General features: G+C 39.0%; 1 protein-coding gene and 1 pseudogene across 3 annotated transcripts; one reads left to right on the top strand and one right to left on the bottom strand.

Annotated features, from left to right (window-relative positions):
- Positions 1–35,787: 35,787 nt before the first annotated feature.
- Positions 35,788–66,769, top strand: HDAC2 (histone deacetylase 2). 2 transcript variants are annotated; one of them, XM_011935038.1, is made up of 14 exons: positions 35,788–36,305; positions 47,286–47,398; positions 48,714–48,831; positions 50,805–50,879; positions 51,347–51,485; positions 54,026–54,167; positions 57,869–57,961; positions 58,039–58,147; positions 60,846–60,986; positions 61,526–61,634; positions 62,567–62,697; positions 63,464–63,619; positions 65,740–65,797; positions 66,397–66,769. In XM_011935038.1, exons 1-14 carry the CDS (start codon positions 36,254–36,256, stop codon positions 66,425–66,427), a joined length of 1,467 nt encoding a protein of 488 aa, XP_011790428.1. In that variant the 5' UTR covers positions 35,788–36,253; the 3' UTR covers positions 66,428–66,769. The 2 variants fall into 2 exon arrangements, with proteins under 2 accessions (XP_011790428.1, XP_011790427.1); XM_011935037.1 differs by lacking the exon at positions 35,788–36,305 and adding an exon at positions 36,444–36,677.
- On the bottom strand, positions 64,741–65,208 carry LOC105506759 (annotated as a pseudogene). Its single transcript, XR_001000989.1, has one exon. The product of XR_001000989.1 is annotated as a 60S ribosomal protein L32 pseudogene (transcript).
- Positions 66,770–72,089: the final 5,320 nt, after the last annotated feature.

Genomic DNA, 72,089 nt, shown 5'->3' with positions numbered 1-72,089 from the left:
TATGTACTATGATTGGTTTAAATCAGCAGATATCCCCTTATTTCTCATTGATAGAACTAAGTAACATATTGTACACACCAACTCAATGAAAGGCAAAGCAGGGAAAGGCACAAGTAGATTATAAGTCCTTCCTAGGGGTTGGTGAGGAGTCAGTTTCCCTTGACATGGAATACATAAGAATTGATCAAATCCAGGTTCTGTTAGCATTGAAGGATAGGAAGATCTGTTGGCTGCAGATATAACCATGTTATCAAAACCCCAAATCACAGCTAGCAGTGAAAATGAGCATTTGATAACAAGATTGCCTTGGGAAATCTGAAAAACCACAAAGATGGTGACGACAGTGGTTCCTACCCTAGTGTTCCTTAGAAATATCAGAAGGTACTGATGGAATTTCTGAGCTTATTTTCAATATCTCAAAAGCCCTAGGAGAAAAGGTCTATACAAACTAACGAAAATGTTAAATTTTTTTGATTTTGACTGAAATTCTATAAAGTCAGTATGCTAAGGATTGCTCTCTCATCCTAATCAGAAGCTGATTTTAGTTTTAAATATATATTGAATTAATGGAATGTTTTCAATAAATCAATAACTAAATAAACATATTTGAAAGGTATATTTCAAATATGAAAGACTCTTTTAAAACAAGAATTCCATGGGAGACATTTATTTTTTTTTTTGAGACGGAGTTTCGCTCTTGTTGCAGAGGCTGGAGTGCAATGGCGTGAGCTCGGCTCACTGCAACCTCCGCCTCCTGGGTTCAAGCGATTCTCCTGTCTCAGCCTCCCGAGTAGCTGGGATTACAGGCATGTGCCACCACACCTGGCTAATTTTGTATTTTTAGTAGAGACGGGGTTTCTCCATGTTGGTCAGGCTGGTCTCAAACGCCTGCCTCGGCCTCCTAAAGTGCTGGGATTACAGGCATGAGCCACCATTCCCAGCCTGAAAGTACTCTTTAACGGGTCACTGGTAGAGGAAAATGTGAGAAATCATTGATGTTCAAACTATTCCCTTCTTCAAGGTAATGTAAAGAATTTCAGCTCCTTGGGACTCAGGAGTGCTATCCTGTCTACAGAGAGAAGCAGTAAACACCCACAGACATTAAACATTCAACCTCAGTCTATTCTGTGCCTAGGCAGATATCTTTCCCACTGACCATATGCTAAAAAGTCATGATCTTTTCATATCATTAACTTAAACACCACGAGGATTTCTTGAATAAATGCATTCATTAATAGAAGTGAATGTAATATGCACTCCTGTTATCTTTTATTTCTATGAGAAAAGGACTAATCAACAATGAGTATTTAAATTAAATTCTATCAGCAAAATATACTTGTATGATACCATAGACATTTGCATTTTATACCCTGCAATTACTATCTGCTAATAGTAATTTAATTGTTTAATGAATAATATCAAGGAGAGTAAATATTAATGAAAATGTAGAACATTTTATTTTATTTTATTTATTTATTTTTGAGATGGAGTCTTACTCTGTTGCCCAGGCTAGAGCACAATGGCGTGATCTCAGCTCACTGCAGCCTCCACCTCCTGGGTTCAAGAGATTCTCCTGCCTCAACCTCCTGAGTAGCTGGGATTACAGGCGCCTGCCACTGTGCCCGGCTAATTTTTGTATTTTTAGTAGAGATGGGGTTTCACCATGTTGGCCAGGGTGGTCTCAAACTCCTGACCTCCTGATCCACCCGCCTCGGCCTCCCAAAGTGCTGGGATTACAGGCATGAGCCACCGTGCCCAGCCGAAAATGTGTAACATTTTAATGAGAACTTCTGGTTTTATTTGTCAATAGTGACAACTATATTCAGTAATTTTTAAAAGATGATTAATTAAAGCCAGAAAATGGTAAGGAAAGATGATTGCATGGCTCTTGAATATTAGATGGCCAAAGGAAAACAGCTAATTTTTAGAAGTAGTGTTTGGGGAAGAGAATAGTACGAATTGTAGCATAAAGTGTAGCATAAATTGTCAGGTGTTTTACATATGTATTTTGATACTAATGGGGACAATTTTGATACTAAACTGGCTAGAAAGAGAATGCATGAGATTCCATGAATATCCCTGTCTACATGCCCTTTTTATTAGAATAACATCTAATCCTGCTTGGCAGCTGAAAGATATAATTAGTGTGCTAATGAGTAAAACATCTACAGAGTAGAGAATGATCTCAAAGGTTGGTGGAAGATGTTCTGGGAAGACATGTTTTTGCTGTTGTTGCTTTATTTGTTTTTAAGTTATGGCTTGCATTCACACACTGGTGAAGTGGACACTAAGCAACAAGTATATCTGATACTCCTTGTCATGCTGGAGGGTCACTGTCTTAAGGAGTTTTTTGGTTTCCAGGAACAAAGACCCAAACTAACTCAATTAAGTCAGGATATTGGGAACATACAAGAGGACAAAAGAAATGTCAAAGATACAGAAGCCAGAGTAGGGTCAACACACTCACATTCAGGAGAAAAAACTGAAAGGTGGGTCTTACTCCAAGACTTCTCTGGAGATCTCAGCAGTATGTCTTTGCCGCAGTGCTCCACAATTGACAGGGCACCTACCCTTCCGCACATGCCTCTCTGTTTTCTCTTCCTAGGAACTGGCTTATTCACCCTCTAATCTGTGATTCTTTTCTCCATTTTGAAGTATATGCTCATTTATAACTATAGCTCATGCACAGTTTACCTCACTCATAATGTGGTCCAGCCTATCTCCATTTCACTCCCTTTCACTGTATTTTCCCACTGATAATTCTATTCTGGAATATCCCACTTAGATTGCCTAAGATAGATAGTCTCATTGGCTTAGACCATCTTTCATGCATGGGTCACTAACTAGCTCATACACTGACTGCCCTGGGTCTGGTGCCCATTCTTTTCCAACCAGTTGTGTCCTGAGAGGTGGGGACACATGGTACCAAATGTGACTGCCCAGGGCTCTTCCTTCAGTAGGGAATGGAGAAGGGGCCACTTTCCTTTGGAGCACGTGCAGGTCAGCCAGGCAGTGTGACTGACATCTCTAGTTAAACAACTAAATCAGGGGAACTCAGTCAGAAGACACGCCAGTAGATAGTTTCATTATCTGGTTTGGAAATCTTCGGTGAGTCAGTAAATTGATAATTGTTTCATATTTACTTTATATAATATGATTATAGCCTATATTTCTTTTAATTTGTAAGTAAATGTTAGTAATTATGAGAGACACTTTTCAGGTACACTGGAGTTCTGATGCAATTAGCTTCTTGAGTCAAAACAACTCCAACAGATAGAAACATCTAGCAACCCACCATCTTCCCTCTCATAAAATAAGCTCCCTTTAGAATCCATGAATCATGACCATCCAATCCATTTTTAATAGCTTCTGTCGGAGACATTTCAAAATAAAGGGCAGTTATTATTTATTGTTTGTAATGAAGCCTGCTCAGCCCAGAGGGACATTAAGAGGATCACTGTCAGATTTTGTAAAACGCCTTTGGCTTTTCAATGGAAAGGTACTATATATGATAATAAAAGGAATAGCAATAATATTCTTGCATCATCTTGACACGGAGTTCATCTTTGTCTTAAAAAATAAGTTCATCTTTAGGCCTTATGGGGATTACTGAATTCAATTTGTCCTAAGAATGCTAAGGCTGGTGAAAAAAAAGATGCTTATTATAAAAGCACTTTCTCCATTCCCTGTTCTGTTCAATATGTGTTGTTCTTAACTTTTGTGTATATGGGAGAGTTGACTACCTCTTGTAAGTGCACAATAAAGTAATGGCGAAAACTGCCATGGCAAAAAATGGTGCTTTTGCCATTACTTTTGCACCAATCTAATAATTGAAATTTGAACTCTATAAAAATTTTAGGATGGTATAGAAAGAAATTTTTCAGGTGAAACTTTGCAAATGTTTCCCAGACTCACATGCATGCACTCATATGCTCAGGCAGTTCTATGCACACACATGAGAAAGAGACAAAAATAAGAAAAGGAGATGTGAAGTGAGAATTTTAAGAAAAACATTATATTCATACCTATATGTGGATTGTGGTTATATTGCCTTACAAACACTTCTGTACATGTTATTTCACTTGATTCTCACTAGAAACCTTGGAGCTAGGTGGGGAGATGAGGATTGTCTAGCTCTTTTGCCCTGGGCACTGTAAAATTCTTTTCCAGAGAACAGGGCTGGGGATGGGAGAGCAGATGTGTCCATCATTTCATGTAGGACACAAAGGGAAAGACTCTGTGGAAGCCCAGAAAGCTACTGAACCCAGACATTGTTCTCCATCATGTCTCAATGTAGATTTCTAACTGTTTTTCCTTTAACCTTGCCAATACCTATGTTAAGGTGAGGAAAGGGATGCATTGTGAGACAGACAGAGTTGAAGGATTTAGATCACTTGGATTATTCATTTCTTGTCGATTTTCAGGAAGCAACAGAGACCAAGATACTTAGTGCAAGCCACAGAGCTAAAAGTAATGATGAAGTAACTATATATGATATGAGGAGGCGAGGAGCAAGAGAGCTTTCCAAATCTGAGCCTCATGCAGGGGTTCCTGTGCTCAGTTCTCTATGACTTTAAGTCTGACTCACATATTTGATGTGCAGTTAATTCTCTATAAACAACCAACCTGTTTGATATGCTTTGGCTGTGTCCCCACTCTGATCTCATCTTGAATTGAAACTCCCACAATTCCCATGTGTCATGGGAGGGACCTGGTGGGAGGTAATTGAATCATGGCGGCAGGTCTTTCCTACACTGTTCTCATGATGGTGAATAAGTCTCACAAGACCTGATGGTTTTATAACGGGGAGATTTCCTGCACAAGTTCTCTCTTGTCTGCCACCATGTAAGATGTGCCTCTCACCTTCGGCCATGATTGTGAGGCCTCTCCAGCCACGTGGAACAGTAAGTCCATTAAACCTCTTAATCTTTATAAATTACCCAGTCTCAGGGATGTCTTTATCAGCAGCGTGAAAACGAACTAATACACTGTTTTGACCAAACCACGGCAAAGAATTAAGTAACTGCCCCCAGAGAAGTTGCCCAAGGCTTGCCTCTGCAGATACCCCTACCATCAACTCCTGCCTCTTGTGAATGATCACACTGCTCTAGTTTTTTTTAATTTCCACTTTTCAAAAATTCCAGGCTGTCTCAAACAAGGCAACCTAACAACTTTCTCCCCATAGAAAACTTCACCTTGTCATTCTCCCACTTCTAAATCTAATTCAGAATTGCTTTTCTGGTTTTTACAACTCTTCATTGGTTTGCTCCTCCCTGCATTTCCTTATCTTCATCAATCTGTCACCTTCAACACCACCCGTCACTCCACTTCTTGGCTTTTCAGGCAGTTACTGTTTGAATGAGAAGATTGAAAATCTCACTTCTCACTTTTGAGAACTCTTACAGGAACATATTGCAAAGCCTCCCTCACACCCGAGAGAGAGGAAGAGAGAGAGAGCGTGACACCTCACAAAGAATGTCTCAAGTGGGAGTAGCCCTAAAATAGAGTACAATAATAAACTGATGCTGCTGTGCTTTCTTTAAAAAAATGAAAACAAAAAACAAAGCAAAAACTCACAATGGAACTTTCCCTCAGTAAATGAGTTATTATCAAAGTATTCAATTCTAGAAAAATTCCACAAATTGCTAAATTCTCTTTAAAAAAATAAAAATAAATAAAAAACCATGCTGTTCAAACCACTGCAACAAGCCACAAGGGAAAAAAGGCTACAGAGACAAAGCCCCATTCTCGTTTGGTACCAGTGCTACCCTGGTAGTTATACACCACCGAGAAGACTTGTCAATTCACACATCTGTTCTAAGGCACCCTTCACCATCAGAACTGGTACTCCATTCATGTTCCTTCCTTCCACAGGTTTGACAGGTGGATGAATTCCTAATGGCCCCAGATTACATTCAAATAGTTGCAGTAACCACCTCCTCCTTAGTGAACACGGCTTCCCCCCCAAGTAATAAAACGGAGATAATGGTAGAGGGGTGTAAAATAACATAAATTGGGAATCCAGGTTCAAAATCCAACATTTTCCCTGCCAGCAGGAACACCAGACGGTGGTGTCTTGATCCTGCCATGCACATATTCCATGAGTGACAACAGGCAATGAGATGTGAAGGAAAAGAGAAAGATGTGCCCACCAGGTCCTTCCCAAAGGGCAGCCAAGTGTTTTATTTGAACTGCCTTGTGGCTTATTGGAGTTAGAACTGCATGTTCCGTAGAAAACTGTCAGCCACCAAGTTAGGATCTTTACTGATTATCACCGAAGGTCTTTCGTCTTCGGAATGCAATGAAAAATAACTCCCATAAAGGAAGCTGGTATAAGCTGGGAAATGCAGGCTACTATGTCAGAGTCCTGTGGATAGATGTGTTCTGCTAGCAGGCTTCCATTTTACTCTATAACAGAAAAGAAAGATAAAATTTCCAGGAAAAAGAAATGAAAGCTGCTGCCAGTGGAAAGAATTTCTACCACCAAGTCAAGTAGGCTGGGGTCTCCATTTACAGATGGTGATTACCATAGACTATGGATTAAACCGTGTCTGCATATCCACACCAGAAGTCTCTACAACTCGATTTGGTCTTCCCCTCATGATCTTTTCTTTTCTTTTCTTTTTTTGAGATGGAGTCTCACTCTGTTGCCCAGGCTGGAGTGCAGTGGTGCAATCTCGGCTCACTGCAACCTCCGCCTCCTGGGTTCAAGCAATTCTCCTGCCTCAGCCTCCCGAGTAGCTGGGACTACAGGCGCAGACCACCACACTCGGCTTGTTTTTTTTGTATTTTACTAGAGACAGGGTTTCACCATGTTGCCCAGGCTGGTCGCAAACTCCCGACCTCATGATTTGCCTGCCTCGGCCTCCCAAAGTGCTGCGATTACAAGCCATGGTCTTTTCTTACACTATAATCTTCCAATTTTGATTTTTGCTCTAACTTGGCATAAGATTCACATATCTAAGGATGTCAGGTTGTAAGTATAGAAATGAATGTCATTCTAATTTGCTTCTGTGTATGAAAGTTAATGTAGAATGAAGATGTATACAGGATGATTAAAAGAGACTATGAAGAATATTTTCTAGTGAAGAATTTGCTTCCTATAGTTTTGTGGCCTCTGGTGTTACAATAGAGAGTAATCCACTTACATATTTTCATTAAAATTTATTCATAGTCTTGCCATGTCTTTTTTCATAATGTGCCAATATTCTTGTCCTATCCACTATCAAAGTGAACTTAAAACATTTATTTTTTAAAAGGTTGCATGCTATTGAGTTTACATGTTTTCTGTTGATATATTTGTCCTCGCACCCTCTTTTCGCCTCTTGTCAACTGCAATTCCTATTCACATTTGGCTTTGCATTACATTTTCTCCAATTCTAACATTCCCATTTGCTTTCTTTCCACTCTCGTTTCATTGCTAATTCTCTGGAGAGAATGAAATTCTATTGTTGTTATTGTTATTTTCTTTTTTCTTCTAAAGATTGGAGAGTAGAGCTCATATTTGCGAAATGACTAGTTCCATAAATATCAAGAAGTGAGTAATAAGTGGAAACTGTTCTTGGAATCCTAACTCCTAGGATGTGGTCTATTTTTAGTAGACCACATAATAAATGGGCGGAGACCAAAAATCCAAGTGCCTTGAATATTGGGGGTGAGCTGAAATCAAATCAGGTTTCTTTCTGGTAATTGATTATAAAGTAATTTAATCCACAATGACAATGAATTGATAAGTCAATTTGAGAAATATGTTATTAACTCATTTTTATAATTAAGAAGCTCTTAACAGATTTCTGTAAATGCTATAAAAATAAAACTTCAAAAACAAACATAGTTTAATTTTGTTAATAAGACATAGCTCTCATTAAAAAAAAAATTTTTTTTTGAGACAGAGTCCAGCTCTGTTGCCCAGGCTGGAGTGCAGTGGTGCACTCTTGGCTCACTGCAGCCTCCATCTCCTGGGTTCAATGGATTCTCTTGTCTCAGTCTCCCAAGTAGCTGGGATTACAAGTGCCCACCACCACAGCTCGCTAACTTTTTTGTATTTTTAACAGAGATGGGGTTTCACCATGTTGGCCAGGCTACTCTTGAACTCCTGACCTCAAGTGATCTGCCTGCCTCAGCCTCCCAAGGCCGAGATTACAGGAGTCAGCCACTGCACCCGGCCTCATTTAAAATTTTTTTTTAAAAAGGTAAAATTGGCCTCTTAGCTAAGTGATTATTTCTCTTGCAGTGTGAAAGGACAAGAAAGCTCTACCAGCACAGGACTCAGCTGCTGCTGACCTCCTTTATGTTATCAGTGGACAAAAAGGCTTGTTAAAACCTGCCTTGATGCCAGGCGTGGTGGCTCATGCCTATAATCCCAGCACTTTGGGAGGCCCAGGTGGGCAGATCACTTGAGGTCAGGAGTTCGAGACCAGCTTGGCCAATATGGTGAAACCCCATTTCTACTAAAAATACAAAAATTAGCCAGGCCTGGTGGTGGGTGCCTGTAATTCCAGCTGCTCAGGAGGCTGAGAGAGGAGAATCGCTTGAATCTGGGTGGCAGAGGTTGCAGTGAGCCAAGATCGCTCCACTGCACTCCATCCTGGGTGACACAGCAAGACTCCATCACAAAAACAAACAAACAAACAACAAAACACACACACACACAAAAACAAAAAACAAACAAAAAAACCTGATTTGATATAGTTTCCTGGTGATTTTTTGTTTTGTTTACTGATGAGATTTAAAATGGTTGCTTACCTTAAGGGAAAGAGAGTATGCTTGTAAAATTTAAGTGCAGGACCAAAACATGGACCCAAGGGAGCAGAGGGTGAGCACACAGGAGATCACAGCTACTCTCTGCTGTGTTATAGGAGAAGGTAGAGCCAGCTGGCAGGCAGCAGGCTGGAAGCCAGCAGTTAGAAGCAGCAGCTGTGGGTGACCTCGTCTGGGAGAAATGAGAAGGAGAGATGTGACGACAGTGCTCATAAAACCATTGTCGCCTTTACTGAAAGAGCAGAAGTCAGGTGTTCTCAGATATTAGAGGACAGACACGTCAGGTGAGCTGCTGAAAAATTTAAATTCCTTGTCCTACTTCGGTCTTGAGGCCTGAAAATCTTTAGGTTACACCATCAACACAGATGACTCTGAGATGGCTCTTTCAGGAACCACACTTTAAAAATCCCTGGAGTAAGGCGCAGCATCTGTGAAAATAAAACACAAAGATCTATAACAATTTTGCAGGCGATCGGGCTACATGTTTCTACTTAGGGATTTGGCTTTTGTTTAACCCTTTTTAAAAGTCTCACTTACCCATGATAGTTAATGAAGGGTTATTTAATGAAGTAAGACACTTCCATTTTCTGATATTCTGACCTCTTGTCAGACAATGTGTCCCGATTTGGAGTGTTCTAAATATAATCTTCATTTTAGAAGAAACTATGCTCTTGGCTGTTACAGCAGTTGTTTCTATTTGTTGCTGTTTCATTCTTTAAAAATAAAACCATACGGAGATAAATGCACAATTCCTGCTTCTCTCAGTTACCTACCCAGAAATAAAATAATTCTAGCTGTAACTGAGGCTAAGCTATGCCAAGCCTGTCTGGTAGCCACTGTTTGAAATGCCTGCATAGAGCCTTGAAGGAATTCATTGTTCTTCAAAGTGCCAGCTGTACATACTGCGATTTCCTGCATGGCTTCTGCCACTCAGGAATGCTGCACCCTGGTGGTTCTTTAGTGGTGTCCTTTTTCTCAGTTGCTTCATTGTGGGTCCCATAGTGTCTGAAGAGGTTCCACCACAGCTCAAGAGCACCATCTTGGGATGCACATTTTTGCAACAGATAGAGGATTTGAGTGGCGCAGAATTCCGTAACTTGCTAGAGGCAAGTGCAGTAAACCTAGAACAAAAAATCAAAAGAAAGAAAGAAAAGGGGCAATGAGGCAGTTACTTTAACCATGTGCATTAGCTTGGCAACACCTCTTAGAATTTTTCTTGGTAGGAGATGCAGACTTTATCCAAGAAAGACAGTGCTACTGCCTTCCACAAAATTTATATTTTGCTATTGTTGTCTGTGGGTCAAGGTCACAGTCAACTTTGAAAGAATCAGCTATAAATCTAATAAGCAGCAAAGAAACTTAGAAGGCTTTATGGAAAAGGAAGCTCTTTTCAGATATCCCGCAAAAATGTGCTGGCCTTCAATCACCAATTACACTGTAATATTTGAGATATGCAAGAAAATCATTGAACTTTGGGACCATTTTCAGAAAAACAAAAATATAAAAGTACTTTTATTTTCACATCTCTAAAGTGAATCATCAGTAAATTATCATGTAATCTAAAGGTTTGACAAATTGGTCATTGCACCTTGGATATATGTGTTAGAAATTCTGTGATGGAGTCTCCTTTGGCCTTTGCTTTTTCCAGGCTAGGGTTTTCAGCACTGATGTCTTATGCTGGATCTCCCTCGGCTGCCCACACACCCCATGGAAATGGGGCAGATGAGGCAGTTGGTGGACGGGGGAAAGAAGAGTGAGACTAATAAGAGAGACCAGACTGGGAGAGAATTCATGTTTTTCCTCATGGTAAGTAGAGAGCTTGATGTATATGCAAATTCATATACATTTCTTTAGGTTGCCATAGACACTGATGCCAATATTCCCTTTTGTCCTCAAATTCTCTCCCTCAGCACAGGCAGACTATTTAACAATGTCAATGCCAATCTGTGTGTGGAACACCAACTACAAAAAAAAGTTGGATGGCATTAATTTCACATATGAAGTGGTCTGAACAATGCAACTAAGAGTTAAGAAAATGCCAATACCGGCCAGGTGTGGTGGCTCATACCCAGTAGTTTGAGAGGCCAAGATGGATGGATCACCTGAGGTCAGCAGTTCGAGACCAGCCTGGACAACATGGTGAAACCCCATCTCTACTAAAAATACAAAAATTAGCCAGGTGTGGCACACACCTGTGATCGCAGCTACTCGGGAGGCCAAGGCAAGAGAATCGCTTGAGCCTGGGAGGCTGAAGTTGCAGTGAGTCAAGATTGTGCCACTGCACTCCAGCATGGGCGACAGAGAGAGACACCATCTCAAAAAGAAAAAAAAAAAGAAGAAAGAAAAGAAAACGCCAGTACCATCTCTCAGCCTCCATGGTGTCTAGGCTGCTGTGGAAGAATGAGCAGCCTCTCTTCTAGAAGCTTGAGGGGAACTGGACTGCTGGGGGAGAGGCAGGAAAAGAAATTTAAGGCAGGCAGTTTGAGGATGTAAGGAAATCAATTAGGTATCAGTTAGGGTAATGCTAGACAAACGCTCACGAATAAGCCCTCACATTTCAGTGGTTGTCGTCACCCCCAGGTTGAGAGTCCATTGCAGGTGTTCTTCATTGACTGCAGCTTTTCTCCATGGAATAGTTCGGAGATCCAAGCTCCTTCCATCTTGTGGCTCTGTCTTCCCCTAAAGCTACAGAATCCTTCCTATTCAGATAGGGGGAGAGGGCAGAGAAAACAATGATGCTTTTAAAAAAACCAATCTGGGAGGTGACATAAATCTCTTTCTCATTTCATTGATGAAAACTAGTCACATGGCATAATCTGGACGTGGGAAGGACTGGAAGATGCGGTTCCTGGCTGGGTAGCCAAATTCAACTGACGTATCTACACTGTGAAAGGGGATGCTGAATTTTAGGGGACAGCTAGCCATCTCCACCATGTAAAGTCCGGATAAGGCATAATAGACAGGACTGAGAAGGAAACCAGCAGAAGAAGAAACAGAATATTATGGAAACTGGACAAAACAGTTAACTAAAAGGAATTGCATTTGTCTGGTAGCCTGGTATGCCAGGCTATGCTATGAAGATGAGATGGATGATTGATTTAATTATCTTTGAAATTTGGGGGTAAGGTAGTCTAAGAATTCAGGCATAATGAAATTAGGAGGCTTTGCTCAGTGTTCAAATGGGATATAATCAAGAACCAGGCCCAGTGTGGTGGCTCATGCCTATGTAATCCCAGCACTTTGGGAGGAGGCCGAGGTGGGTGGGTCACTTGAGGTCAGGAGTTCGAGACCAGTCTGGCCAACATGGCAAAACCCCATCCCTACTAAAAATACAAAAATTAGCTGGGTGTGGTGGTGTGCACCTGTAGTCCTAGCTACTCAGGAGGCTGAGGTACAAGAATCCCTTTGAATCCAGGAGGCGGAGGTTGCAGTGAGCCAAGATCACGCCACTGCACTCCAGCTTAGGGGACAGAGCAAGACCCTGTCTCAAAAACAAAAGAAGACAAACAAACAAACAAAAAACAAGAACCAGTTCTGGGGTCTCCAAACAAAAACATTCTTTCCAAGTTATTGGAGGACAAGGTGAGATGTTTTCTAGTTGTTCATGTCCCAAAGAAATTTGCTGTTTCTCTAGCTGCAACACTTGGGCTTTTGCTGGTAGAACCAAAAATAACTCTAGAGGAGAGGTTTTCACTATGTCTGCAATGAGGTAAATGTTCTATATCTTTACTGCTCAATACAGTAGCCACTGGCCACATGTGGCTATTGAGCACTTGAGATGAGGCTAATGTGTCCAAGGAAATTTTAAGAAGTTTACATTTACAATTAAGTAACTACATGTGGCCAGTGCCTACCATTTTAGACAGCTCACCTCTAGAGGGATGTAATGGGCACTTCTTGTATCATCTGCCCAGGCCTCCCCTTTCTCTGTAAACTGACACCTTCTACAAGCTTCCTCAGGTGGCTCTGAACAGCCAGGTTCATAACATTTTTCCTTTTCACCAGTCATGGTTGCTTAACCCTGGGGTGATCACTATACCTACATTTCAGACAGTCAGAGTCTCTTCATAGATGCTGGGAAAATAACAGAGCAGTCAGTCTCTCTGCAGGTGGATTCAGAAGCTGTTGGTAGCCATGTTTTCTGCTTGGGGATTCAAGAAGCAGAGGATGCCAATCTGCAAAAAGAGATGAACGAAGCACACATGAAGAGAACAATGAGGGGAAAGAGAAAACCAGAATCCTAGCTTCTGTTCTAGCCCCTGAGTCCATACTATTTCTAAAACAGGGCTGCAGCTGACCCTCAGGGCATGATGGCTTATGTCTATAGACCCAGCTACTCTGGAGGCTAAAGCAGGAGGATCTCTTGAGCCCAGGAGTTTGAGGCTGCAATGAGCCATAATCGTACCACTGCTTTCCAGTGTGGGTGACAGAGAGAGACCCTGTCTCTAAAATTAAAACAAAAACAAAAACACATTAACTCAGTTTGGAATGTCTGCCTGCCATCTCTACCTATCAAATTCTACCAATATTTCAAGGCCCATTTCAAAGGCCATCTCCTCCTCTATCCTATTTTCCCTTCTATTTTAGTTTTTGACTACTTTGAGCACACGGCCTTCGTTGTTTTATAATTGTTTATAGATGGTTTGTAGGTGCAATACTCCAAAACCTTCTCCAGACACAATTTTTTATTAATGTAGTCTAAAATGGCATTCAATTTTCTGGTAGCTACTTCATATTTTCATCTCATATTGAGTTTTGTGGTCAATTAAGACCCTCAATATCATAATTCTTGAGGAGTGAGGCCAGAGCATGCTAGGTCCTCACTGGCAGGCTGCTGAGGAAGTGGAGGAGGGAGCAGAAGAGCACAGCACAGGGAACTTCATACCAGTCTGGAAGTACTAACACGGCAATGATATCTGCTCATGGTCTGTGAAAGATTTAATACTTTATGTAGTGGTGTTCTTTATATCTTGAGTAATTTTTTGTGACTTACAGATTTCTAACAATGCATAATTATAGAGTCACTTTTTTAAGTTTAAAATAATAACAAACACTGGATTGGTGTAGGTGAGAGGGAAACAGCAGCAGGTAATTTTGGATGGTCAAAATATCTGGAGTCACTTGGCTAATCATTCTGTGGTCCAAGGTCCATTAGAATTGTACAAAAATCTAGCCAATAGCTAATGAGGCTTGGGGAAGGAGCTCCAGGCCTGGATACCTGAGAAAGATGGTTAAAGACAGCATGGGCCCTTTGGGGCTCAGTGTACAGGTAAGTTAGGTAGTAGAATCATTGGCTGCAGAGCCAGACAGACCAATATTCTTGTCCTGGGAGGGACTTGGAAGAAGTCACTTCGCTTCTCTAAGCCTGTTGTTTTATCTGTAAGATGAGGAAAAATTGTCTTTTGTGGGATTGTTGTGAGATTACCTGAAGGGGAAAATATATACCTGCCCCACAGCAGACACTGAATATATCACAGGTAAGGGCTTGGTGGGCTGTATGTTCTGAGTTAGGCTGGATTTCAGGCAGAACCATGCTCAGTAGAGGCATCAGAAATCAGTAAAAGAAAAGAGGCTGACAGCCAGGTATGTAGGCTAAAGCAGGAGAAGTTAGAAACTCAAAAGGAAAATAGAAAGCTCAGGGTAAGAAGATGACCGGCAGTTCCCCCCTAGCTGTTTGATACTGTTGGGTTGTGTCCCCACCCCAATCTCATTTTGAATTGTAGCTCCCATAATACTCACATGTCATGGGAGGGACCCAGTGGGAGGTAACTGAATCATGGGGACAGCTTTTTTCCTTACTATTTTTTTTAATTTTTTTTAAATTTTACTTTAAGTTCTGGCATACGTGTGTAGAACATGCAAGTTTGTTACATAGGTATACATGGGCCATGGTGGTTTGCTGCACCTATTAACCCATCATCTAGGTTTTAAGCCCTGGATGCATTAGGCATTTGTCCTAATATTCTCCCTCCCCCTGTTTCCCACTCCCCAACAGGCCCTGGTGTGTGATGTTCCCCTCCCTGTGTCCACGTGTTCTCGTTGTTCAACTCCCACTTATGAGTGAGAACATGTGGTGTTTACTTTTCTGTTCCTCTGGTAGTTTGGTGAGAATGGCAGTTTCCAGCTTCGTCCACATCCCTGCAAAGGACATGAACTCATTCTTTTTTATGGCTGCATAGTATTCCATGCTGTATATGTGCCACATTTTCTTTATCCAGTCTATCGTTGATGGACATTTGGGTTGGTTCCAAGTCTTTGCTATTGTAAACAGTGCTGCAACAAATATGTGTGCATGTGTCTGCATAGTAGAATGATTTATAATCCTTTGGGTATATACCCAGTAATGGGATTGCTGGGTCAAATGGTATTTCTGGTTCTAGATCCTTGAGGAATCGCCACACTGTCTTCCACAATGGTTGAACTAGTTGACAGTCCCACCAACAGCGTAAAAGCATTCCTATTTCTCCACATCCTCTCCAGCATCTGTTGTTTCCTGACTTTTTAATGACTATTATTCTAACTGGCATGAGATAGTATCTCATTGTGGTTTTGATTTGCATTTCTCTAATGACCAGTGATGATGAGCTTTTTTTCATATGTTTGTTGGCTGTATAAAAGTCTTCTTCCGAGACGGGTGGATCACAAGGTCAAGAGATCGAGACCATCCTGGCTAACACAGTGAAACCCCATCTCTACTAAAAAAATACAAAAAACTAGCTGGGCGAGGTGGCGGGCACCTGTAGTTCCAGCTACTCGGGAGGCTGAGGTAGGAGAATGGCATAAACCCGGGAGGCGGAGCTTGCAGTGAGCTGAGATCTGGCCACTGCGCTCCAGCCTGGGCAACAGAGCGAGGTTCCGTCTCAAAAAAAAAAAAAAAGTCTTCTTTTGAGAAGTGTCTGTTCATGTCCTTTGCCTACTTTTTGATAGCATTGTTTTTTTTCTTGTAAATTTGTTTAAGTTCCTTGTAGATTCTGGATATTAGATCTTTGTCAGATGGATAGATTGCAAAAATTTTCTCCCATTCTGTGGGTTGCCTGTTCACTCTGATGATAGTTTCTTTTGCTGTGCAGAAGCTCTTTAGTTTAATTAGATCCCATTTGTCAATTTTGGCTTTTGTTGCCATTGCTTTTGGTGTTTTAGTCATGAAGTATTTGCCCATGCCTATGTCCTGAATGATATTGCCTAGATTTTCTTCTTGGGTTTTTTTGGTTTTAAGTTTTATGTTTAAGTCTTTAATCCATCTTGAGTTAATTTTTGTGCAAGGTATAAGGAAGGGGTCCAGTTTGTTTTGTGCATATGGCTAGCCAATTTTCCCAGCACCATTTATTAAATACGGAATCCTTTCCCCATTGCTTGTTTTTGTCAGGTTTGTCAAAGATCAGATGGTTGTATGTGTGTGGTGTTATTTCTGAGGCCTCTGTTCTGTTCCATTGGTCTACATATCTCTTTGGGTACCAATACTATGCTGCTTTGGTTACTGTAGCCTTGCAGTATAGTTTGAAGTCAGGTAGTGTGATGCCTCCAGCTTTATTCTTTTTGCTTAGGATTGTGTTGGCTATATGGCTCTTTTTTGGTTTCATATGAAATTTAAAGTAGTTTTTTCTCATTCTGTGAAATTTTCTCATTTCTGTGAAGGAAGTCAATGGTAGCTTGATGTGAATAGCATTGAATCTATAAATTACTTAGGGCAGTATGGCCATTTTCACAATATTGATTCTTCTTATCCGTTAGCAAGGAATTTTTGTCCATTTGTTTGTACTATTCTTGTAACAGGGAAAAAGTCTCATGAGATCTGATGGTTTTATAAAGGGCAGTTCTCCTGCACATACTCTCCTGCCTGCCACCATGTTAAGACATGCCTTTGGTCCTCCTTCGCCTTCCACCATGATTGTGAGACCTTTCCAGCCATGTGGAACTGTAAGTCCATTAAAACTCTTTTTCTTTATAAATTACCCAGTCTTGGGTATATCTTTATTAGCAGCATGAGAACAAACTAATACACTACTGAATCATAAATACTGATCCAACAAACAATTTTCAGCACCTCTGATGTGTGATCACTCTGCTGCAGCTGACACCAGCTATATCTCCAGCCCCTCTTGGCTTCTGTGCCTCCGTTGACACCATGCTTCCCCATGGCCTCCTCCTATGCCAATGCGCCCACAGTTTCCTCTCCAACAGGCACTCTTCACCTCCTCTTATAAACACTGCTGTTCCTTGCAGTTCTGTTCTGGGCCTCTTATCTTCCCACTTCACACATTCTTCCCCAGTGGTCTCATCTACGTACCTTTGATTGGTTTTCTACTATTTGCTACTGACTTCCAGATCTTATATCCAGTTAATTACTCACAACTCAAAACCCTTCAAAGTTCTCTTGGAACTTTGAGAGTAATTTGCTTTGGAACCCAGTTATGCCTTTAATCTTTGGCCTGCCACCTCCATGTTTTTCCTGAACTAGACCTCTGGCTCAAAAATGACCATTGCTATGGTTTGAAGTTTCTCCCCTAACCCTCCTTATTCATATGTTGAAATCCTAACCCCTAAGGTATCAGGAGGTGGGGCCATTGGGAGGTGATGAGGTTATGAGAATAAAGCCCCCATTAATGGGATCAGTATTCTTATAAAGGGTATTCCAGTGAACCCCCTCTCCATTTTGACCATGTGAGGACACAGAGAGAAGATGGCTGTCTATGAACCAGAAACAGGCCCTCACCAGACACTGAATCTGCTAGTGCCTTCATCTTGGACTGCTCAGCCTTCAAAACTGTGAGAAAAACTTGCTGTTATTTATAAGCTATTCAGTTTATGGCATTTTGTTATAGCAGCCCAAACAGACTAAAACAACCATTGAGCATCTAAGTCATCACCACAATCGCTGTAATCAATCCTATTATATTGCCAGGGTTTTTAAAATTGTTTATCATGACCCATTACTAGTCCTAGAATTAATTTCGTGGGTCACAATTGACTTTTTAAAGAACAGAACAAAGAATAGAATGGAATGAAACAGAAATAGCAGAATGCTTGCCTCCCTAGTAAGTATCGTTTTAAGATTTTTTAATGTGTGTGCATTATGCTATAATAAACATTTTATTTTTTTATTGTGGCTCATAGACAAAAGTTTAGTACCCACTGGATTAGACCACTGTGTCTTCCAGAGCATCCTGAATCAAATTCTAAGAAACACAATTTGGAAACTAAATTTTCTGGGTTCAGTCACAGGTTCTGGTGCTTACTAGCTGTGTTTTCTTGGGAAAATTACTTAACCTCTCTATTTCTCAATTTTCTCATCCGCAAAATGGATTTAAAAATTGTATATCCTCGGCCGGGCATGGTGGCTCAAGCCTGTAATCCCAGCACTTTGGGAGGCCGAGACGGGCGGATCACGAGGTCAGGAGTTCGAGACCATCCTGGCTAACACGGTGAAACCCCGTCTCTACTAAAAAATACAAAAAAAAAGCTAGCCGGGCGAGGTGGCTGGCGCCTGTAGTCCCAGCTATTCGGGAGGCTGAGGCAGGAGAATGGCGTAAACCCGGGAGGTGGAGCTTGCAGTGAGCTGAGATCCAGCCACTGCACTCCAGCCTGGGCGACAGAGCGAGACTCCGTCTCAAAAAAAAAAAAAAAAAAAAAAATTGTATATCCTTATGGACCTATAGTGAAGATTAAACGAATTAATACAGTTCTTGCCTGACATGGATGAATGCTTTCTAAGTATTGTCTACTCTTAAACAATAAAATATCTAAATACTCTATTCAAGATATCAAAATCATGAAAGTACATGAGAGATACTGAAACATAAGCATATTGTATATAATATGAAAATAGAAAAATTCATCAGATTGCTTTACCTAAAACAATCGCACTTTGAAAGACTTTACATTCATTCAGTGCCCTTTCTGGTTTGGCACTCTTCTTCACCATTTTAAGGATTTTTCAATCAATTCTTTTGAGGACATTTTGACTTAATTTTTGTAAGTCTAATAAATGATTATCAGATTTGGATTTTATTTATATCATGTGAGCATGGAAGTTTTCTATGCATTATCCATGCTCCCTTTTTCCTTTTTACCCTGATACCAGTAAGAGATATACTTCTGTTCTACATATCCCCATACTTCTGGAAAGGGACTGTATCCATCACCTAAGCCAATGCTTCCAGCTTTTTGTGTGTGTGTGTGTGATGTGACAAAAAAAATAGTGCTTGTATAGCACTGTAGGATAAAAGGAAGAGGCCGCTCTCCTTGGAGATGGCTGGTCAGATGTGACAGTGGCTTTGGGGCAAGAACAAATGGCAGCCCTAAGGCCTGAAGGGATCCATATCTCTACATGTGTAACCCATTCTCAGCATAAGATGGAAACCTCTGGACTCTAAACCAAGAAGTGCATGTCTTTCCCATTGCCACAATTACCAGTTCAGCATGGGTCCGTGATCCAGTCTGGCCAAGGAAACTGACAAGAAGAACTCAGACCCCAACATATCTTCCTCTGTCTTACTAGATGAGAAGAAGGACGACCATTGCCCTAATTGATGCCAACTTTAGGATGACAGTAACTCTGTGGATGGTAGAAAATGCCATCTAAGGAACCTGGCTCTGACAAAACTGCAGAGCTGCTGCATCAGCCAACCCTGAAGTCTACCCTATTCTAGATTCCCTGTTAAGAAGATAATAAATGTCTTTATTGCTTAAGCCATTTTGAATTATGATTTCAGTTACATTCAGCCCAAAGTATCTTAGCTGATTCAATGGCTTGTTCTGTTTTATAGATTTTTCAAAACTGCAATTCACAGAATTATACTGTACTATGAAATATAAAGTATTACACACAACTTTGATAATTGGTGTTACGGACCACAGAGCACAGATAATCACAAGTGTTTAAATTTGGGGTTTTAGTTTCTTCTCAGACCCCCATTAACCCTTCCTTGGCAAAGGTTACTGCTAACTAGAGGTTTTTTGCCCCATCTATACCTCATTTAGATTCTTTAGCTTTTTGGTGGAATCAAAAAGCACTTCCTTAAGTCTGGGTAATTTCAACATGTAAGCTACTGAAAGCCAAAATGACACCTACCTGTGTAACTGCTTTTTTTGGTAGTCCTTAGGGAACTCTGGCACAGGAATTTTCTATTTACTATAAAAAGATTTAAGTTCATAAAACAAGTAACGGTAGACATGTGTATAATCCATTTTCATACTGCTCTAAAGAACTGCTCGAGACTGGGTAATGTATAAATGAGAGAGGTTTGGTTGGCCCCACAGCTCAGCATGACTGGGGAGGCCTCAGGAACCTTACAACCCTGGTAGAAGACAAAGGGAAAGCAAGGCACCTTCTTCACAAGGGCCGCAGGAAGGAAAAGTGCTGAGCAAAGTGGGGAAGAGCCCCTTATAAAACCATCAGATCTCGTGAGAACTCGCTCTATCACGAGAACAGCATGGGGGAACCACCACCATGATTCAGTTACCTCCACCTGGCCTCTCCCTTGACAAGTGGGGACTGTGGGGATTATAATTCAAGATGAGGTTTGGGTGGGGACACAGAGCCTAATCATATCAGCCTGTGAGCCCCAGGGCCCTCAAAATGGCCCCGAATTGATTGTGCTGGCTTTCATAGTGTGGCCACCTTGAATGTGCCAAAACTCTACAACTGCCACAACTAGGAAAAGGCCAGGGCAAGCACCATAGGAGTGTTTTTGTATGTTGACCATTGCTCTCCCAGCTCTTCTTCAGGCTGTTACCTGGCATCATCCTCCAAATGTATTGGCATCCATGGAGCAGAAGGCCTGGAAACTCACAAAAACCCCCCTATGTGGCCAGCATTTCAAAGCCCCTCCTAACTGACAGAGGATGGACAATGGGTTCCAGCTCCTGCTTGTGTCTCAGCAGGCGAGTGTATGCCAAAGGAGAGGAGTGGACTTAGTTTACACAGCCCTAAACAGTGGTTGGGACAGTAACAAAGCAGTTCTGAACCAACCACATAGCTGCCCCTACATTTTTAGGCAGCTTTGAATGACAAATGGTAGCAAACTCACATCTTCGGCCTTGCAATCACTGTAGAGGAACTCCCTCCTTCTTCTCTGCCACTGGAATTCATCTAGAAGAAGCACTTCTAGCTATGAGTAGGGGTCACTGGATTGGCTAGCCTATTCTTACAAACTCCCAGACTGCTTTTTGTTTGTGTGTCTAATATTAGAAATATTAAGGAGCTGAAGAACCTTGGCTGCTCTAACCCCTGGACTTGCCTTATGCATTAAGAACCTCCACTCCTAACTCAGCTGTTTGATTTTAGCATCTACAGAGCAACTTCCCTTGGGGAAGGATGACTGAGATGGCACAGGTTCTGGGGGCCCTTTTATGAGAACCTCTGCATTTCCATCACTTGAAGATACAGGGAGGCCAATCCTCTACCTATCCCAAGGCCAGTTCCAAGTTCTTGTCCTCAGGGCGTCTGACGCTTCTTTGAGGAAAACTTAACATACCTATTTGTTTCAACCAGGGTATGCCCTGCCCTTTTGCACAGTTAATGGCAGTTTCACTCCCTAGAGAGGAAGACAGCATTTGGACTTGATGCCCTTCATTTGAAAAAAAGTTATGAAATTATTTATAAAAATAAAGCAAGTAACCATCCATTATTCTCAGAGATTAGTCTGAGGTCACTGAAATCTATGACAGATGTTAAAGCCTAGGATTTTAAGGATTATGGAGAACAATAAACATTGATTAAATGTAGATTTAGATCCTTCCCTGAAAAAAAAGAGACAGAAACAGAAGAAAAGATTTTCATTAGAAGAAAACTTAGGTGGTGGCCCTCTTATGAAATTATTTATTATTGAAGATCTAGATTTTGAGAATTATACTATCACTTACAGCACTGCTTTTCTAGGCCATAATGTCCTTGGTTATTTATATGGAGCACATAATCTGTGTGCAGTTAAAAGAAATAGACTACGTATATTCTTGGATGTAAATTGAGAAGACAGCACTTGTTCTGGGCAGAGCATGTGGCTGATGCCAGGGCCTCTCCTTACCTGGCACCTTGAAGACTCCTTGATGGGAATAGCAACAGCAGCAGCAAATGGGCTGCTTCAGCAGACCACTAGATTTCCTCATAATGTAACTATGGCCCTTTTAGACAAATCACCTCAGTATTCTTAAATGTATCACAGTGGAGATCCTGAAGAGATCAAATAATACATGGAATGGGAGTCTCTTAAAAAGAAATATGACTTGGCCAGGTGTGGTGGCTCACACCTGTAATCCCAGCACTTTGGGAGGCCGAGGCAGGTGGATCATGACGTCAGGAGTTCAAGACCAGCCTGGCCAAGATGGTGAAACCCCATCCCTACCAAAAATACAAAAATTAGCCGGGCGTGGTTGCAGGTGCCTGTAATCCCAGCTACTCGGGAGGCTGAAGCAGGAGAATCGCTTGAACCTGGGAGGCGGAGGATGCAGTGATGGCGCCTCTGTACTCCAGCCTGGGCAACAGAGCGAGACTCTGTCTCAAAATAAATAAATAAATAAATAAATAAAATAAAATAAAGATATATGACTTTACTTTTATCCTCCAGTCTGTGAATTGAAATATTCATATTATAAGCATGTGTAATGGATATATACTTAGTACTCTTTATTTTTTGTTTAATTGATGTATAATTTCTGTACAACATGCTGCACTGCACATATTTAAAAAATACAATTTGATGTTTTGACCTGCATATACACTTATGAAATCATCCACACAATCACAATAATGAATATATCCATAAATTCCAAAAGTTTCCCCTTGCCCCTTTGTAATCCTTCCCTTTCTGCTCCTCCCATCTCCAAGCAACCACTGAAGTGCTATCACTAAGTGCATTTTCTAGAATTTAATATAAATGAAATTATACAGTATGTATTTATTTTTGTCTAGCTTATTTTACTCAGTACAATTGAGACTCATCTATGTTGCTTCATATATCAATAGTTCGTTTTTTAATGCAGAATGGTATCACACTGCATGGCTATATCACAATTTGTTTAGCCATTCACCTGTTAATGGACAGATTGTTGGGTTTTTCAAGTCTTTTGCTATTATAAATTAAGCCCCTGTGAACATTCATGTACAAATCTTTGTATGTTTATATCCTCTTATTTCTCTTAAATAAATACTTACGTGTGGAATGGCTGGATCACAAGATAGATATAAGTTTAACTTTAAAAAAAAAAATCAGAGACAGGGACTTGCTAGATTGCCCTGGCTGGCCTCAAGCTCCTGGGCTCAAGCGATCCTCCCACCTAAGGCTCCCGAAACGCTGAGACTATAGGCACATGACACTGTGCCTGGTTGACGAATGTTCAACTTTTTTTTTTTTTTTTTTTGAGGAAGAGTCTCGCTTTTGTTGCCCAGGCTCAAGTGCAGTGGTGCCATCCGATCTCACTACAACCTCCGTCTCCTGGGTTCAAGCGATTCTCCTTCCTCAGCCTCCCAAGTAATTGGGATTACAGGTGCCCACCACCATGCCCGGCTAATTTTTTTGTATTTTTAGTAGAGATGGGGTTTCACCATGTTGGCCAGGCTGGTTTTGAACTCCTGACCTCAGGTGATCCACCCACCTCGGCCTTCCAAAGTGCTGGGATTACAGGTGTGAGCCACTGCGCCCCGCCGAATGTTTTACTTTTAAAAGAAACTGTCAAATTGTTTTCCATATTGGTTGTGCCATTTTACATTCTCAACAATGGTGTATAAGAGTTCAAATTGCCCCACGTCTTTGTTAACACTTGAGGTGATCAGTCTTTCTAACTCTGGTCATTTTAACAGGTGTATAGTGGCATCTCATTGTGGTTTTGATGTGCATTTCCCTAGTGACTGAGGTTGAGCACCTTTTAAAGAACCTGACATCTGCCAATCTTCTTTGAAGTGTCTTCAAATTCTTTTGAAAAGTTCAAAAGAATTCAAGTTCTTTTGCCAATTTGTAGTGTACATATATATATAATATTCCTTCATAAAAACATATATTTTTGGCTACCTCATTCTAGATCAATATGATGAGGCAGATTACTACCTAAGAGGTCACCAACCTCTTATCCCCACAGCTACTAAACACACTTTACAAGTAGAAAATTTGTAAAGCTTCAGCCCATTCAAGGAGTAGAACATAGAGTTCTATTCTATGTTTGGAACATGGAGTTCCAAAAGTTTCCACTGTCTCAGGAATCGTATACATAGTTTGGAATTTAGATGGCCTTGGGGCAGAGCGTGGGAAAAGTCAACTATGAGTTGTGCATAGATCCTAGGACCAGTGTGTACAAGTGGCATCCAAAGATAACTGAAAATAAAGGAGGTTAGAAAGTCAACTGCTGGGCTGGGTGTGGTGGCTCACGCCTGTAATCTCAGCACTTTGGGAGGCCAAGGCGGGTGAATCACGAGGTCAGGAGTTCGAGACTAGCCTGGCCAACATGGTGAAACCTCATCTCTACTAAAAATACAAAAAATTAGCTGAGCATGGTGGCAGATGCCTGTGATCCCAGTTACTTGGGAGGCTGAGGCTGGAGAATCACTTGAACCCAGGAAGGGGAGCTTGCAATGAGCCGAGATCGCACCACTGCACTCCAGCTGGGGTAACAGTACGAGACTCCATCTCGAAAAAAAAAGAAGAAAAAAAAAAGTCAACTGTTGTTTCTAAGTGGCTCTGGGATAAAGGGCAACATTAGGGTCTTTTTTATTTGCCTTTGTTCTCTTCGCTAACATGACTCACAGGAGGGTGCCACCCCTCATCATCTGCTGCACTGCACGGTGGCAGCAAGAGGCACATAAGACAACTGGGCCCCAACAGATTCACTGGATGTTAATCCCAGGGCTCTCTTGAGAATGCCAATCTTAAGAGGGTTCAGAGAGGCCTAAAATTAAACAGACTGGACACAGAGTGGGAGGGGTGTTACTGCTGGGAGTAAGTGGCTATGATTCAGTAGGCATGGTACTGCCCAGTGTGGCCAACACAGCATTTCAAAGATGGCTGCAATAATCCTTTCAATCCATAATGTTTTTGTGAAATGTTGCCTTGACATTGGAGTAGTGGGCTCTATGTCCCCCTACCTTAAATGTGGGTGCACCTTTCTGACTGCTTCATCCAAGAAGGGCTGTAGAGGTAAAGTTATGCGACTTCTGAGGCAAGATCATAAAAATGCCATCTTCTTCAACTCTGTTGGTACATCCATTCTTAGAAGCCATCTAACCATTCTTTGAGGAACACTAAGGAACTACATGGGGAGTCTTAAAGTCTATTACCACAAATAATTTATTTACAAAGGGGAAAATGAAAACTACGCAGTGGAGAAACCTGGTAGACACTACCTTGACTTAGTTATCAAAGTTAACAAGACCGATAGACAAGGAAAATAGATTAATGCATCTCCCGTCATGGTCACTAAGGACACAACATCACTCCTGTGGTATTTCTGCAGACATCACAGCTAAGTGTAATATATGATCCTGGATTGGATCTAAAATTAGCAGAAAAATTAGCTGTAAAAAAATACTGGGTAGTTTGTAGGAATTTTAATACAAACCCTGAATTAGATAAGTTTTATATAGATTTCCTAATTTTGATGACTTTATCTGATTATGTAAGGGAATGTCTTAGTTCTTAGGAAATACACACTGAAATGTTTCCAACCTACATTTAGGAAAAACAAAAACAAAACGTGTGTGTGAATAATTGGCGAATCTGGGGAAATGGTATACAGAAGTTTCTCATACTATTCTTGCAATTATTCTGAAAGTTAAAAATTATATAAAAATTGAAAGCTCTCCCCAACTCTCTAAAAGAAGGTAAGGACTTAAGCATTCATGGGATAGGGCTGGTTTGGACATTGGCAATACTTACTCCTCCATGTTTCCCTGGATCTAGCAACGCTCACAGGCTGGCTGTGTTTTAGAAAATAACAGATGATCCTCAGGGAATGGGAATGAACTACAGAGGGATGTTACTGATATTCAGACAGGGGTTTGGACCAGCAAGGGTCTCCCTACAGCAGAGGGTGGCCAGTCTGTGCAAGCTCTTCCTTCTGTGACACCTTGTGGCAATGAAGAGCTATTGCGGACCTCAGTGCTATCTGTTCACCAGGACTGACCTGCTTTTAATTCCGTCATCTCCTAGAGTTCTTCGACAATTTGAGAGGAAAGATGTTTAGGAAGGGATACAATCCTTCCAGTTAATATGGCATGTGAAACTTCAAACTAGAAATGGGAAAAATAAGAGATGTAACAGTGCTTGTGTCCTTAGTTTATAAAGTAATGCCAATCATATTTCTGTAGCTTTATTGTACAACAATTGTGTCAAAAATTATGCAAGTACTAAGATACAATGACAAAAGTATGATTGAACAGTTCTCTCCAATGGGAAAAGTGCAACTGCAAAGCAAAGTTGTGTAATAGTGTCTTTGCACATTAATGTGTTCTTGAAAAGCTGAGAAAACTGAACTTTCATAACTGCAACCATATTTTCACTGCACCTTGAGAATTTAGAATAATATTATAGGATGAAATTTTGAAATGTGAAGTCATAGAAACTTTTTATTTATCTAAATATTCAGTCTCTGAAAAAAATCATGTTTTGCTAAAGTACAGTATTCCTACAAAGTTAGATGTTTACATAGTTAGAAGCTAGTGATAAATCATGTAAGCTTAAGAGCTTACATGTTTAAAATTGTGGACCACATAATAGGCAATTAGTTTGTATAACTGTTAATTTACTGATAAGAAGAGTGAATTTTTGTATTTTATTTTGAATTTGCATTATGTAATAATAAAAGCTGTTTGGGTTATAAATAAAAGAGATCCATATCAACTAGTTCAAGCAAAAAATGGGAATTTATTGGCCCATATAACTGGGGAGTTTAGAGGCAGTGCTAGCTTTCAGGCATGGCTTAATCCAGGGGCTCAAATGTTTTCTTTCTAGCTAGCTAACTAGCTAGCTCTCCCTCTATCATCTATATCTCTTTACTTCCCTCTATATTTTTCTCAGTTCCTCTTTGTACAAACAGGCTTCTCCTTAAGGTCAAGAAAGACAGCCAAAAGCAAACAGAATAAGTTTCTCCAGTTTGCTCTATCAGCAATGTCTGGGGAAAATATTCTGGCCCAATTGGGATTACAAGCACACGCCTGGAACAGGAGGATGGAGGCTATGTGCTTTACAACCCTACCAGGATCCTGGCCCAGGATGGGTGGCCAAACAGGATGTTAGGAGTTATAGTTCACCCAAAGAATCAGAAGATGAAAAAAAAAAAAAAAAGGTAGTAAACAGACAAAAACCATAGTTACCACTGTCCCCTATGCTTCGATAATGTACACTTTTATAATTCTAATGGACGTAGAGATAACTATGCATCAAAAGCTTTTTAAGCTAAATATTGGACCAATGCATGAAGACGTATTTTAACAGATTTAAAGAAAACACTATTTGTAACAGCCAAAAGTTTTTTAATCTAACAGGGTTTAGTTAAATCTTAATTTATTCACGAAATGTTTTTGCATGTATTTATACAGAAATGTATTATTGAGGGGGGAAGGCAAATTTAATACATTATGTATTTATAAGACAGCATATAAACAGTAAGTACCAATTTTTTTTTTTTTTTTTTTTTTTTGAGATGGAGTCTCGCTCTGTCACCCAGGCTGGAGTTCAGTGGCCGGATCTCAGCTCACTGCAAGCTCCGCCTCCCGGGTTTACGCCATTCTCCTGCCTCAGCCTCCAGAGTAGCTGGGACTACAGGCGCCGCCACCTCTCCCGGCTAGTTTTTTGTATTTTTTAGTAAAGACGGGGTTTCACTGTGTTAGCCAGGATGGTCTCAATCTCCTGACCTCATGATCCGCCCGTCTCGGCCTCCCAAAGTGCTGAGATTACAGGCTTGAGCCACCGTGCCCAGCCCCAATTTTTGTTTTACAACATATATCCTCACCTGCTTACATAGACTTATGTGTATTTCTTTTTTGTTTGTTTTTTTTGAGACGGAGTTTCACTCTTGTTACCCAGGCTGGAGTGCAATGGTGCGATCTCCGCTCACTGCAACCTCCGTCTCCCGGGTTCAAGTGATTGTCCTGCCTCAGTCTCCCAAGTAGCTGAGATTACAGGCAGGCGCCACCATGCTCGGCTAATTGTTGTATTTTTAGTACAGATGGGGTTTCACTATGTTGGTGAGGCTTGTCTCGAACTCCTGACCTCAGGTGATTTGCCCGCCTCAGCCTCTCAAAGTGCTGCGATTACAGGCGTGAGCCACTGCGCCCGGCCAACTTAGGTGTATTTCAAAAGGAAGGAAGCATGTGTGACAAAATGATATTAAGGGCTGGGAAGAGAGATGCATGATAAAATTTATTTCCTTTTTGTCTGTATTTTCTTATTTTCTATTAAATGACATACAAAACAAAACTCAAATTCCATACAACTCAAAGTTTTATGCATTCAACCCTAGCTACAAATATAATCTGCTCCTGGCCAAGTGTGGTGGCTCACGCCTGTAATCCCAGCACTCTGGGAGGCCGAGGTGGGCAGATCACCTGAGGTCAGGAGTTCAGGACCAGCCTGGGCAACATGGCAAAACCCTGACTCTACTAAAAATACAAAAATTAGCTGGGCGTGGTGGTGAATGCCTGTAGTCCCAGCTACTCGGGAGGCTGAGGCAAGAGAATTGTTTGAACTTGGGAGGCAGACGTTGCAGTGAGCTGAGACCATGCCACTGCACTCCAACCTGGGTAACAGGGCAAGACTCTATCTCAAAAAGTAATAAAAAAAAATTAATAAAAATAAACAAATACTAATCCATTCCAAACTATCATGGTGCCTAGTGGCAAAAGGCAGAAGTCAGGTCCCACTAACTTACCTAGTTAACATGAGCTAAATGATTCAATTTATAAGAAAATTAAAGCTAAAAATCGAAGTGGGCTACACTGATGTGCAGAAAATGTTTGGATACCAAGCATTAGTCATGTTTAGATACCATGCATTAGTCAATGAGTGGATCTCGGCTCATCTACATCAGAATCACTTTGAGAAGTTTGTTAAAATGCAGACTCTCCACATCTCAGTCCAGAACTTCCAATTCAGAAATATAGAAGGTAGGCCAAGGAACTGGCATAATAAATCAATTCCCAGGGGGTTTTTATATACACCGAAGCATGAAAACTCCCGTTTCAGAAGTGATAAGGTAGAAACAGTATAAAAGGGAAGTGATCAGTCTGCCGAGAGACTTCCCTACATCATTTATGTTACAATCATTATTAATAGCACAGTTGCTTTGTATAACATTTTGACTATGAACATTAATCAGAAAAGTATAAAGTTGTCATTAAACATTTGAAAAATAGAGTAATTTTATTACATGTAGGGCTTAACATTTTTTTTCCCAGTAAAATATGCTCCAAATTTTTTGGGATTAAAATTCATAAAATGCACAAAATTTTTACTACAGAAACCATCCTAGGATCTCATCTATGTTGTTAACAAAACAGTCTTGAAAATATGATTGTTCTTAAAAAAAAAAAAAAGAAAAGACACGTAAGGAGGGAGGGAGGAAAGAAAGAAAAACTCATCAGAACTTTGCTGGGCACCGAAAGAGAACTTAGGAAAAGCACTTTTAAAGTCATAAAATTCCATCAAGGGTAGTCTCTAAATGATTTAAAATATAATTTTAATAAACCAAATTTTAATTTACAAATTAATTTACGGGGAATCTACAATTTTAAGGAATACCTATTATCCTAAAATTTTAAGATAATAAAATGAAGAAATAAAAGGATCCAATTAAACTTGCTTCAACCCCCTACCTAGCTAATGTGCATTTGCAAGTATATTGTAACGGAAAGCAGTGAGTAATAAGGGAAACAATTAAACAGAAAATTTTTGTTTAATAGAGTAAAATGAGTTAGGCTAAATTCTGGTAAATCTTTATTATAAAGATACTGAATAATTTTCTATTGGGAAGAGCAAAAGTCTTCATTGCTTGCTATAAGTACTTTTAAAGTACTTGGAAATATATTGTAAGGGAAAACAATAAAATACAAAAATTAAGTGACCTTTTCAGTTATTTCCTTCTTTAGTGTCTATAGTGTCACAAGAGTTGAAAGAAAATGTTTATGATGGGAGAGCTGCAGTGTACCAGACTGCAGTTATGCAGCACTCAGTTTATTCTTAAGTGACATAGTACTGATCCTTTTACTATGGTTGCATTAGAAAGGGTTCTCCAGAGAAACAGGACCACTATCAATCCGATGGAGTTTTCCAGTTAAACCTATCCAAAACTTACGTAAAATTTCCTAGGAATTTTCTGTTTTCCACCTACGATCAGAAAGAATCTAGGAGTCATCCTAATTTTGATATTTTATTCATTCAAATTAGGATGACTCCTAGATTCTGTGGGTTTATAGTACAAAAAAAATTGTCATCGCTTACAATGCTTTGGCATTACAGTTGACCCTTAAACAAAACAGTTTTGAACCATGTGGGATTGCATTTCAACCAAATGCAGCATTCCCTGGATGTAAAACCCATGTATATGGAGAGCTAGCTTTTTTTATACTGTGGTTCCGTATGATCAACAGTAGGACTTGAGTATGCATGGATTTTGATATATGCAGCAGGTTCGAGAACCAATCCTTCATGTTTACTGAGGGAGGGATGACTACATTTTGTCACGAACTGTAAAGCATTTAAGATTTTACCCTTCTTGCAAGCTAATAAATTAATCTGCTGGTTTCATGGATGCTGGCAGAAGTCACAAAAATTCTAGTTAGGAGACAAAGTACTTTATTGCTTATAGCACAGAAAGCTGCATGAGCATCAGCATATTTGTCAGTTCCTCTTGCCCCCAACTCCCACAGGGAATATATAATGGACCCAAATGCCACCTGCACACTTAGTGGGTTGGCACTGCAAAAGAGAAATCCAGATCCAAGGGTCCAAACTTCTCGAACAAGCAGCAAACAAGCCAATCTCCCTTACGCCGATATTGAGCAGTTACACAAGAGTCACTGTACAGTTACCCTGACCCACTTAATTGTCTATGTGTCTAGCTGCAAAAATGCTCAGTCTCAGGAGACAGGTAAGACTTGCAACCTGGCATACTTAGCAAGATGATGCAGGGACACTCCGGACCAAGACAGATCTTCGTCTTCTAACCATCCACCCTTACACGTTCTTGGCAGAACTCAACGTTTCATATGAATACGTGACTCCATTGACCACTGTGATTAATCTGATGTATAGAGGCTTAATTCTATTTGTCTCATATAGCACTTAATTAAGGGACTATCAACAATACCCAAGCAGCAGGACAAAGTATGGACCTTAATCATGACACTCAGAGTTCTGAATACCATAAACCAACAGGGTCTACCTTGGAAAGTCAGTGGGTTTCGCCTTAAGACTCTCATTTGACCCTTCTACTTGGTTTGCAGCATTAATCCAGGCATAGCTGGATGTTTTAGGGATGGTTCAGAATCTGACATCTGTTGCAGTTCTATCATCTATAACAATTCTGGTCAGTGAGTTGAGTTGGAGCTGACTGCCTTCTAACGCCCAGGTGATATTATTAATCACTTCAGCTGAACTCAGTGACAAACTCACTCTGTCGCCAGGCTGGAGTACAGTGCTGTGATCAAGGCTCACTGCAACCTCCGCCTCCCAGGTTCAAGCAATCCCCCACCTCAGCCTCCTGAGTAGCTGGGACTACAGGCGTGCACTACCACACCTGGCTAATTTTTTGTAGTTTAGTAGAGACGGGGTTTTGCTATGTTGGCCAGGATGGTCTCAATTTCCTGACCTCATGATCCGTCCACCTTGGCCTCCCAAAGTGCTGGGATTACAGGCGTGAGCCACCACGCCCAGCCTCAGGGACAAATTTCTTACCACTTTTCTAATTATCTGACTCCCATTGTTGGGACAACCAACCACAAAGTGCACACAAATGAGTCTGCCTTCCCGCTGGAAAGTTCCTCCAAGTAACTAGGGTGGCCCTATTTCAGAGAGCTGCCCACAGTCATCTGAGGGCTATGCAGTCTATTCCGGGTTCCTTAAACAATCTGAAATTTTACCCTATTTGCAAGCTAATAAGCTAGCCAGCCACACTTTCATTATGCTAGTATTAGACTCAAGACTCCTGTGTTAAGGGGTAATTTATTACTCATGGCAATAGCAATGACCAGAGCAACAGTATTAATTTTTGTGCTGCTGTTCTGAACCCCAATTCCCATACGCCAACATGAAGATGCCACATAATACTTGTACTAGCAATGGGCTGCAGTATAGCATAGCATAGTATAGTATTAGTATAGTATAGTATAGTATAGTAATTAGTATGGTCCAGTCCAGTCCAATCCAGTCTAGTACTTAAGAGAACCTGATTCTTTTATAATGGGTAGTAATCATGCTTGTTCTTCTCTCCAGAGGGAGTCATTTTCTCTATCTTGGAATGCTGTTCACTACACAAACATCACTGAAAACACAGTTTCAGACAAAGCCAGCACCTCTGTTCTCAAGATATTCAGAAACCCAGAAAACTGTCTCCCAAGGGAAGCCTGTAGTTGGGAGAAATTACGAGAAACCACTAACTTCTAATTCAGATTCTGCATGAGTTAGGATTATATTCAGCTACATATAACAAAATCTCAACTACAGTGGTTTACCTAAACGTATTTTTTTATTTGTTTCATTTTTTTTTTTTTCCTGCAAGTCACCACAGTCCAGGAAGTGCATAGTCCAGGTCTGGAATGGCTACATATGAGGTCATCAAGGACCCAGGTCCCTATCCTTCTGCTCCACTATTCTTGTCATGTGGCTTTCCACCCCATGGTCACAACATGCATATGCCACCTTCATCTGTACAGCTCTGGTGGTAGGTGGAGAAGAATGATGACTAGATTTTAAGGAAGGTTAAAAACACTAGGATAGGAGGCCAGGTGTGGAGGCTCCTGTAATTCCAGCACGTTGGGAGGCTGAGGAGGGTGATCACCAGGTCAGGAGTTAGAGACTAGCCTGGTCAACATGGTGAAACCCCCATCTCTACTAAAAATACAAAAATTAGCCTGGGGTGGTGGAGGGCGCCTGTAATCCTAGCTACTCCGAAGGCTCCGGCAGGAGAATCTCTTGAACCCGGGAGGAGGAGGTTGCAGTGAGCCGAGATCACGCCATTGGGCTCCACCCTGGGCAACAAGAGTGAAACTCCGTCTTAAAGAAAAAAAACAAACAAACCAAAACACTAAGATAGTAAAGAGGAAGAATTAAGAAAATTAAGATACACATGTAAGGTGATCAGGAGACACTAACAAGTTAATTTTCTCAGATGCAGTGTGAGTATAAAAATTAGAAAATTTGAGCAAGTAGGTGGATTAGATCAAAGTGATAGTGTTTCCAAGGTCATCTGCAAAGCATTAATCAGTTAACAGTGTAACATGAATGCCTTGAAAGGTTTAATGTAACAGTAATTTAGTAGATAAGTTATAGTTCAAAAATATATTTTTAATGTAAATGGGTAATTTGAAATTTTGTTACACAAATGCACAGTTCAAAAGTACTATAATCTCTCGTTAGATGTTGCTATTCAGGTTTATGAATTATAGCTTGTAGTACTGTGTAAAGATAGGCACCATGCTTACAAGACCAGAATTCAGCTTGAGGTTGTCTGAGTTTACGACAACACTCTAGTGTGCCACTGTACTTCTCTACCTTCTGTATCACCGTATGGAATTGCTACACAAAATTAGCACTAAGAAACCTAAATTTCCTTAGAGTAGAAATAAGCTTATATGAATAATTCTCTTACAGGAATTAAAAATTAAACTATCTGCTGCAGTTGTCAGCAGGGTTTAATTTTTAGCATAAGCTGAGGCCATCAGTTTCTTAACAGTCCTATTCTTAAATAATCATTTATGTTTAAGAGATCATTTTACTGAACAATTTCAAAGCACTAAATATCTTCAAGATTGAAAAAATAAGCACCTAGAGATGGAGCAGAAACTAAAGAAAAACAATTTAAGGAAAAAGACAGTCCTTAACTATGCATGCATCCTATGAATTATCCATGCTTTCAGTTGGTTTCCTTTTACTGCATGCTGTCTAAAACTCCATATTTAAAAGGCTTTGATACAGAAGAGTTAGAATGTGGTCAATGAAATTTGGAGCTTATCAATGGGTTTCAATAACTGATGCCACTTTTAGCTCTGCTAACATAGTAGAGATTATAGACAGAATTCTTTTGGCCAACTCCTATCATTGGATAAAAATCCTTCTCCCACACCAGTTTCTAAAGGTAATATAACTTGCTTCTATTGGTTTAAATTATTAAATAATAAACAAGTTTCTCAGCCAGTCAAAAGATATGTCCAGGCTCTTCTCACAAGTTCAATGTTAGGTGCTATGGATGCAAAGAGTAATTTAGTAATTGTCACTGTTATTATAGCAATCCTAATAATCCCTTATTCATATAGTTCTTCATTTTTAAAAAGTATTCCATATTAATTTTCTTATTTGAGATTCTCAATACTACTCTCCAAGTAATACTGCCCCATTTTACAGATAAGGCAATTCAAAAAAAGTTTTAGTGACTTGCCCTAAGTCACAGGCACTAGAGAAACTATTATATGCAAGATAAACCTGGTCCCTTCACTTATGACACTCTATTCATAGTGGGACATTCAGACAAGTTGTGGGCTACTGCAACACAGTTAAGTGTTGAGCTACAGCATACAAGGTACATGGAATGGAGAACAGTCCTGGCTGGAGAGGGGTCAGGGAAGTCTTCCCAAAGGAAACAAAGTGTCATTTCAGACTTTATTGTGTTTGCCCTGGGGAAGAACATTCACTTCTACTAAATTCACTTATTCTGTTCTCAGAATCTTCCAAGTTGATTTTGTACTTGATAGAGCACAACTTAGAAGGTCAATTAACTTTACCTCTAGGCCAGTGTTTCACTCACCGTAATTTCTCTAGCAACTTCATCAGTCACCTGGGGTCTTGTTAAAAATACAGAGGAGGGGGCAGAGGGAGGGCAGGGGCCACCCTGGACTTTTTCTAAATCTCTTGGGGGTGAGGTTGGGAAAAATTGCTGCTTTAAGCATGAACACTTTTGGGATTTTGAAGTAAAATAGCAAATTAAAAAGGGTATTTTTGGTAGTGGCTCTAAAATTCCAGCATCAATACAGCCTTTTTTTTTTTTTTTTTTAAAATAGGTGTGTATTGCCGGGGAGGGGGGAATCTTAAATTATATAATTGGGATGGGTGCTATGAAATAGGCTGTTAGCTTCTAGCTCTCACCTGCAAGGTGGCTGGCTTAAGGTAGGTGCTTGATAAATGTGTATTTACTGAACACAGGAACACATGTATTCATAACTTCCAAGAGTTTCGAAAGTCTTTCTGCTCCAATCTTCCAGTGTCTAGGCAGCAGCATCGCTGCAGAGTGGAACAGCAAGGGTGCACGGAGTTTGCAGAATGAGTGCAAACCTCCAGACATATCAGTGAGCAGTAAGAACAAGTTCCTTAATCTTTCTCCATCTATGATGAAGGAGTAGAATTACCACTTACCTCCTACAGTTGTTGGGAGCCTTAAATGAGAATAGTATAAATAGATTATCAATGAAATACAAATGCAAGTGCTTAGAACTGTATCTTATAAATGAGCTCCACAACTGCTTATTAAAACCCGAGCGGTACCCTCTCCCCTTAACATCAGTAATAGGTCTCTTTATACCTCATACCCATTACGGGTCAAAACAATAATAATGATAATAAATAAATAAATAAATGAACAAACGACAAACGAGAAAACTAGGCTACCAGGCACTGGGGCGATGGGCCGCAACCCGGCGCGGTCGTGGGCCCGGAAGGGGCGCGGGAGTGGGCTCTCCCCGCCGGGCTCGCGGCACGTGGTCGGCTCGGGCGGGAGCTTCGCGGCAGTGGGGGAGGGGAGCAGCGTGGGACGCCGACCAGCGGTCCAGACCGCCAAGGCTACGAGGTGCCGACTGCGCAGGCTCGGAGAGAGGCGCAACTACTGCGTGCAGACTTGAGGGGGGAGAACGTTCACCCGGCTGCACGCTCCCTGGATCTACTTGCGCAGCGAAAGCTTGTCTTCTTCCTCATTTTAAGACTGTGTATGGCGCCGCCTTGCGCAGGTTGTTCACCCTAACAGGGCCTCTAATCTCCAGCCCGAAGCGGCCCCCTTCTCCAGCCGTGCCCCTTCCTCCCCCGCGGAGACCGCAGTGGGCGCGCCCACCTCCCTGCGGCCTCCGGAGGTGGTTTGGTGGCCCCCTCCCCTCTCCAGTGTCGCTAGTTGGTGCCGCTGCCACCCCCGGTTCCGAGCTTTCGGCACCTCAGCCTTCCCGGCGCCCCCTCCTCTCCTCCCACCGACCTGCCCTTCCCCGCGGGACTACCGCCCCCACGTTTTCCTTAGCCCTTTTCTCTCCCGGCCGAGCCGCGGCGGCAGCAGCAGCAGCAGCAGGAGGAGCCCGGAGGCGGCGGTGGCCGGGGAGTCCATGGCGTACAGTCAAGGAGGCGGCAAAAAAAAAGTCTGCTACTACTACGACGGTGAGCTGCGGGGCCGGTGTCCGGGTGGGCGCGCGGGGCCGGGCGCTGGGTTCCGCGGCCGCCGTCGCGAGTGGGCGCCGGAGCTGAGGGGTGGGAAGGAGGAGGGACCGACATTTGGCCGCATCTTAACCCGTTCCCGGCCCGGCGCGGTTAGAACGAGACCGTCTTCCTCGCGCAGCACCCGCGGCTCCTGCGGGCGGGAATCGGGGGCTGCCCCGCTTGTCTCCTGCCTCTCCAGTGTCGTCCGTGCCGTCCGCAGCCTCGAAGGTGGCCGCTGCTGGGGACGGCGCCGGCCTACCCCGCCTTGGTGGTGGCGGGGAAGGGGGCGGCCCATTCTCTCCTCTCTCCCGCCCACCATTGGTGGCAGCGCAGGTTTGGGGTGCCCCGCGTAGGCTTCCTATCCCCTCGACGCGTCCCCCGCGAGGCAAAATTTCTACTCCGGCCTTGACTCTACACAAAGCCCCGCGGCCGCGAGAGCTCCGCCCCTCCCGTCCCCTTCCCCCCTCCTCGCCTGCTCGCCTCCCCTCCCCTGCGTTCGGTCTGGCCGGAGCGTCTTCTCCTTGGTCGGCTTCCACTCTTTCCCCGGACCCCTCCTCCCGGGTGGGCGCTGGAGAGTAGTTACTGAGGCTGGGGGCTCAAGTCTGGCATGTGGCTTTATCACACCCATGTTTTGCGTGGGCTCCAACCCTCTCCTTTGTTCGCTGGATTCTTTGAGCGCCTCTTTCTCAGGATTCAAATGGAAGGGCTCCACTTCCTCAATAATAGTTCGGGTTTTCCAGTTTCAGGCAGAAAGCCTTCGCAGGAAGTAAGAGGTGGTAGGGAGATGGTGGAACTGCTACTGCTTGTGTTGTAGATCAGACTCGATGGGCCCTGGCTCGCCTCTGAGAGAGGTGGTTACCACCCACTTCTTTGTTGCTCTTTGTTCGATCGGGAAGTCGACCCTGCTTTGGGGATTTAGAGAGCATTGGTATCTTGCAAAGGCTGTTCCTAGGTGGTGGGCGTCCTGGTGTGGGAAAACTTTGAGAAGTGGGAGAAGTGCAGAAGTACTAAATATTCTAATAAGGTAAATTTGAGCTCACCGTGTAGTGAATGACGAAAGTCAGATAATTTAATTTTAAGCATTCTATAATTTGGAGTATGAGCAGTAATACTAAATCTTCGAATCCTGTTTCCTGTGTTTCCTTGCTCAATGGAGTAGTAACCTGTTTTACAGATTTCACAAAGGCTTGGTAAATAGTTTCTAGTAGGTTACTCGTGAGAAAAGGGATTCCAAAATTGAACAGAGAACCTATCCTAGGCTCCTCGACCTGAGAGTCCTGATTTGTATGAAGCAATACAAATTTTGGAAGCTGTTTCCTACATTTGGTGTGTTGTAAATCACAGTATCTTAGAGAGGTAAGACCCTAGAGCACCAGCTTAGAATAAATCTGCCTTTAACTTGTAAATGGCCGTACTATCTCTTTTTAGTTAAAAAGGATTAATCTTTTAATGACTCTTGCATATAAAATAACCACCTATGTCATTTGGAGAAAATCTGAAATCTTACAGAAGAAATCTGAATTGTCTGATCTGCGATAGCTAGGACAGAATAATAACCCTACTTTTAAAAAATGGTTTTTCAGAGGACCAGATATGTGTTACATAAATTGATTTGAAATTATGCCATCGTGGAGGGGTGGAGATGGAAATACATTTTAATTGCAACATGATTTACATTGCATATTTTGGGTTATTCTTGCCCTGCATTCCCTGATCAAATTGGAAAGGAAGTAACCCTGTGTATAAGTTAATTTGTAGAATTACCTTGTTTATAAAGTTTAGAGATTTATCCTTGTCAGGGCTTGGAGTAAAGAGGAAAGGTTTTGGGTAGGGAAAGTGGTACTGAGGTTCTTCTGGAAGCTGTCAGTTGCTGTTGGTAGTGATGGACTCTGATGAAGCAAGCTGCTTGTAATTTCTTGTCACTACAGTGGAACCCTAGAACCAGGAGCGTACACTTGAGTAGCAGTTTCTGAACAGCTCTCTTGTCCTGGGCCCATTTGTGATGATCTTTGTTGTGTGAATGGGAGCAGGCACTGGTCCCCGGGGAAGGATGCAAGCTTGATAAGTAGGGTGGAAATACTTGTCTTGTGATTATGACTTAATATAACACTTTATTGTAGCCCATCCACCTGCTTTACCTGATGGCCAGCAACCAAGTGAATAGCTGATAGTTTGGAAATCTCTGGTGGGTTATTTTGTCTTTTGTCTGTGACTCACTTTTTTAAAGTGGAGTTCTTAGTTGCTTATATTTCACATAATCTGAATTTTTGTGGGAGTTAAAATATTTTGCAGAGATTATTAAATTGTATAGGTATTATGCTAATTATTAATATGTGATAGCGTGCTGACTTCATCCAAAAACTTACATTTTTATTACCAGAGAACACTGTTTTATCAGCTTATAAAAGTGGCAATACTAATTCTTTTTTTATTGTGAGAAAAGAATGCAAGGAAAGGAGCTTCTATACCTATGTGACTTTAAGGTATATAACATGGATTGGATTGGGAATGGGTTATATCTGTAGTAATAGGGTCTGAATTATTTGCTAGCCTAGGTTAGATGGTTTTAACTTCTTGGTAAAGGAAGTAGAAGGAAGAAAGTGAGTGAAAAAGAAAAAGGAGGGAAGTAGCAAATTCTATAACCATAGGAATCCTACCTTTAGGCTTCCTGGGGCTATTAGGCACACTGAGCCTCTTGGCCTCACAGAATGTCTGCCACTGAGGCTGTTTGCATCTTTTTTTTTTTTTTTTTGAGACGGACGAGTCTCGTTCTGTCGCCCGGGCTGGAGTGCAGTGGCCGGATCTCAGCTCACTGCAAGCTCCGCCTCCCGGGTTTACGCCATTCTCCTGCCTCAGCCTCCCGAGTAGCTGGGACTACAGGCGCCCGCCACCTCGCCCGGCTAGTTTTTTTTGTATTTTTTAGTAGAGAATGAAAGAACTTTTAAAGATATACATATTGTTCTCTGCACACGTTATGTAATCTTCAGGTAACTGTTTAGGTCACTGAAGTGTTGGTCCCAAGGGAACCTTCAGACATTGATGGATTAGGTATCCTTAAACCTTTGAGGAAAAGTAAGAGAAGTTATTACTTCTGTGACTGTAGCTATTGACCCATGCCTCCAAATTCCCAAAAACATACTTCTAAATCATGTTCATTCTTTATACACTGGAAGATCATCAACAATCTGTAAAATGATACAGCTAATTAGATAGTCACTAAGATCCCTTCTGGGCCTTAAAACGATGTGATTTTTCTCTACTTAAATATAATTAGCAGCCAAGCTGTGTTAGGCTCTAGTTATAGTACTCACATTTTTAATACTTCATCTAGACATGTTTAACTATACTTTGTTTTGAATTAATCTTGAGGCCAAATATATTTAGTGCCTGTTTTTATGGTGTATACAGTATAATAGGGTTTATATACCTAATTTATGTAACTATACACTAATTGCTCTGTGCTTTTCTTTTTTTTACTACTCTGAGAGGGATGCATAATCAGATTTGGAGACAAGTGGTCCAGAAAAAAGCAAAGACTGTATACAGATAAAACTATATAAACATAAAAGTTGTGAAGATTAGACCAGGTGTGGTGGCTCAAGCCTATAATCTCAGCACTTTGGGAGGCCGAGGCAGGCAAATCACACAAGGTCAGGAGTTCGAGAAGAGCCTGGCCAACATGGTGAAACCCCGTCTCTACTAAAAATACAAAAATTAGCCAGGTGCGGCAGCAGGCACCAGTAATCCCAGCTACTTGGGAGGCTGAAGCAGGAGAATGACTTGAACCCAGGAAGCAGAGGTTACAGTGAGCCGAGATAGTGCCATTGCACTCTGGCCTGGGCAACAAGAGCGAAACTCGGTCTCAGAAAAAAAAAAGTTACCAAGATGATACCTCCCAATGTACTTCTTTAGCAAATTATAGAAATTCTACTTGGCAGTCAACGATTGTCAGATTTTCTTAGACTTGTATTTAGGAGTGGTACCGAAGTCTTTTGCAGAATAACCTTTAATACAACTGCATAGATTCTTAGCTGTAGTATAAATCTTTATTATCCGTGAAATAGGTAATCATTTCTTTGGAGGCAAATAAGTGCTAAATTAATTACAGCAGCAGTTTGTAAATACCAATAATACTAATTACACAATAAAATGTGACTAAATAAAACTGAAATTTTCCTGTACTTCTCTTTCCCCCAGAAATCTTTTGCTTCTCTTTTCTTTCAAATTTTACCTCATCAGAGATGCTTTCTCCTATTACCTAAGTCCCTGTTACTGCCTTATTTTTCTTCCTTTCGGTTGTACCATATAACTTTGTCTCTCCTCACTATAACATAAGCTTCATTAGGACAGTCTGTCTGTTTTGCTTGTGTCTGTATCTTCGCCAACTACGTTTAAAAACGTAGCTTTTTTTTTGGAGTTAGTAATGAAGAAATGATTAATTCCTTATACTTTTTTTTTTTGGAGATGAAATTTTGCTCTTGTTTCCCAGGCTGGACTGCAGTGGCGTGATCCCGGGTCACTGCAACCTCCACCCCACTCCCGGGTTCAAGCAAATCTCCTGCCTCAGCCTCCCAAGTGGCTCAGATTATTACAGGCACATGCCACCATGCCTGGCTAATTTTTGTATTTTTTAGTAAATACGGGGTTGTACCATGTTGCCCAGGCTGGTCTCGAACTCCTGACCTAGGTTGGTCCACCCGCCTCAGCCTCCTGAAGTGTTGGGATTACAGGCGTGAGCCACTGCGCCCAGCCAATTCCTTATTAGAACACTTTCATATAACGTTCCCTCTAATTCTTGGAACTCCTCTGGACTACATTTAGGTAGGATGGGTGGCATTTTGGCATTTTTTGTATTGTTTAGATGAAAACAGATTCACATTTCTGTTTGGTGCAGTCTACCACTTTTCCTTTTCCACATTGACTCTAGTTTTAATGTCCAAGGAGAGGTCAACATCCGGAATCTTTATTTTTCTTTTCTCCTTTTCAAAGAGTTTCCTCTGCTACCAAACAAACAAAAATCCTTAACAAAAACTTTAAATACTTCTGTTGACAAATCCTTAAAGGAAAACACTTGGGATTGGAGAAGGCATCTCTTAGGGAATGTTAATAAATTTAAACTTGGAAGAATTCAGATAAGTCTAAGAACTTTTTTGTACCGGTTAGTAAGCCTTATTCCTCTGTATTTCAGTAGCAGTCTGCTTATAGTTATTTGTTCATTAAGCCAGCTTTGGGTTCAGACATATCAAATAGGCTTAAAGTTCCTACTGTGTGCCAAATAGACAAAAGATTGCTCAAGTCCTAAGAAGGAAATAAAAGACTGCAGGTATAAAGTAAGAGAGGGGGCCGGGTGAAGTGGCTTACACCTGTAATCCCAGCACTTTGGGAAGCCGAGGCGGCAGATCACGAGGTCAGGAGTTCGAGACCAACCTGGCCAACATGGCGAAAGCATGTCTCTACTAAAAATACAAAAAAAGGTTAGCTGGGCATGGTGACGGGTGCCTGTAATCCCAGCTACTTGGGAGGCTGAGGCAGGAGAATCGCTTGAACCTGGGAGGCGGAGAGGTTGCCGTGAGCCGAGATCATGCCATTGCACTCCAGCCTGGGTGGCAAGAGCAAGACTCTGTCTCAAAAAAAAAAAAAAAAAGTAAAAGAAAGGGGACCTTTGATAGGGTAATCAGAAAAGGGAAGGCCTGAAGGAAGAGAATGGGCCAGCCTTAAAAAGAGTTACTACATAAGGTATTACAAATAGCAAAGCCAGATAGTTATTAATAGAACTTGGTGCACTTAATGGGAAGGAAAATGAGGAAAATGTGGAGTCTCATGTTAGTCAGTAAAAGGTGGGACTGCACAAAACTGTGTAGTAAGAAATTTGACTTTACCCAGAGGTGGAAAGCCATTGAAAGTTTTTCAAATACAATGCAATTATTTCTCTTCACATAATTGGTAAGGAGATGTGGAATATAGGCTGGAAGCAAGAATGGAATGCGTATTAGTCCATATAAAATGTAATGGTTGCATTTTAGATAGAAATAGACACATTTAAGAGAGGTTTGGGCCTCACACCAGTAGAACTTTTTGATGGATTAGAAATGGAGTTGGAGGTGGATGGTGGTAGAGAAAGCATGACTCGTAAGTTTCTGGATTGAGCAGGTAGGTGGTATGTGGTACTTACTGACTAAGATTGGGAATACTAATAAAGAGCTGTTTTGAACATCTTGTATTTGGGATCCTTATTGAATTCAAGTGAAAAGACTGAGAAGAGAGTTAACCTCTGTGAGTTTATAATCCAGAGAAGAGAGTCTAGACATAGAAATTTGGGATTTCTCAGTTTATATCAGGTGAAGTATTGAGACTGAAAAAGATACAGCATAGACAGACAACGGGTCCCAGGACTTAACTCCCAAGAGAAGAGAATTTAGGGCAGAACTATTGTTCACTGATGAACCCAAACACTTAGAACAGTACCTGCTTGGCACATGGTAGGCTCTTGATTTATTAAATGAATGGATGAACTGAAAACCCTTGATCTTTAAAGGTTGATGGTGGAGTGGCCTTGGGCTGGGAGTAAAATCCAAGAAAATGGTATTATGGAAGCCAAGGCTCCGAATGTCTCCAGGAGAAGTGACTTCCTTGAAATATGTATTAAAGATGTGTTAATATGTATAAAAAATGGATAGTGGGCTAAGCAGTCTGGAAGACGAAAATAATACACTTTTTTCTTTTTTTGTGTTTTTTTTCTGAGTCTTTTTTTACAGTCAACTTATCTTTGGGTCTAAAGGTACATTTCACAGTTCTGAAACCCAAAAATGACCTGAAAATTGAAAAAAATTTTGGTAACTCATTTGGAATCAAAATCTTAACCTGAATCAATGTGAGGCTATTTATGATCTTTATTCCACTGTGAATACTGTGAATATTCACACTTTTTTGCCGCAGAAATATTTGTATTTGATTATATCATGCCACCCAAACTCTAGGCTATTACATAATATATGTTAGGTGTACCATATCTCTACAAAATCTGAAAAAGTGTAAAATTGGAAACATATCTAATTTCAAGGAATATGGATAAGAGATTGTGGACCTTAGTAGACACTTCCATTCTGTTAGCTTCTTGAAGAGTGAGCAATTTGTAAGTTTGCAGATAAATAATTCTTTACAGTAATTTCTTTGCATTGACAATTAAAGTTTGTTGTGTTCAAGGAACCACCTTGAGCTGATTTTTCTGGATGTTTATTTTATTGGTAAAGTATTTTTATGTAAAGGTTGAGTATCCTTTATCTGGATTCTTGGGACCAGAAGTATTTCAGATTTGGTGACGTTTTGCAATATTTGTATTTACCAGTTAGCATCCCTAATTCGAAAATAAAAAATTTGACATGCTCCAGTTAGCATTTGCTTGACCATTAAGTTGGTACTCAAAAAAATTCAGATTTTGGAACATTTTGGATTTCAGATTTTCAGATTAGGGATAATCAATCTGTATTTTGACGAAAATCAGTAACGTTTAAAATGCCCAAATTGTTAATACATTACTGACCATGTAAATGATGAATAAAAATTGTAGGGTCTTAAAACTTCTTAGCCTTTTTATGCTTCATGCAAAAGTGGGCCAGGCACAGTGGCTCATGTGTGTAATTCCAGCACTCTGGGAGGCCGAGGCAGGCAGATCACCTGAGGTCAAGAGTTAGAGACAAGCCTGGCAAATATGGAGAAACCCCGTCTCTACTAAAAATACAAAAATTAACCGGATGTGGTCAGGGACCCTTGTAATCCCAGCTACTTGGGAGGCTGAGGCAGAGAATCACTTGAACCCCAGAAGCGGAGGTTGCAGTAAGCCAAGATTGCGTCACTGCACTCCAGCCTGGGCAACAAGAGCGAAACTCCATCTCAAAAAGAAAAAAAAAATGGATGCCTGCAAAGTAGCCATCTAGAGAATTGTGAGACACAGAATTAGTGGGAAAAAGTTGGAGATGGTTATTTTATAACCCCTTTGTATTTTAGAAGAATTTTTTTTTTTTTTTTGATACAGAGTCTGTCTGTCACCCAGGCTGGAGTGCAGTGGCACGATCTCAGCTCTAAGGTTCAAGTGATTCTCCTGCCTCAGCCTCCTGAGTAGCTGGGACTATAGGCACATGCCACCACACCCGGCTAATTTTTTGTATTTTTAGTAGAGATGGGGTTTCACGGTGTTAGTCAGGATGGTCTCAGTCTCTTGACCTCATGGTCTGCCCGCCTCGGCCTCCCAAAGTGCTGGGATTACAGGTGTGAGCCACCGCGCCCAGCCAGAAGAGTTCTTGGTTAACCAAATAATTATCTGTAGCTTGGCTGCCCTGTATGCATGTATCATTTAGGTTCTTTGTGGGACTGGGGTCCCTAAATTTCAACAGAAAAACTTGTTGAAAGCTATGCATATTCGTATACAATTTGAGGACCCTATTAGTAAAAAGTAAATACTCTGATATATTAGGTACATAGTTTCTTGTGTTCATTTTCTTTAAATTAACCAAGACCCAAAGCCTTTATTTAAAATATTTATATTTCATATTATGTCTGTTTTTTTTCAGCCTTCACCCTGCCATTTCTAGTGAATCTATAAGTGCCCTTGGCATTCCGTGTTACTACTTAAGAACATAAGCTGTGAGCTGCCCTGCCAGAGTTTGAATCTAGCTCCTTCACTTGCTAGCTGTGTGACATAGGCAGTATTACCTGACTTGTCTGTTCCTCATCCTTCTTTCCTATTATACAATAGGAATAATGTAATAATACCGACATCATAAGTTTATTGATAAGATTAAAAGACATGTGAAGTACTTAGAATAGTACCTTCTCGTAAGCACTCAACAAGTGTTAATTACTGTTTTTTGTTTTTTGTTTTTTTTTCCAAATACACTTGTTCAGAAATTGCTACTGTAGTCTCCAATTATTGGGGCCTGGGGCTTTTCACTGGATTTTCAGTGTGCGCATAACTAGAGTATTTGATGTTATGACGTGGTAGATGTTAGAGACATTTCATTTGGGTAATTCTTACACAGAGGCAGATAGATGGAAGTTAGTGTTTAGTTTGTGTCTTTTCTATTTTAGGTGATATTGGAAATTATTATGAACAGCGTCATCCCATGAAAGCTCATAGAATCTGCATTTCTAGTGAAGACTAGACTTTATTTTTACTTTAATGATTTCTTTAGTAGTGATAATTAAGAAATGCCTTCCCTTGTATTAACTTAATTACATGATGCTTTATAACACTAGTGGGTTTTCCATATCTAAGAATTGAGGAGACCAGCTGCTTTCAAGGAACTGTATATCCCTTGTATTGTCATGGTGTAAGGTAGAGCTTTATGGTAGATTCTTTCTTAATAGGTAGTTTATTTTCTGCATTCATTGCCTCTTAATTATAATTGCAGAGGAATGTTGCAAAGGGCCATGGCCCTGCTTTGCTAAAGTCTATATTGTTTCTTAGCCTTGTTGGCACCTGCGTTTAAAAAGGTGACTTTCCCTTTAAAAGACCTTGTGTATATGAATTGTTTTGAGAAGAGAGCTGTGTTGAAAATGAAGTTAGGTAAAATTAGAAGTATGATATCAACAAAAGCAAATATTTGTGTTATTAGACGCATGGATTTTGTAAAAGCTGATTGCTTCTCCTGGACTGTTATCAAATATGTAGAAGAGAGGACAAAAAAGTTTTGGGGTTGTTTCCATTAAACAAACAAAAGGTGTATTTAGGGAGGACTTTGAAAGATTTAGTGGATAAATTGCATTCTTTATCCTAGGTTTTATTGTAATGTATAAATCTATGTTGAAATGATAGACTTCAAACCATTAAAATAGCTTGACTCTCCTGACCCTGTGGGGGATTGGTTCCAGTACCTCCACAGATAGCAAAATTCATAGATGTTTAAGTTCGTTAAATAAACTGGTATAGTATTTGCATATAATCTATGCATATCCTCCCTTACACTTTAAATATCTCTAGATTACTCATAATACCTAATACAATGCAAATGCAGTGTGAATAGTTGTTCCACTGTATTTAGGGGAAGATGATAAGGAAAAGAAGTCTATACGTGTTGCCAACAGATACCACCATCGATTTTTTAAAAATATTTTCAGTCCTCAGTTGGTTGAATCCACAGATATAGAGGGTTGACTTTATATATTTAAGAGACTTCTTGTTATTTACTATTACAAGAAACACTGGAGCTTTACCTAGAAGTACTAATTTTATTGAAATTTAGTTGATGAAAGTCTGTGATTTTGGTGTTATTTTCTCTTTTAAATCTTATGCATAAGTTTAAAGACGTTGTGATATATAAGATGCCATTTAAAAAGACAGGCTAGGAATTACAACTTTTTAGTCATGAAGAATGAGACAGTATTTTTATCACCTTGCAAAATGTCATGCTGTGTCTTAGCGGAGCAAAACCTCATTTAGGACCTAAATTTCAGTTACCAAAACTTCCCTGATGGGCCTTAATATGGACACAGTGTGTTTTAACATGCAAAACGCCAGTGATGAGATTTCTGAAATGCCAGCAACGCATCCAAGAAGCAGTATTTGCTGAAAACATTTTAAATCATACCAGTAAAACTCAGAGAACTTACCATAAGCATCTGAATTTGCCAGAGAATACTGAAAGCAGGCATCACTTCAAGGAACAGAAATTTTAAAAACTGGGGGTAACTAAAAATCAGAAAAGCTTGCTTTCCTTAATCTACAGATAAATGTAGTGTGTAATAATGGAGTCTTCAGCTGATGAAAGTGTGCATAGCATCTTGGTCATCTGATACAGTTTGAAAGTTGCAAAATCTAAGTTACTAAGGTTTTAAATATATTTTGTTAAGTAGTAAATGCCTTCTAATGATAGATATACATAAATTGAAATAATTCATGGAGAGTCTCTTGTCTGTATTGTTTAGTTTGTGTCTTTTCTCTTTTAGGTGATATTGGAAATTATTATTATGGACAGGGTCATCCCATGAAGCCTCATAGAATCCGCATGACCCATAACTTGTTGTTAAATTATGGCTTATACAGAAAAATGGAAATATATGTGAGTATTCCTTTTGATACATATTCAGCACTGATTTTTTTTTTTTTTTTTTAGCTACTGTGAAGCTTTGTTATTCCCCTTTTGAGGGCATTTAGCAGATGAAAAGATCTGGAAGAAAACAAACTTCTTTTTTTGTTTTATTCTTAGGAGATGAATAAGAATGAGAGCTATGGCCTCTTTTTTCGTCTTCCTTTAACCATTTAAAAAAGTTCCCCATACCCTAGGCTTTCATGTTTCTAGAGAACAACTCCGTATAGCATATTAACTATTTTTATTACAATCATTGGTAACCTGCCTGTGCTGCTTAAAAAACTTTTTGTTTTATTCTTAAGAGATGTATAAGAATGGGAACTATAGCTTTTTTTTTTCCATCTTCCTTTAAGCATTTAAAAAGGTTACCCCTACCCTAGACTTTCATGTTTCTGGAGAACAACTCAGTATAGCAACAACTCCAGTGTGGCATATTAAGTATTTTTTTTTTTTTTTTTTTTTACAATAATTGTTAATCTGACTGTGCTACTGAAAAGAGTTGACCTGCGGCTGTTACAAAATAATTACACATAAAATTAATCCCACATATATTTACAGGGCATATAATACATATAGAATACTGTGTTAGTGGCCAAGCATAGTACAGATAACACAAGTGCAACAGCTGCCTTAATGTTTTTGTAGATAAAGATGAGGGTATGTGTAAACAAATACAGACACAACAATTATTTTGGGAGAAAATAAATATTTAAAGCAATTAATGTTAGGCAGTATATGTGAATATGTGAATTTTCAGTTACATGTAGACATTTAGAGAAGAGGGGAAGTTAGAATAAGACTCAGTCTGGAAGTCTTGTGGAAGAATTGTGTCATATGTGAAATTGAGCTCTTCAGAACAAAGAAGATTAGGATAGAAGAAAGGACGAGAGGTCATGAACAAAGATTTAGAATTGAAAACTCGTTTAGTGAGTGATTTCATTGATGAAATCACTGGATGTTTTATCATGGAAAAGGAGAGAAAGTAGAGTTTATGAACATATGGATTTGACTTTTTACTCGACCTATTTCCACTAAAATAAGGAGTGATTAAATCATAGTTGATATGCCTGTGTAATGCTTTTAAAGGAGTTTGAATTAGTTTTGAAATTGATTACTGTTTTCTAAAACACATGTATAAGTTTGGGTTGGTTTTGGAATTTATATATTTTGTTCCGGTAGACTTAGTTCTTTTGAGGGGACCATTAGGAGAATTTGTATATTTGTTTGATAATACTGATATAACCAGTTGTAATTCCACAGTTCTGACATTTATTTCTCTTCACAGAGGCCCCATAAAGCCACTGCCGAAGAAATGACAAAATATCACAGTGATGAGTATATCAAATTTCTGCGGTCAATAAGACCAGATAACATGTCTGAGTATAGTAAGCAGATGCAGAGATGTACGTTTCTAAGTAAAAAGTATTTTCACATTGATAAATGTAAATTAGTATTTTTAGGAGCTTCGAATGATCCAAATCTGAATATTTTTCCTGTTGGTCTAATATGTTACAGTTATTTATTTACTAATTTGAAAAGTCATTGTAACGCTACTAAAGCTACTTAAGAAAAAAAACAAACCTATGTGAAGCTTACTGGTTCATGAAACTGCTGTTTGGATATTGTTCTATTCCTAGTTTGCTCCCCTGGTAACTTTGGGTAAATACATATTGGTAGGGAGACCTCACTCCCTTGCTCCCTTGCTTCAAAAAACAAAAACAAGATTACACTTTGATTAGCCTTAGCTTGACATATACCTCTTGTCTTCTTTTTGTGTACTTCAGTTAACCTGGACTATAATACACATCTCTTTTTCTTTGTTGAGATATTAGTGAAGCTTTTGATTCTACGTAATGTTTTCTTGTACAGGTTAAAAGTATTTTATTTTGAGAGATTGGTAACAAATTGGCTTGAAGGTAGAATGCAAAAGTCAACTTAAAATTATTGGAACAGTATCTTAAAGCTTGATACTGAAGTTCATTCTCATTAGTGTTTGTATTGATTGACTTCAGTGATGATTATAATACTAAATTAGTGTAGGTGCTAGACATCTCATATTTACAACCTCATATACATTTCTACCATATCTTGTTTGATTTGTTATAATGCTACAATATAATTAGAACAGATAGTATTTAATTATTATTTTTTTTCAATGAAATTTCCAACTTAGACGCAAAAGAGGCATGGGTAGCCCTTGGGCAAACAACATAACAGGATTGATTTAAAACCTGCATAATAATGAGTTATATTAAGCTTATGATCCTGGCTGGGTGTGGTGGCTCACGCCTGTAATCCCAGCACTTTGGGTGGCCGAGGTGAGTGGATTACCTGAGATCAGGAGTTCGAAACCAGGCTGGCCAACATGGCGAAACCCTGTCTCTACTAAAAAAAGTACAGAAAAATTAGCTGGGTGTGGTGGCGCGCACCTGTAATCCTGCCACTCAGGAGGCTGAGATAGGAGAATTGCTTGAACCCCGGAGTTGGGGGTTGTGGTGAGTCGATCTCACGCTATTGCAGCCTGGGCGACAGAGTGAGACTGTCTCCAAAAAAAAAAAAAAAAAAGATTATGATCTATCTGAGCAGTAAGAAATTAAAATGTATTTCTTATAGTGCTTGTGACTTAAGGATGTACAAAGATATTAATATATAAAACAAGGACCCTTGTTCTTGAAGAGGTTACAATTCAAGGGCATAGGGAAAGGCTAAGAAAGGGTTACATATGTCTGCCATATCCCCTTCATTCTCTGAATACTGAGGAACTAAATGTGTGATGTTGTGTCATTTATCTGTATATGTTTTTTCCTTGTTGTCTTTAGTATCCTTCTATATTTTGGCTCCCATGAACCTAGTTAATTCTTACCATCTTTCAAGATCAAGATTAGCCATGGGAATAGGCAACCAGCTGTTACATCTTTTTGGTTTAGTAACTTCCTGACATGCATTTCAAAGTTACAGATATTAATACGTATTTAAGGAGTTTTAAAGAAAGTAAATCATAAAGCAATTGAAGTTACTTTTAGAATGTTTAACTTATTGTAATATTAAGGGGAAAGGCCTAGAAAATTTAAGCCTGTGTTTTAATTAAATAAGAACTGTTGTACATAGACAACTATTGAGTTCTTGTTAATAGACCAGAAATATTCCACAGATAATCCTGATGAGATTTGATGATGATCTTTCACAGATAATATTGTAATTACCTTGGATAAAACAATAAATATATTTTAAAGTTGTAGACTTTATATTACACTGTGAAGTGTATGTTTGATGATTGCATCAAGCAGAAAAGTATTTGTAGGAAATAGTTTTTGTAAGAAAAGGCTTTCATTGATTTGCAGAGTATGTTGAAATTAATGAAATCCATCTTCCACAGTTAATGTTGGAGAAGATTGTCCAGTGTTTGATGGACTCTTTGAGTTTTGTCAACTGTCAACTGGTGGTTCAGTTGGTAAGTGCTAATACAATCAGATTTAAAAGTTGTTCTAAACTTGGTATGTATCTTCCAGGTTATTTGTATAAAGCAGAAGTTTTAATGATTGTGAATTTCGATAACAAAAGGAAATCAGTATGTTTATAGTACAGTACAATTTACTTTCAAACCTCTGTTTTGTTATTGTGACTTAAATACTTTTGTAACTTACATTTTTCACTTACAGACTTCTTTCATCCCCCTTGTCTTCTAGCTATCATTGTTACTACCACCATCCACATAAACCATTATTTAATCTCAGGGCGCAGCTCTGGGAGAATATTTTTCTAAGGAGAAACTCCGATTTGTGTCATAGATGATTTCTGTTAAGTTTTATGATTTTAAGCTCTTTCTTATGCATGGCATACACTTGGAGGGTTTTCGTCTCATTGTACTAATTTTTTATGTTAAATGTTTAAAAAGTGTGCCTTGTTTCTACTTCTTAGCTGGAGCCGTGAAGTTAAACCGACAACAGACTGATATGGCTGTTAATTGGGCTGGAGGATTACATCATGCTAAGAAATCAGAAGCATCAGGATTCTGTTATGTTAATGATATTGTGCTTGCCATCCTTGAATTACTAAAGTATGTTAATTTATATTGATACTTTTTTCAGTGATAAAATGTTTTCATTGAAACACAATAAAAGTCTGTGGCTTAAAAAAAAATCAGGTAAACCATAGGTTGAAATAGTTAATGGTGAATTTTCTGGGAATTCATTACAAAACCATGAAGAAATGCAGGAAGTTTGCCCAAATCTTCAATTTGGGCAAGAGTTAGAAGTGTGGTCAGGCACTATGGCCCAGGCCTGTAATCCCTCCACTTTGGGAGACTGAGGTGGGCGGTCTCTGCCAAGAAAAAAATTAGCCAGATGTGGTGGCATGCATCTGTAGTCCCAACTACCCAGGAGGTTGAGGTGGGAGTATCTGAGCCCAGGAAGTAGAGTCTGCAGGAAGCCATGTTCCTGCCGCTACACTCTAGCCTGGGCAACAGTGTGAGACCCTGCCTTAAAAAAAGAATTACAAGTGTATAAAAAGCCGGGTGCCGGGGCTCATGCCTGTAATCCCAACACTCTGGGAGGCCGAGGTGGGTGGATCATGAGGTCAGGAATTTGAGACCAGCCTGACCAGCATGGTGAAACCCCATCCTACTAAAAACACAAAAATTAGCTGGGCGTGGTGGCACGTGCCTGTAATCCCAGCTACTCAGGAGGCTGACGCAGGAGAATTGCTTGAATCTGGGAGGCAGAGGTTGCAGTGAGCCAAGATCGCATCACTGTACTCCAGAGTGGGCTACAGAGCCAGACTCTGTCTCAAAAAAAAAAAAAAAAAAGAATTAGAAGTGTATATAAATGTCAAAACTCCCATTAAATATCCTTTTTTAAAAGTAGTTTGGCAATTTTCATTTTAGTTAGTTTCAACTAATAAAAAATGACAATGACCTTGGAAGTTTATGTTCTAGTATTTTGTAAGTTTTAAATTGAAGACAAAAATTTGAAACCAGTGTTTAAGGAAATTTATTTACCCATTGAGTTAGTCTAACTGCCTAACTTCCATATCTGAATGAGGCTTTGTTCTCTACTGATGGATATAAAATTATCTCTGAGTTGCTGCAGGAGTTATTTTTCCTTAGCTGTGGCTGCCGTTTGAGAGATCTGTAGAGGTACTTATGAATTTGGACATTTGCAATGTTATTTTTTGCCCTCAGTTATGACACATCTTAGCAGCTTCTACTTTATATTGTACTGAGCTGGTGTTTTTTGCTTGTAGTTATTCCATGCATGCTATCCATAGAGGCTGATTTTTCAGTCACTGAAAATTGATACTGACTCCTCAAATAAACAGTAATTGAGCAGGATCAGTGTAACATCTTGTCAGCTCATTAGGAGCAAAGGAAAATCATTTGCAATCATTTGTCTTGTGTTTTAATTGACTGTTGATGTTGGTTCCAGTGTCTTCAACTCTTTGAGCAAGTTCTTGCCCACTCAGCTAATAGTTTTAAACAACTTTAATTTCTCTGGAAACAATTTTTTTGGGTGGTGTAATCAAACATGATTTAATAAATTGACTTGGTGCACAGCTTTCCTTGCTTATCTAACACATGAGCCACTCAGAAACTTTAACTTGATCACAGCCTCATTTCTGCTTTTTTAATTTTGTGAAGAAATTTTGCTATACTATTATACGCTCTTTATATTCTCATGAGAATATTCTTATGAGTGCTTAGTCTGGAAATATCAATTTACATTGTATTGTTTTATTTAGCACAGCTATGGCACCATTACATAATAAATACAATGCCATCTAATAACAAAATCTCACTTCATTGTACTTCAAAAGGATGACATGAGAAATCCATTTCCCCCTTATTTTGACATGAGTATGCACTGGTAACAAAATGTCATGATATGGTGACTCATGTGGCTCCTAACCTGTGTTTGAGTTACAACTGTGTCACTGTAATCTGTGGTGTTCCAAGCACCAGTTTGAAGTGATGAGAGTACCACATGTAGCCTCTGTCACAGCTAACCAATTGTGAAGTTCAAATGGAGCCATGGGTAATAAACAATTGAGCATGGCCATCTTTCAGTAAAACTTTTTCTATGGCCACTGAAATTTGAATTTTTTAATTGTCACATGTCAGAAAATACTCTTGGTTTTGTTTTTAAACCATTTAAAAAATATAAAAACTATTCTTAGTTCAAAGCTGAAAAAAGAGGCAATTGGCCAAATTTGGGCCATGAGCTATAGTTACCCAATCCCTATTTTATAATATTGAAGATTTACTACAGAGGTGTTTTAATTAAAGTCACAATCTTGAGTATGGTATAATCTTCAGTTTTTCATATATTAGAAATATGTGCTATGTTTTTGAAGCATGTGGAATAGAACAAATTTCACTAAGAGTAAATATGTATTTTTTAACCTACATAGGGCCATAAGTGGGTATTTAAAGACCTAAGGCTCAAACCTCAGATATTTGAATAGCCTTTTAGGCTGAATGTAAAAGGTGATTAAACATCCTGGAATGCTAGAGCTCAAAAATAGGTTTCCTGAATTTGTGGTGCTTCTTCCCATCTTATAACCTTTAAAGAAAAAACCAAAAACTTACGGATTTGTTTTCAGGTATCATCAGAGAGTCTTATATATTGATATAGATATTCATCATGGTGATGGTGTTGAAGAAGCTTTTTATACAACAGATCGTGTAATGACGGTATCATTCCATAAATACGGGGAATACTTTCCTGGCACAGGAGACTTGAGGGTAAGATTAAATTATGTCTTAATAAATACTGTGAGATGAACCTAGGAGATCAGTAACCTTATACTTGAAGTAGAAGTTTTCCTGAGTTAATAATTTGAAACTTGTATGCAGAATTGAATTACTTCGTATGCAGTAACATTTGCTAAAATTCACTGTTGCTAACTAAGCAAAAATTTAGTGAGAAATTAAGGACTGTTTTTTTTTTTTTCAGCTGTTTTCTTTGGTTAAATAAATGTTTTTGAATATCCACAAAGCATGAAGCCCTTCTCTTGATGTTCAGTTTGAATCTTCAAAACTACCTGATGGTAGCCTATGTTGGTATTGATTATAAGGATCAGTGGAATAAAATAGACTAGGTCTTTTTAGGTTCTTCTGCTCCTCTCTTTTGTGATTGGTCTTGACTTTTAGTAGGTCTAATTTTAATCTTTTTTTTTTCCTTAAGCTTTTAAAATTGGTAATGTATTTACGTAGAGAAAGAATAGTATAGCCCTGCCTGCCTGTTACATTAAGTGTATTTCTATTTTATTTCTGTTATCTTTTTCCATTTGATGCTCTTGTCTTTTATGACTGTGAAAACCACTGGTCAAATCCTATTTCTGTAAGCTCATTGAAGGTTTTTTGCCTCACTACACTTTTTTTGAACCTAACTACACGCATGTTGAAATTTATTCAATAATTTAAACAGCTGTTTTTAGTTAAGCCTGGATTATATGGGAGATTTGTCTTATATGGCATTGAACAAAGTTCTAAACTATTTGTTTAAGGTTATTTTTCACGTCTATGGTATATCATTACAGTTTAGCAACCAGAGTTTAAAGAGTTGCCATAAAGTATTCTTAAGCTGTATGGCTTTTCTTTGTTAGACCACAATGTGATACTTTCTCAGTAAACTCTTGGAGTAAAAGAGTTACCTTAGTAAAACTTTTCCATACTTACAGATGGGTGGGAGGTAAAATGTTTGGTTTGAGTTTAAATTATTTAGCTTTTAAAATTGCAGATTTGTAATTTCAGTTCCTTGCCAGTAAACTCCTTCAATTTATCCCTTTCCCCACCTGGTCTTACAGACTGGTGGTTCTCAAACAGTGGACCCTAAACTGAGGAGAAAGCAGACCAGCATCACCTGGGAACTTGTTAGAAATATACATTCTTAGGGCCCAGAAACTGGGTGATTCTCCACCTTAAAGTTTGAGAATCACTGCTGTAAACCGACAGAATATATTTGTCAGCAACCATTACATCCTAGTGGAAGTCAAGCAAAAGTCTTCTCTGTTTTAAGCTTAAAGAATAAGACAGTATCTTCGCAGTATGATCCTAGTTTATCTCAGAAGTGGAAAATGGAAGCCTCATGTAATTTCTGACAGGTGAATGTCACTATGGTCTCTTCTCAGTTATTATTCATAATTCTTACAGTTTGAAGTTTTTGAAAATATTAGAGAATGCATGTTTGATTTGAGACTGGCTTTCAACATCTCTTTTTCTTAAGATTTTACAGTTGCTGTATTAAATGATGTTTTAAGGATAACATTTGAATATTTTAAGCATGTCCCCATAATTTTGTGAGAGAATTAAAATCAGTCATTACATTATACGTACAGCTATATTTGGACTTTCTGTGTAACTCAATGTATCTTTGGATGTTAATTTAATAAACACTCCTTTTTCTGCCTGCTAATTCGTTCTAATGCTGAAAAGAAGGCTACTCTGAGCTTAGCTCATTGTTGAAACTCTGTTTGCTTTAATTCGAGTAGTCTAGTGGAAGAAAGAAAGGTGGCATAGTAGCAGTTGCAGAATGAGATCTGGAAGAGATAAAGCTTAGTCTAACAAGGGCAGCAGCTCTGAGTTGCCAGCTAGTTAGTGGCAGTTAGGATGAGAAGTGCTGACCAACTTTTCTGCATTCTGAAATCTTAGAGTCAAAATATATTTCGTCTGTGTTTTAACTGTGCAGTAGGAGTGTAAGGATTCACAATACTTTGGCTTTTCCATATTTATATGGCTTATATTTAGTTACCAAATCTTAATAAAAATTTAGACTGCAAGAAAAACTGGGAGAGGAGGTGTGTAATTTTGCTTGCTTTCTCCCTCGTTGGATGTTGGGTCTCATAACTCTAATATTGAGAGTAAATTTTGCTTTTGTGAAATTGGACTGAAGCTAAGATCATTCCATGAGAGGTTCAGGAAGAACTTGCGCAAGTGCTAGTAATCCTAAAAATCCATGGATCTTCAGACATTATAATTTAGGACACGTAAGAATTAGGCTCCCCGCACCCCAGCCAGGCACGGTGGCTCATGCCTGTGATCCCAGCACTTTGGAAGGCTGAGTCAAGTGGGTTATCTGAGGTCAGGAGTTCGAGACCAGCCTGACCAATATGGTGAAACCCTGTCTCTACTAAATACAAAAAGAATTAGCTGGGCGTGGTGGCGTGCACCTGTAGTCCCAGCAACTTGGGAGGCTGAGACAGGACAATTGCTGGAACTGAGGAGGCGATCTTGGCTCACTGGAGTGCAGTGAGCTGAGATCATGCCACTGCACTCCAGCCTGGGTGACAGAGCAGGACTCCATCTCAAAAGAAAAAAGAAAAAAAAAAAAAAAACAGTGGCATGCTCCTAATCTTTTGGTATTGCAGTTAAAATACTAGTTTGTAGTAATGTCTGTACTATATGGTATCTTCTAGGAATACATAACACACACACAAATGCATACTCACACATACAAATGCATAACATATACAAATAAATAAGTATAACACGTGTATATATCATTTAAGAGTATATGTAGCTGGAACCTTTGTGTCTTTTGAGAGAGATTAATGCCTGGAGTGATACTCATTCACCAAGTAGAAACAAAATTTACTTGAAGTCCAATTAAAGAACAACTCTGAGGCTGGGCGCCATGGCTCACACCTGTAATCCCAGCGCTTTGGGAGGCCGAGGTGGGCGGATCATCTGAGGTCAGGAGTTTGAGACCAGCCTGACGAACATGGAGAAACCCTATCTCTACTGAAAATACAAAATTAGTCGGGCATGGTGGCGCATGCCTGTAATCCCAGCTCTTTGGGAGGCTGAGGCAGGAGAATTGCTTGAACCTGGGAGGCAGAGGTTGCAGTGAGCCCAGATCGTGCCATTGCACCTCCAGCCTGGGCATCAAGAGCAAAACTCCGTCTCAAAAAAAAAAAGAACAAATCTGGTGCTTTAGTTGGTAGCTGTTAAATCTTAGAGAAGGTCTGGGTCGTTCTTTCATCATAAGTAAACTTATACCAACAGATTGTGAACCACAAGAAGGATTCTGCAGATGATTGTCCTGCAGGGCTTTTTGGCTTCATTTATTTTCCACAGGTTTACTCATAAAGTTGCCTTGCCATCTTACATATTCTGCTTATGATGGATTTTCTGCTTTAATGTAATAATGTAATTTCATTGCCTTTAACTGCTTGTGTTAAATTTCTTTTCTCTCAAAAATAATCACTACAGATTAATTGAAAATGGTTCTTTTGTGCTTTACAATCAGTTTATAAATATTGGAGCATATACTTATTTATTCTTTATTATTTCCTTTCTCAATTTGATTGTTCCGGTCTCAATTTCTAAGATGAATTCAAAATTGAATCCTTAATAGTCTTTTAGTCTTTTCAAAATGTAGTAAGCAAATGTCAAACTTTTTGTTATAGAATATTCTTTAAGATCTGTGTAATTATGTATTTTAGGATATTGGTGCTGGAAAAGGCAAATACTATGCTGTCAATTTTCCAATGAGAGATGGTATAGATGATGAGTCATATGGGCAGATATTTAAGCCTGTAAGTATTATTTTCAAAATTGGAATGGAATTTCAGAATGTTATTGGAGATGCTAACATTTGTTATCTTGTGTGTAGATTATCTCAAAGGTGATGGAGATGTATCAACCTAGTGCTGTGGTATTACAGTGTGGTGCAGACTCATTATCTGGTGATAGACTGGGCTGTTTCAATCTAACAGTCAAAGGTAAGCAATTCAAAGGGTGGTATTCCCAGAAGAAAATGGTTTTTCTTCCACCTAAGAACTTCCCATAAAAGTTCGCATTGTATTTTCTTGCCTGCTGTTTTAACACTGTACTCTGCATTTTTCCTGGGGTTTTGTCTGTTGTATGTATGACTAGAGTTATTCTTGTTACATTGTGGCAGATTTATATGTACATTCATACAGGACTAGTTTTTTAGTTTATTGTAGTTTGAACCCAAGGCAGCTATTTTCGAATGTTTTCGTTGACTCAGTGTCAATAAAACATGCGTACTTTATTACTTAATTGGATTATTCTCATTAAGGAAGAAGAGGGTTTAGCTCTCCTCACCGCTTTGCCCACAGCATACTTGTAACCCTTCCCACATCTCTATTTTTTACAAATCAGAATTTGGTTGTGACATTTAATATTTATAGCAGCATCTTCAAACACTTCTCAGCTTATCCAAGTTTTCTTTGCCGCCTAATTGTTCCTAGGTTTCTCATTTGCTTAGTTTTCTCTCCACTTATTGCCAAACTACTGGTGTCTCAGTATCTTCATGTGTTCAGATCCATTGAATATTCTGTCACTTTTACCTTCTTGAAAAACAGCCTTCTCATCTGTTCATGTTTCGATGACTATCTTTGGTAGACCTGGTGGGACATATAGCTGTTCTCTGCTTTTTTTCTGTTGTATTGGTTCTCCCTGGTGGCTCTGTTCTCTGTCGTTAATTTTTTTCTCATGTTTTGGTGGAGCGCCTTCTCAAGTAGCTTCCTGATAAAAAGTGTGTGGGAGATTAGGAGTGCTGCAGTACATACTAAATTTTGATCATGTGTTGAAGTCAGCATATGATGGAAGTCTAGGCCAAAGCAAAATATCACCATTCTGGAATGAACTTCTAGGGTGTAAGAATAAATCTGAAATTTAATAAGATCTTAAAATTCATTGTTAATTAGAAATGATTTTTATCATGAGTGTGTGTGTATGATTTTGGAGGTTTTTTTTCCATGTGAACTTTTAGGTAGCAAGTTGATACTCTGCTTTGTATTCTCTAAGATGTGGAGAATTCTCAAATAGAACTTTTTCCAGAACAACTGCTGGTCTTAATGGAATTAGATAGCTAAATACAGATATTAAAAGCTTCTTTATTTAATGTTATGATTGCTACTATACCAGCTGTATTAGAATTATGGTATAGTCTGTTATTCTATATTAGGTTGAATGATATTAAATTAATTGTCGCTTTGTAGGTCAACAGTGGTTGAACAGCATGTAACTTAATGTGTTAATAACCATCTTTTGCCTCAAAATGTTTATAAACTTTCTAAAACGATCTACCTGATGTACTCTTAAGAGTGTGTATTAACTATTAGTTTTCCTGGTAGACATGAAAGTCCTTAATGTTTTTGTACTTAATAGTTTTTATAATCATTTCACTCTTAGAAAAACATTTATGTTGTATTTCGGCTAATAGAGTTTCAGTTGTATAAAGCATGTAAGGATATTTGTAATTCCCAAGTCTTAAACTTCATTCTGAGTTTCTCTACTGCCAGCTTTGATTCAGCTTTTTCAGATCTGCTGAAGTTAGTTATCTCTTGTCCATCTCCTTGCTCCCATCAGCTATGTTCTTGCTCTTGTATTTTCTCCCATTCTTCATTTTTATGAATTTTGGCCTTAAAAAAAATCCCTTTCCAGTCATTTTTGTCAAGTTTTGGAATGAAGGAAAAGTAAACATCTCTTTGTTTAGCCAGCTATCTTTACTTGGAGGCCTGTAAGTTAACTTTTTGTATGTTTGTTTTGTCTTTAAAAATATCCAAATGGTTTTTATCTGTTATAAGAAACTTTTCTAGTAGCAGTAATAAAAATTGGGTGCTAGAATTATGTAAATCACATAGTGCAACTGTTGAAGAACACTTAATGAAAATTCCCACAGTATACAGTTACATGAAGAGAACACATAAACTTTGTAAAATTAACTCTGAATTGGAAAGAAACATAGAAAAACGATTTTCTTCTTTAAAGATTGAGTTATGTGCCTAACTGGTAATATTACTCAAGGGGAACTTACTGGTAACTTATAAATGATTAATGAATTAAGATATTTATTCACAGAAAATATTTACTTTTATGTTAGGTTTACTATTAATATTATATTTAAATTTCTACACATAGAAGTTGAAGTTTTTGAAAATAGTAATAGATATTTTTAACTCTTAAGTTATGAAAATTACTCAGTACCACTACCTAAAGTTAACTCAGGGTTAAACTATGTTGTTTAGCTTTCTGTAATTATTTTACACATGTCCATAAGGAAAGAAATGGTAATAAAAATTAATTTAGATTATACATAATGTTTTATTGTAACCTGATTAATTTCACCATGTAACCCTACATGAACATCTTTCTATGTTAATAAAATAGGTGTATATTCATATTATAGTCTTAATATAATTGTGTACTTGGCTTCCATCAGGGACACTTGTTAAAATAGCTAGTTAATCTTAATTTTTTAATGTATTATTGTGTGAAACGTGTTTGGAAAGGAGTTTTAGACTCGAACTTTTTTACATTTTTATTTGTTTTTTAAATATTTAGAAAACCATTTTGGTTGAATAACATTTGCACTTACTATCTTTTTAAAATTTATTTTTCAAACTGTTACAGTATGCAGATTTTGTTGTTACCCAAATCTTCTTGTCTTAGGTCACGCTAAATGTGTAGAAGTTGTAAAAACTTTTAACTTACCATTACTGATGCTTGGTGGAGGTGGATACACCATCCGTAATGTTGCTCGATGTTGGACATATGAGACTGCAGTTGCCCTTGATTGTGAGATTCCCAATGGTAAGTGTTCTTATTATGATATCTTTATTGTATGAACTGTCAGTACAGATGCTCCTCCACTTATGTTGCAATTAGGTCCTGATAAACCTATCATAAGCTGAAAGTATGATAAGTAGAAGATTGATATAATACACCTAACCTACCAAACATGACTTAGCCCAGCCTACTTTGAACATGCTCAGAACAGTTAGGTTAGTCTACAGTTGGACAAAATAATCTAATACTGAGCCTGTTTTGTAAAAATAAAATGTTGAATATCTCATGTAATTTATTGAATACAAGACATTGAAGTTGTGACAAAAAAAGCCAGAAAACTGTAAGTCAAGCCGTTGAAAGTCAGAGACTGTATATCAAAATGGATGGATGGATGATTAGAGTAAGCGCCATTGTTTATAAATAGGAGAACATTCACTTTATGTTCACTTTTAAACGTTTTCTTTGGAACTATTTCACCACCTAAATCTGGATAGATTTTTGTGCATAGATTTTTGTGAAAACTGAACTTGTAATGTGTAACTCTATTTTATTGTTTTCATTAGAGTTGCCGTATAATGATTACTTTGAGTATTTTGGACCAGACTTCAAACTGCATATTAGTCCTTCAAACATGACAAACCAGAACACTCCAGAATATATGGAAAAGATAAAGTAAGAAATCATTGAATTGTTTTGATAAACATTTTATCTTGACAAAGATTTAGGATGCTTTAGAGGGCCAAGTATGATGGGTCCTTTTAACTTTATTCAATATTTCTCTTGTTTGTTTCTAAAGGATTTGAAACAGTATTACTGATTATTCTTTTTTTTTTTTTAATTTTAAATTTTTTTGTCAGGATGGGTGTCTCGAACTCCTGGCTTCAAGTGATCCTGTCACCTCTGCCTCTCAAAAGTGCTGAGCTTACAGGCATGAGCCACCATGTTCAGCTATTTAATTTCTTCAGTTAATGGAAATAATATTTTTTTATTAGTTGAAAAGTATTTGAAAATTGCAAGGCGCACTATAAGTTATTTTCATTGTCTGAAACATTTTGTTAAGGCTTTGTCTCCACAAGCAAAGTAGGGACATTATAGTACATAGCTTGGGTTTGAGTCACCTTTGTACCACACACAAGCTGTATGATATTTGATAAGTTCACCTGCCTTTGTGCTTATGTTTTCCCCTCATTGAAATGGGGGACTAAAATAATGCCTCTTTGGCCAGTCAAGGTGGCTCATGCTTATAAACCTTAATGCTTTGGAAGTCAAAGATGGGAGGATAGCTTTAGACCAGGAGTTTGTGACTAACTTGGGCAGTATAGTGAGACCTTGTCTGCAAAAAATTTAAAAATGTGCCAGGTATGGTGACGTACAGTTGTTGTTGTCCTAACGCAGAGGCTGAGGCAGGAGGATTGCCAGGAGTTTGAGGCTGCAGTGAGCTATGATCTTACCACTGCACTCTAGTCTGGGCAACAGAGAGAGACCTTTTAATTTACAGGTTTAGCTAGACCAAAGATGAAATTTTTTGCTAAATATTTTCTCTTGCATGTAAGAACTGCAAAGAAATTGAATTTTGTCTGATAAACTTTGCATGTGTAATTTAGACAGCGTTTATTTGAAAATTTGCGCATGTTACCTCATGCACCTGGTGTCCAGATGCAAGCTATTCCAGAAGATGCTGTTCATGAAGACAGTGGAGATGAAGATGGAGAAGATCCAGACAAGAGAATTTCTAGTAAGATAATGCCTTTATTTTTCCAGTTTGTCAAAATGATACTTCAAATTGAAGGTTTTAGTGGTCTAAGAACTTCACTATTAAGTCATGTTCACGAGCACACTATTATTATTGTCATTTTTGCCACTTTCAGAGATTTACCTTCCTGATCTCAAAACCTGATTTGGGTGTCAGCAGTTTCAGTTTGTACGGCTGGATATACATACATGATTGAAAGTTATCAAGAACTAGCCACTTCAGTATATTTGGCAGTTAATAAGACATCTCATTTATCTGAAGTAGGGTGAACCAAATAACTAAACATCTGTTTGATTTTGCAACTTCTCATTACACTTAATATGATGGTTAGATTGTAGCATAATGGTATGTGTAATGGTATAGACTGTCTAACATATTTGGTATTGGTACTTTTTTTGGTCTACTTTACCTCTCAGCCCTGAAATAAAACGCTGCTTTTTAAGTAATGATATTATTCCTATTCTCATTAGAAAAACACACTTTTTTCCTTCAGAGTTTCAGCATTTTTAAAAGAAAAAGAAATTCCCCCAATTTTTATTATGTGTTTTTGAGACATGTCTTCATACATGAAAGCAAAGTTTTCAATATTAAGTAAACCATTCATTCCATTCAAATTTTGAAATCATTAGGCATTTGTTATCCTTTACCTTTAAATGTGGTAACTGCTGGTGCGTTTGTATGAGTATGCTATAATGATTATAAAACCTGTGACTGTTTTTGTCAAAATTTATTAAAATCTTTTGTGCAGTTCGAGCATCAGACAAGCGGATAGCTTGTGATGAAGAATTCTCAGATTCTGAGGATGAAGGAGAAGGAGGTCGAAGAAATGTGGCTGATCATAAGAAAGGAGCAAAGAAAGCTAGAATTGAAGAAGATAAGAAAGAAACAGAAGACAAAAAAGCAGGTCAGATTTGTTTCTTGGTAATTATGTTTTAATTGTAAATTTTAAAAATTGAGCTACATTGTAATGTTTATGGGATCCTGAAGTCAGTTGCACAAGTATCAAAGGAGGAAGTATGCTAGGTAGATGACTCTCTTTTTTCTTACATATAAGTGGTACTTAGCTCTTAAAACTTTTATATAAATGTTATTGTTCCTATTTCTTTAATAATATAGGAAACTTTATCTTCTTGATAGCGTAGGTTTAGAATAGTAAACGTACTGTGATAGAGATGGGGCAAGAAAGAGGGCAAAGTAATTATGAATCGATTTGTAATGCCTGGTCAGAGCTGAACTTCTAAGGTAATTTTTAACTACCTAAAGCTTATTTAATGGGAGAAAACACAAAGAAGAGTTACATATCCTTAGACCAGTTGTGCCATTTTGAAAAAGGTCAAATAATAGATTTTGTTCAGAAATTGAAGAAAACACTAAAAGCTCTGAGGAAAGCTAGGAGAGGGGATTTGGGACCTGGGTTGGGGAGGAGATAATACGTTGATATATTGCCTTACTTTAAAACGCTGTGTTAGCTTTAGGCAATTGAATTTGCTACCTGAATCTGTTACCTTTCATCTGACTTCCCAGAACACTTACACATGCCTCTGCCATTTTATTTAACACATCATATTATAGCACCTCATAGGATTTTGTCTCCCAGCTAGATTGAGCTGCTCATGGTTAGGGAACACAATGTCTTAAATATTTGTATTCTCAGCGCTTGATGCATTTCCTAATGCAGGTAATGGTGATGAGCACACGTTTTAGTTAACCTGTTAATTTTGATCCTGTAGCATGTGAAAAACTGATTTAGAGATACTGATCCAATTTTTCCTGTATCTATCAAATTGAAGTTACGTGAATAAGCTGGCTCTTTTTTTTTTTTTAACTAGCGATGTTGTAATTTGTAACATCTGACACATCTAGTTCTATTCTTTTCCTTGTGAATTTACTCCTCAATAGGCTACGTACAGTTCTCTATCTACCATTTTATAATTTTAACTTCCCAATGTATTATAATGATGGCTTCAGTCCAAAAATTCAGGCCATGACTGAGGTAAGGACTTAACTTTAGCTGTAGGATTTTTCTTTTTTTTTTTTTTTGCAGTTTTTACATTTATTTAAACAGAAAACGTGCACACGAGCTGTCTACTCATTTTCTTCACTGCGCAGCCTGGCATTGGGGTTGGTGACTCTGATGGCCAGCTGGGCAGCTCTTTCCACGATGGCTTTGCGGTTCTTGGAGGAAACATTGTGAGCAATCTTGGCACAGTAAGATTTGTTGCACATCAGCAGCACTTCCAGCTCCTTGACGTTGTGGACCAAGAACTTCCGGAATCCACTGGGCAGCATGTGCTTTGTTTTTTTGTTGCTCCCATAACCAATGTTGGGCATCAAGATCTGGCCCTTGAATCTTCTACGAACCCTGTTGTCAATGCCTCTGGGTTTCTGCCAGTTATGCTTAATTTTGACATATCGGTCTGACTGGTGCTGGATAAACCTCTTGGTTCTTTTTTTGACGATCTTGGGCTTCACAGGGGGTCTGAGGGCGGCCATGATGCCGAGGAGGAGATGGCTGCCACCTCTGTAGGCAGCGCCGAGAAAGAGAGAAGGGACAGTGGCACGCAAGGGCTCAGCTGTACGATTTTTCTAACTTTTTTTCTTTTCTTTCATTTTCACTATGTCGTCGTCTGTTTTTGGTGTTCTGATTTTTAAAAGCTTTATCTTTTCTGTGCTTAAAAAATAAACCCTCTATTTGGTGATGGGGCTCTTCTGATAGGGCCTTGCAGTTGTTAAAATTCTTCAGCCTACAGAAAAATGAAATACTCTTTCTAAACCTATAGGTCAAAACCTAGAGTTAGGGCCATCTTTTCTCTTCCTCCTCACCCCAATCCTGTGACTGTTCGTAGCTTGTACTGTCATCGTTTAGGAAACGCCCAACACAAAGCTTATTTAGACTCTAGTTCATTAATAATAAGATTGCATGATACCTTTTTATATTTTAAAAATAAAGTATATTTTGAAATAATATATATACATTTTATATTTCAAAATAGGGTTTAATCTTTTCCCAATCTTTATTTTTAGATGTTAAGGAAGAAGATAAATCCAAGGACAACAGTGGTGAAAAAACAGATACCAAAGGGTAAATGATGTTCCTTATTGAGTACTTTTTACGTACTATAAAAATACTAAACATGTTTATTGGTGTGTGTATACACACTTCAGAAATACTAGACTGAACCTTAGAACATCATTATGAGGTGCTCTGCATTTTAGTTTGTATTGGTACATAAGACAACATATGCCATCTTACTTATTGGTTTATCAATATAAACTAAATCAGTCAGGTTGTATTTTTGTACTTATCTGAGATCCTTTTTTGCTATTGTCTTATTATATGTGCACTTAATGGTTTTCATGGTGTTATTTCTGTGTACATGATTTTTTTAGTGTTGTGAAATAGGTAAGTTTAAGAAACAATTTTAAGTAAAAACAGTTGAGGATTTTATTGTCAGAAAGCATGTAAAAGTTTAGGCATACATAATTTTGTGCCAGGCTTTACAGGATAACTTGGAGTGATTATAAAATCACTGGAAAGAGTAAGGCATTAATTACTCCAGAAACACTTATCAATTAATGTGTGTGTTAGCATGAGCCTACAGGACCTGATCAATAGAGTAGGTCAGTGCATTGAGATCAAGATCGTGCATTGTTAATATTTCACATTGCCTCTTTTAACAGAACCAAATCAGAACAGCTCAGCAACCCCTGAATTTGACAGTCTCACCAATTTCAGAAAATCATTAAAAAGAAAATATTGAAAGGAAAATGTTTTCTTTTTGAAGACTTCTGGCTTCTTTTATACTACTTTGGCATGGACTGTATTTATTTTCAAATGGCTTTTTCGTTTTTGTTTTTCTTGGCAAGTTTTATTGTGAGTTTTTCTAATTATGAAGCAAAATTTCTTTTCTCCACCATGCTTTATGTGATAGTATTTAAAATTGATGTGAGTTATTATGTCAAAAAAACTGATCTAGTAAAGAAGTAATTGGCCTTTCTGAGCTGATTTTTCCATCTTTTGTAATTATCTTTATTAAAAAATTGTACTTGGATTGTCTTTTGTCTGTTCATTACTACAATATGAAATCTTGTTTCAACGGCTGATGACATCATTTCTGTAGACTTACCATACACTCTAGATGAAAGATAATAATTACAGCTTGAAAGATACCTTATTTGCTGTTTCTTTGGGAAGAGTATTTATAGTAATTATTATTTATTTTTGCAATAGAAATTCTACCACCTTGCCCTCTATAACTTAGCCAGTTAGTATCAGTGAAGATTAACATCCCATTACAATTTATGAAATAATAATACAGACTCTACAATTGAGATGTAGGAGTTCTTTGAGCTGACCCAAAGATCCTCAAAAATTGAAATGGAAATTCTGAATTGAAAGAAGAAACAGACTAGAACTTGTGTTGACCAGACTTGCCTGTAGTATATTGCTGGTTTAAAATGGAACCTGCTGTTCAGACAAAACCTGTTTCTTTTACTGCATTTACATGGCATCCGGGTTCCATTATTAGTTACATGACATCCAGGTTTCTAAGTCAAGGACGTAAACACAAATGATTTATCATTCAACAACTACTTATTGTGTGTCTGCCCATTTTAAGACTGTGGGAGTGTAACAATATAATGGAAAAATGCTTTCAGTCAGAGCTTACATTCTAGTGGCAGGAAGCAGACAAGTGGGGGTAATTCCTGCTACTAAGATGTGCAAAGAAGACAAAACATTTTTAGGAACTTGCCAAAATCTGTAAAATCTCCTTTTTTGTCAGGCCCAAATTGATTCTTTTGAGATAAAATACTAAAAAATATTTCTCTACAGCTCTGTTAAATATTTCAGACATTCACAATAGCACATAGACTTTTGTAATGAACAGCTGTGCACCCACCCAGATTTAGCAAATATTTTACTTTTGCTATATTTGCTTCAGTGTTTTTTTCTTAAAATACACCTAAATTGAAGCTCTCTTCATGTACTTTTGTCATTTGTAACCCCTTCCTCCCAGCCTTAAGAAGTAATCACTATTGTGATTATTTTATCCATGTTTTTGTGCATATTTTACCCATGTCTTTGTACTTAGCTACATCTTTGTTATCAACCTGTAAACCTTTATGACATTAGGAACTAAGGAACTTAGTCCGTTGGTTAGGAGGATAGTTAAATGTATTTAGTGTTGGTGAAACAGATGGTATTACATTTGGACAATTCTGTAACTTTGCTTTTTTTTCTTTTTATTATTTTTCCATAGCTTATTGGGGTACAGATGCTGTTTGGTTACATGAGTAAGTTCTTTAGTGGTGATTTTTGGGATTTTGGTGCACCCATCACCCGAGCACTGCACCCTATTTGTAGTCTTTTATCCCTTGCCCTCCTCCCACCGTGCCTCCCGTCCACCATGATGATCCTGTTTCAAATAAGAAAATACCATTTTCCAGGCTCCAGATGTTCCGGCATCCTCTCTTTGGATCTCCCAGTACCTGCAGCTCACAGGACAGTGGGGGCTGTGGTAGAGTCACCTAGGAGATCCTGGAGGAGATGGAACAGTAAAGATGGGAACTGAGCTCAGTACCCAGGTGCTGGGAGACAAAGGCCCTTTGCTTTTTTTCATTCAGTATTCTGATCTACCCCTGTTGAGACGTGTTAAGTATAGTTCATTTTGACTGCTATGTATTCCATTGTGTGAACATACTGAAATTGTACACTTCAATACTAGACTGAATCTCCTTGGGTGTATTTAAGAGTTTTTGTTTTTCTAAGTAGTTTGTTATATACAACTAAAACCTCAAGAGAATTAAAGCAATTTCAGCAAGGTGATTTGGTACAGCATTAATATCCAGAAATCAGTAACAGTGACCAAGTCTGTTAGAAGAACAAAGACCCCATTTGTAATAACAATTAACAAAAATTTCTAGAAATAATTTATAAAGAAGCTGTGGTTCTGGTGTCTAGTAAGGTCGGTGTAACACAGTAGGGTGTCAGAATACCCGAATACTTTAAAAAATTCATGTAGGATAAAAATGGTATTTGAAATCGGCAAGGCCAGACATTATTTTTTAAGTGGGATGAGGATAACAACTGATAACCAAATGGAAAAAAACCCAGGAGTTTTCTGCCCTCCACTAGAAGATTTAAATAGGAAAAGAGAAAACTACCAAAAACCTAAACTCTTAAAGCAAATGGATTGGAGAAGGCCTAAGAGTGACACCAAACTCAACTATAAAAGAAATGATATATTTGGTAACAGTTAATTCAGTGGACCAATAAAAACTTAGAAGCCAAGTCAAGAAAAATGACAAGAGACAGTGGGAGGCAGATTTGTAACACATCCCAGGTCAGAAGGCTCATATGTAAAGATAGTAGAGGAACACAGTGTATAAGGATGTGAACTGGGAAACATAGTTTGTAAATACGAAAAGATCTTTAACCTCAGTAAATAAAAAGCTATAGAGAGACTTTTTAACCTCGTTTTTGAAACCTATTTTTTTGTTTGTTTAGTTATTTATTAATTTGAGACAGTCTCACTCTGTTACCCAGGCTGGTGTGCAGTGGCACAGTCTCGGCTCACTGCAACCTTCACCTCCTGGGTTGAAACCATTCTCCTGCCTCAGCCTCCTGAGTAGCTGGGATTACAGGCGCCTGCCACCATGCCTGGCTAATTTTTTGTGTTTTTAGTACAGGATTTCACTATGTTGACCAGGCTGGTCTCGAACTCCTGACCTCGTGATCTACCCACCTTGGCCTCCCAAAGTGCTGGGATTACAGGTGTGAGCTGCCGCGCCTGGCCATTTATTTCTTTTTTTTAGAGAAAGGATCTCGGTCACCCAGGATGGAGTGTGGTAGCATGATCATATCTCACTACATCTTAGAACTTCTGGGCTCAGGGTATTCTCCCACCTCAGCCTCCCAAGTAGCTGGGACTACAAGTGTGCACCATCACACCTAGCTGATTTTTAAATTTTTATTTTGGAGAGACGGTGTTTCCCTGTGTTGCCCAGGCTGGTCACAAACTCCTAGGCTCAAGCGATTCTCCTGACTCAGGCATAAGCCACTGTACCTGACCTAAACCTATCATGTTACAGGCTTAGAAAGCAACTATTGGGAAGTGTTTGAGGAAACTCATGTCAGGTTTGGTAAACTAAGACATTAACTCAAAAGTCATTTAATGAAGGTGCCACATTGTCTCAGTTGTCTATGGCATGGGTGGACACTGTTCTAAGTCAGCATTGGTACTCCAAGCTAGTTACATCATACCTAAGCTTTGCCCTTCTACCAGAGCTACTAGCATTCTGTCAGTGGGTGATTATTTTAAGTTTTTACATTGAAGTTAGTCACCTGCATCTTCTGTTTTTTTATGGTTTTGATATAGCAATACTGCTAAAGTTTTTTTGATAACTGGGATTGGTAATATTTGTTATCACATTGTGATATAAATGATAGGGGCTTTTGAAAACAAGCAGTAATCATTTCAATAACTTAGGGTCTCTTCACTATCATCTTAGGAAAATTACTAACTTCTGTGCCTCAGTTGCTTCGTAACTTAAAATGAGGAAAATAATAGTCCCTTCATAGGTTTGTTGTGAGGATTGAGTTAATAACATAGTTAATGCTCAGTAAGGGTTAGTTGCTATTTTCTTCTTTCTTTCTTTTTTCTTGAACAGAGCTCACTGTGTTGCCCAGGTTGGAGTGCAGTGGCATGATCTCAGCTCACTGCAACCTCTGCTTCCTAGGTTCAGGTGATTCTCATGCCTTAGCCTCCCAAGCAGCTGGGATTACATTCATGCACCACCACATCTGGCTGATTTTTGTATGTTTAGTAGAGATGGGTTCCCACCATATTGGCCAGGCTGGTCTTGAACTCCTTACCTCAAATGATCCACCCGCCTCGGCCCCCCAAAGTGCTGGGATTACAGGCATGAGCCACCGCGCCTGGTTTGCTATATGAGGTAAAGGTAGGTAGTTGGGTAAGAATGGTGCCAGGGGAAGTTCCAAATTTTCGAGTGTTCCTTTAGATGCCAGATGGGTTGTAGCTGAGCCTTTTGTTGCAGTTTGATGCCTACTAGCGTCAGACTGCTAGGTCATGGTAGATAGAGAAGCAATCTTTTTGAGACCTGATTTTAGCAAGGATAGAATAGTATTTGACAACTTTGGGGGGATTTAATGCCTCTGTAATGTGCTCAAGGATAATCTCAAGAAAAATGGTATTAAATAGATTACAGAAAAATAGAACTATCATATTGTTATTATTGGCTATTTACATGAGCAATGTGGAGAAATGTTCAGGATCACAGCATTTAGCAATTTCTCAATTGCTGCATTTCCTCACTCTACCACAAGATGGCAGATGCTGCATTTAAAAATTTTTTTTCTGTGTGTTTTACAGTCACTTGGTGGCCCATGTAACAAGCAGAGCAACATGTATTAACCGGTTCTTTTTGAATGCAATATTGGATTAAAAACTATTTGAATTAAACTACAGTTAAGTATACTGTTTAAGGTTTTTCTATAAGAATTATAACACTAATTTCTAAGTTTTACATCTGCAAAACACAGTAGAGTATATCTGGTAGTCATTGACTAATTGTGACTTTGCTGATCAGACAAAATGGAACTAATATTAGAGCCAGAATAATTTCTATTTTGACTGGTGGTAATAATCGGTTAGTATACAGAATGGGAAAGAATTGAAATTCCTAGGAATTACAGCTTAAAATAGTGAAGATTCAGGGGCATTGGGTGCTTGTTCCATGACTACTGTTTACTAAAGTAAGTACCTAACTCCTTTGGTCTTTGAACACTGCAGAGTTATGATTAGGATTATTAATTAAAAATTCTTTTTCAGTAGAATAAACAACCGATTAAGGACAGAAGACACCTTGATTAGATTCTGTTATTTGCTCTTTTTATTAAGGTTGTTTTACTCTAAATGTTAAAGAAATGTATAATTATTTCTAAAGTAAAATTAGTAGCAGAATTCTGAATAGGACTTTTTTTGGCCAGACCCATTTTGCAACCAGTGGTTTATACTTAGGAGTGAGTTGAACAAAGAAGCTCTAATCTGTTTTTGTGTTGTGGATTTTTTATTCTATTGATAAATCAGTAGCTTCCAGCGTCTCTCGTATCCTCTACTAGTCATCTTTTTTGTTTCTTCAGAAATAAACATCCAGGGTCACTTCCATGCACTTGCCACATACTTAATAGGATGGTGTACAGGTTAAACTTTTAAAGGAAAGTACAGACAGGCAATTCCTAAAGTAAAAGAGAACACATTATCAAAACTGGTTGTACTTAACAAATACCAACAAAAAGTCATTACACTTCTGGCAACAAATACTGTTTGATTTAAAAAGACAAGAATTTCCCC

Source organism: Colobus angolensis, unplaced genomic scaffold, assembly GCF_000951035.1.
Source record: "Colobus angolensis palliatus isolate OR3802 unplaced genomic scaffold, Cang.pa_1.0 Scaffold14, whole genome shotgun sequence".
NCBI classification, from domain to species: Eukaryota; Metazoa; Chordata; class Mammalia; order Primates; family Cercopithecidae; genus Colobus; species Colobus angolensis.
The sequence above is the reverse complement of the archived record's forward strand: the minus strand, read 5'-3'. Positions and strand labels throughout refer to the sequence as shown.

What these genes read in the sequence shown, in the direction of transcription:
- HDAC2 (XM_011935038.1), top strand. Translation starts at nt 36,254, where the DNA reads ATGGCGTACAGTCAAGGAGGCGGCAAAAAAAAAGTCTGCTACTACTAC. An exon ending in AGTCTGCTACTACTACGACG is followed by an intron (nt 36,306 to 47,285) that starts GTGAGCTGCGGG and finishes TTTCTCTTTTAG; the next exon opens with GTGATATTGGAAATTATTAT. An exon ending in TAGTAAGCAGATGCAGAGAT is followed by an intron (nt 48,832 to 50,804) that starts GTACGTTTCTAA and finishes CATCTTCCACAG; the next exon opens with TTAATGTTGGAGAAGATTGT.